The 72,089-nt window shown below is 43.3% G+C and overlaps 1 protein-coding gene across 2 annotated transcripts; it reads right to left on the bottom strand.

The window, feature by feature from the left end:
- Positions 1–14,562: 14,562 nt before the first annotated feature.
- On the bottom strand, positions 14,563–71,724 carry RAB40C (RAB40C, member RAS oncogene family). 2 transcript variants are annotated; one of them, XM_073636610.1, is made up of 7 exons: positions 71,510–71,724; positions 38,525–38,831; positions 22,857–22,917; positions 21,346–21,406; positions 19,304–19,381; positions 17,517–17,739; positions 14,563–15,710 (listed from the first exon to the last, which is right to left on the bottom strand). In XM_073636610.1, exons 2-7 carry the CDS (start codon positions 38,664–38,666, stop codon positions 15,415–15,417), a joined length of 861 nt encoding a protein of 286 aa, XP_073492711.1. In that variant the 5' UTR covers positions 38,667–38,831; positions 71,510–71,724; the 3' UTR covers positions 14,563–15,414. The 2 variants fall into 2 exon arrangements, with proteins under 2 accessions (XP_073492711.1, XP_073492712.1); XM_073636611.1 differs by lacking the exon at positions 71,510–71,724 and adding an exon at positions 42,368–42,648.
- Positions 71,725–72,089: the final 365 nt, after the last annotated feature.

Raw genomic sequence — 72,089 nt, 5'->3', positions numbered from 1 at the left:
TCTTCCCCTTGTAGCTCACTTCTTCTTCCCTCCTGTCCACGGCTCACCTCTTCTTCCCTCCTGTCCACGGCTCACCTCTTCTTCCCTCCTGTCCACGGCTCACCACTTCTTCCCTCCTGTCCACGGCTCACCTCTTCTTCCCTCCTGTCCACGGCTCACCTCTTCTTCCCTCCTGTCCACGGCTCACCTCTTCCCTCCTGTCCACAGCTCACCTCTTCTTCCCCTTGTAGCTCACCTCTTCTTCCCTCCTGTCCACAGCTCACCTCTTCTTCCCTCAGTCCACAGGTCACCACTTCTTCCCCCCATTCGCTACTCACCACTTCTTCCCTCCGTCCGCAACACACCTCTTCTTACCCTGTCCCTCCTCAATTCTGCACCCCTGTCCACATGTCATCTTAGCACCCCCCACAACTCACCTTTGTACCCCCTGTCAAACAACTCAACTCTGCAGCCCCCACATCTACAGCTTACACTCCCAGTCCACAACTACAGCTTGCCTCTACCCCCCTTCCACATTTCACTACTGCACCCCCCATCTACAGATTACCCCAATCCACAGCTTTCAACTCTTCATCTCTCCAACTTTCACCCCTTCACCAGCTCTTGCCACTGTACCACCTGCCATCCCTCCCCACTACTGAGCACTTTGCACAAACTCTCCCCCTTTCCAGCTCTAACAACTTCACCCCCCTCTTCACAAATTCACCCCCACTGCGGTCTACAGCTGTCACTTCCCCCTGCAGGTGCCACTCGCCCCACCCCCCCTTCCCTCCCCTCCATAGTTTCCAGTGCACTCACATCCTCTCCAGGCTTTTTTCTACACTGTATTTTTGGCCGAACACTTCCATGGGCTCTGAGCTGCACAAGTCTGACAGGGAGGTAGGGCTGGCCAGGACGGGAGTCGCTGGGCAGGACGTGAGCTGATGGGCAGGACGTGAGCCGATGGGCAGGACGTGAGCCGATGGGCAGGGCGGGACAGGAGCCGCTGGGTGGGACGAGACGGGACGGGAGCCACTGGACGGGACGGGAGCCACTGGGCGGGACGTGAGCTGCTGGGCAGGGCGGGATGGGAGCCGCTGGATGGGATGGAAGCCGCTGGACGGGACTGGAGTTGCTGGGCAGGACGTGAGCTGCTGGGCAGGGCAGGATGGGAGCTGCTGGGCAGGGCAGGATGGGAGCTGCTGGGCAGGGCAGGACGGGAGCAACAACTCCCAAAGCTCAGGAAAAGTAAAACAAAATGCAGCGGTCACTGTCCTGACAGAAAGACATAGAAGCTGGTGGAGAAAGCGAGTAGTGCAAAAACCTCGTCTACCGCCTTCTGTGTTCAGTGAATGGATGGAGAGGGCAGGGCTGCCAGAGGTGGCGGAACGCTGTTCCGCCGCATCCCGGCAGAAAAAAGCCATCTATATATATATATATATATATATATATATATATATATATATATATATATATATATATATATATATATATATATATACACACACAATCTATCTAGAGATATAGAGATATATTTTTTTTTATCACTTTTATTGCTCTCACAAGGAATGTAAACATCCCTGTGACAGCAATAGGCACGGGACAGGTACTGCTTTGACACATGCACCTACCTCCTGGAGAGTGTTCTTGATCTGTTGTGAAGGGTGTTTTCTTCACCAGGGAAAGAATTCTTCGGTCATCCACCACAGTTGTTTTCCGTGGTCTTCCGGGTCTTTTGGTGTTGCTGAGCTCACCGGTGCGTTTTTAAGGATGTTCCAAACAGTTGATTTGGCAACACCTAATGTTTTGGGTTTGATGTGTTTGTTTTGTTTTTTCAGGCTAATGATGGCTTGCTTCACTGATAGTGACAGCTCTTTGGCTCTCATATTGAGAGTTGACAGCAACAGATTCCAAATGCAAATAGTACACTTGAAATGAACTCTGGACCTTTTATCTGCTCATTGTAAATGGGATAATGAGGGAATAAACAGACACCTGGCCATGGAACAGCTGAGCAGCCAATTGTCCCATTACTTTTGGTCCCTTAAAAAGTGGGAGGCACATATACAAACTATTGAAATTCCTACACCGTTCACCTGATTTGGATGTAAATACCCTCAAATTAAAGCTGAAAGTCTACAGTTAAAGCACATCTTGTTAGTTTAATTTCAAATCCATTGTGGTGGTGTAGAGAGCCAAAAAAAAATTTGAATTGTGTCGATGTCCCAATATTTATGAACCTGACTGTAAGTCCCCCACATCGTCTAACGACAATTTGTATCTGGACCGCCTGGAGGAATCTTCCTTTCCCTCAGTCAGATGCCGAGCCTGCCTGAAAGACGAGGGACCTAGGTTCCCTATCCCCCTCATCCTCCTGACTAGGTTCAGATAGGGATGACCAGGGGCCCTGCATCCTATCCATCATCCCCTTAAAAGATTGAAACGTGGATGTAATTTCGTCTTTAACAAATGCCAGGATCTTATGACAGGCTGTCACAGAATCATCCTTGACCAGACTATTGATACATTCCGGGCAAAGCGGTTTTTCCAACAGGAACCTAGCTTTGACCCACATACGGCACACTTCTTTCTAGGAGGCTGCGTCTGAGTCCTGTCCTGGGTCTTAGTCTGAAAGTTAAACACAAAGGAAAGGGACCCGTTAGTGCATGCGCCCAGCCCATCACCTGTGGTTCCACACCCAGGATAGGATCTCTTTGGTCCTAGGACCCTAACCCTCCCAGGGTAAGCCATGGCCTCCCCTTACCACGCTTACCTGGGAGGTGCCGGTGCCAGAAGAACCGGAGTCTACCGCCTGTGTTGCAGCGCCCTCCATGGTTCCTGGTGTATGCGTCGCCTCTTACACCATCCACTGGATGCCTGTCTGTCCACCGCCGCTCCTAAGAGACCGAAACCTAGTCTCACGGCACCCCCTGATGATGCGGTACAGCTGGAAGTACTCGTCACTTCCTCCCGTTGGACCGCAGAAGCCCCACCCCCAATGCTGTATGCTTCCTTAACCCGGAACAACCCAGAGCAGTGGACAGCAAAGGAGGGTCTCCTGCCCGCCGGTCACATTGCTCACAGCAGCATGCTGCTGGATGAAACGATCTGCTCCAGGTAAAGGCTAAATTGCTTGTCATTGCATGGGACATGGAAGGCGGGGTGCCCGCACTGGGGTCCTACCCTCCCCAAGCAAACGGTGGGGCCAGCAACCCTTACTCTTCCCCAGCAGGACAGAGGGGTGCTGCAGGCAGAGGAGAGCTAAACACCGAGTGCTCCTTCAGGACAGTCCTGAGACACAGAGCTCCTTAGGTTCCTAATGTGCTCCTTCCCGTTCAACAGGAAACACAAAAAAAAAAAAAAAAAAAAAAAACTGAAGAGAGAGGCCTGGAGGACCACCTTTAAAGCGGGGTTCCACCCAAATTTTGAACATTATCTCTATGCATTCTCTTTCTTGCCTAGATGCTGACATGCTGTGTAAAAAAATTTAAATCGCCGTAATTACCTTTTTTTTCCTAATCTTCTTTGCACTTCCTGGTTTTCCTCCCATGGGAGTAGGCGTGTTTCTAGCCTCTCCCAGACCTCCCACAGTCCCTGGGAGCTAGTCTATGGCTTCCCAGCATGCATTGTGCAACAGCGTCATGACAACATCTCTGCTCCCAGCATTCACCGCATCCAGGAAATACATGCTTGTGGGCTTCAAATGCCCACAATGAAGATGGAAACCGCCTTCAGTGAATTTTATAAGTTATTCTTTATAACGAAATCGGACACAGGCGGACTTATTACACAGAACATGTGAGTAGATAATCATGAGAAGAAAAGTTTGTGAATGAACTCCAAAAAAAAAAAAAAAACGATAGATAGGTGGACCCCCGCTTTAAGCAATTATGAGTGTAAGTGTTTCCTGTCCCGGAGGGAGGAGCCCTATGTCTCGGAGGCTGTCCTGGAAGACAAAAGGCGAAAAGATGCATTTTCAATGGCCATCTTAACAGCCCCCATCTCCCCATACTAGGTATGTCCTTTTGTATGTAGCTCAGATTACCAGACTACAGTTTATTCAAAATTTGTCATGCAATATAACCCCGATGCATTCTTGAAGATACAAGCATGCCGTTTAATCCTCATACAGAAACTTCTCCCCACTGCTCCACAATTATTTTGAAGTAGGGTGAGGACTAAACCACAAAAAGAGCTTTGGAGTTTTGTTTAGGAAATCATCTGATTGGCATGGTATTAGCCCACCCAACTTCAAACATTTGAGCCAAAATGGCTAGTGGAAATGTAATTATAAACACTGTATATGGGGGGGTTGGCTTGCCATTGATCGTGGGCAGCTGACAGCTAGAACACACTGTTCTTCATGCTGTCTTTTTATTGGTTAATTTACCCCCCCACCCCACCAAGAGATTTTAGATTTCCTCCATTTTTTCCCAAGTAGATTTCAACCTCTGAAAGATTGCCTAGCCCTGCTGTATTTCTTTCTTTCCAGCCTTTTTAACATTGAGGAATTCTTAAAAACTCTTTGATCTCATGGCACCCCTGAGAATAACTATTTACAACTATGGTACATTAGCATGATGGTCAGTGGGAGCAATGCTCCTTACATTTGTGTTCAGTTAGAAGAATATCCACCTTACGATTAGCTAAAAAGATTTGAGAGGTCAAAGTTGCTCATTGCTCTAAGGCAGGGGTAGGCAACCTGTGGCCCTAGAGCTGTTGCAGAACTACAAGTCCCATCATGCCTCTGGGAGTTATTGTAACTGACAGACTTGCAATGCCTCACGGGAAAGGTAGTTTCAAAACAGCTGGAGGGCCCCAGGTTTCCTACACTTGCTCTAAGGCAATCTTTCTCAACTCGTCCTCGAGTACCCCTACAGGTCATGTTTTCTTGTTTTCCATTATTTTGCACAGGTGATTTGATCAGGTTCACTGCCTTAGTAATTACCACAGCCATTTCATCTGAGGGAAATCCTGAAAACGTGACCTGTTGGGGATACTTGAGGACTGAGAGTTGAGAAACCTTGTTCCAGTGAACCCTAGTAGAGAATGGCTGCATTAGACATATCTGTTTAGACTAGTTACCCCTTTGGCCCTTTCATGCAGGCTGTCCGATCAGGTCCGCCTGTCAGTTTTTCAGGTGGACCTGATCAGACTCTGCATTGTCCTCTATGGAGTGGCAGATGTCAGCGAACACATGTCCGCTGACACCCGCCACCATCCGATCCGCAAAAAACAGACAGATGGTGGTCATATTTTCCATCCGTGTGGTGTATCAGATCAGATGGAAAGGGACAGGCGGTCCATTACCATCTGATTTCCCCATAGAGGAGAGCGGGACTGTGTCCGTGTCTGCTCTGTAGAGCGGAGCAGACAGGGAACGGTCATCCGCCGGATCAGCGGAGAGATCCGTTAAGCAGAGGATTCTTTTTCTTTTTAGCACAGCTACAAAACACATTACGAGTTAGCCCAAGTACACAATAAAAAACAAAACAAAAAAACATAACACTGTAATAGTGAGGGATTTCCATTTATTTAGAAAATAAAATATCAGGATTTCACAGTTGCTGAGTTTAGCCCTATACCATACATGGAATGCTAAAATCAAATCAGAGCAGCAGAACACAAATGAGTTGTAAAAAGTTGTCACCGCCTTGGCTCAAATTTTCATCCTTTGATATCATGTGTTTATTAGACAGTCATACTGAACACTAAGCTACATGGGCGATTTAAAATGTATCTAACCCAAAATCTGAATATACTGCAGCTTACCAGTCCTTAGATGTGATGTCTGCTTTGTTTTTTTTTTTTTTTTTGTTTAGGCCTTTTTACTTTAATTTTCACCAGCTGGTGGTCCAGTGAACAATTTGCCCCCCCCCCCCCTTCATGTCTACACTCACTCAACTGTATGTACAGCTGTGGTCAAGTTTTGAGAATGACACAAATATAACATTTTTAGAAAACAAAAATTAAAAAAGTCAACAGCTACAAATACTGCTTAATATATGGACACTTACCTGTCCAGGGAGCCCACGATGTCAGCACCCCAGTCAATCTTCAGATTGGCTGCAGCCGCCGCCATTCCTGGTAAGGGAACCCAGCAGTGAAGCCGGAAGACTTCACAGCCGGTTCCCTACTGCGCATGTGCGAAGCGCTAATTGGTCTGGTGGCGGAGAGGGCCAAACTTCCAAGAGACCGGGCCGTGGTCCCATCTCCTGGAAGTAGGGAATGGTCCCTGTCAAAAACAGGAACCCGTTCCCCCCTGTAAGGTACCAAATGTGGCACTGGAGGGGGGATAAGCAGAAGTTCCACTTGAATGGAACCCCGCTTAAATGTCATAAATCTGCTGCATTTGTGAAGATGGCTTCAGGGTGCCCAAGAAAGTCCAGGAAGTACCAGGACCATCTCCTACAGTTGATTCAGGGATCAGGGCACCACCAGTGCAGAGTTTGCTCAGGAATGGCAGCAGGCAGGTGTAAGTGCATATGCACATAGGGCGAGAACACTGAGGATGGCCTGGTGTCAAGAACGGCAGCAAACAAGCCACTTCTTGCCAAGAAAAACATCAGGGACAGACCGATATTCTGCAAAAGGTACAGGGATTGAACTGCTGAAGACTGAGTCATTTTCTCTGGCGAATCCCCTTTCCAATTGTTTGGAGAAGAAAAGGCGAGTGCTACCATCAGTCCTGCGTCATGTCAACAGTAAAGCATCCTGAAACCATTTATGTGCGGGTTTCTTCTCAGCCAAGGGGAGTAGGCGGACTCACAATTTTCCCTAAGAACACAGCCATGAATAAAGAATGGTACAAAAACATCCTCCAAGAGCAACTTCTCCCAACAATGCAAGAATAGTTTGGTGAGGAACAATGCCTTTTCCAGCACGATGGAGCACCTTGCCATAAGGCAAAAGTGATTACTAAGTGGCTTGGGGAAAAAAGCATTAACATTTTGGGTCCACGGCCAGGAAACTCCCCAAACCTTAATTCCATTGAGAACTTGTGGTAAATCCTCAAGGAGCGGGTGAACAAAAAAACCCCCCACAAATTCTGACTAACGCCAAGCATTGATTATGCAAAAATGTGCTGCCATCAGTCATGATGTGGCCCAGAAGTTGATTGACAGCATGCCAGGGCGAATTGCAGGGGTCTTAAAAAAGAAGGGTCAACACTGCACATATTGACTCTTTGCATAAACTTAATGTAATTGTCAATAAAATCCTTTGACAATTATGAAATGCTTGTAATTATACTTCAGTATACCATAGTAACATCTGACAAAAAGATCTTTAAAAAAAAAAACAAAAAACTGAAGCAGCAGACTCTGTGAACATTAAGATTTGTGACAGTCTCAAAACTTTTGGCCACAGCTCTAGGGAGGGAACCACAGTGCACCCAAGCTGGACTTCAAACATATCTACCCCTCATCTTAGTTACATGGTATTCATTCATTTACAGAAGAAGGTTAATTTTCTGTTTTAGATTCAGCTCACAGGAAGTGACAAGGACACTGCATTTCTGTCAAGATAAACAAGCATTTTCTGTACTTGCTGAAAATGTTCTTAGATGGAGTAGCTATGTTCCTTTATATTTTAAGGACTGGCAAGCTACAATAAATTCCTTGTTAGGTAGCTAAGGCTAGAGCTATTGTGGAACTACAGCTAATTTCAGGTGTAATCTTATGTTCTATCATGATTGGAACGCTCTCTGGCTGATGTACAGATACAACTCCCAATATCATTGGGACAAAGTGAGTACACAACCAGAGGGTTGGCTCTTATACAGATGCAATATGAAAAAAAAATTGAAACCCAAATGGAATAATTACATAGTGAATGTACAAATATCTAACACAAAACTGTTATGTGGTTGTAAGGAGCACAGTCTAGGTGACAAGAGAATTCATTCATGTATAATGGGTAGTGGAGAGCATCTGAACATCAACACATGGAAGATAGAAGAGCAAGCAGCTGGTTCTTTGCAAGGGCCATGCATCTACATTAGTGTTATTAACCTGAGCAAGGCAAAAGGTGGGAATACATGGCCAGATACTAAGGAAGACCAAGCAGACTAAATAGAAAATGTAACAATATCAGGAAAATATTTGTGGAATGATCATAAATAAGGGTGAAATATTCCAAAACTTCAACATGAACCATGATTCAGTCCAATGACCTTATTTAATAGAGTTCATAACTCTGAAGGGTACTAACTCATAGCAGCCAATCACAATTGAGCTTGGACTAGGCTGACTTCAGCAAAGTGATTTCTAATTGGTTCTAAACAAAAGATATAAAAAAACTCTACGGAATAAGGCCAGAAGTGTGAGTCAAGACATTACGGTGAATAAACAGCAACCATGCTCTTTTAGGGGACACTGGCAGTGGATAGCCTCAAGAAGGCAGTTTTATTGCCTGTTGGAGGTATTGTCAAAACTTGCAATAAAATGGCAAAATTAAAACTCCAATGAAACAAAACCTTTCTTCTTTGTGGATGTTGAACTACAACACTTAATTCTATTTCTCAGGCACGCTGGTGAAGATCCCAGGTTTGCACATGTCACAGTATTATAAGATCCAAAGAACATTCTCTACCAAATCAGATGAAAGAAGCTGTATAGAAAATACAACTACATGGCTACCTCAAAGATGGCTGGTGCAACATTCAAGAAGTGCCCACCAGAAGTATCCATGAGTAGGACACTGGTGGACCTTTCTAACCTGTTCCCCAAGACAGAATGGTCACACTGCACCCCTCCCCCTGTGGTGGTGAATTGTCTCAGCCAACAAAAACTTGTGTTGGGATTTCAGGCTGTTGGAAGAATTGGCCACACCCAGTGAAAATGGCCTAAGCAGAACAGCAAGTGTAGGAAGACAGATCTCACCACTGGAGTACCCAAGAAAAACTTGCTGGACTTCAATATCTTACAGTGAAAGGTGGAGCACAGCTGGGAGCATGAAGTACACATCCCTACATTATAAGCAGATGATCTGCTGCTATGATACCGATTAGCTCCCCTCGCTGTTCCTTTCAGAGTCTCTCACGGCTCCACAGTGACATCAATGTGTGATCTACAAAAGACAAATGGAGCAGAATCACAGCAGCAGATTATTTACACTACAGCTCTATAGGGAGGTGTAACTGGATACTCCATCTGCTCTGGGAGTTCTTCATGCTACATCACTGGTTTAGATGGCATCATTCCTTAAACCTCAGTAAAAATGCAGAGATCCAAAACATGTGAAGCATATCATTTATACTTGTAAAACTGGAATGTACTGATCACAGACTTCATAAGCATTTTGCTTCCAAATGGAAGAGGCCAATACTACACATATGCCCTCTGGAGACAGCAGAGAACATACCTAGGATTGTATGTAGGTAGGGGTGTATATTTGAGAACATGCTGTTCATAATGAAGCACATACAAGTACCAGCTCTACAGAGCACTATACTCCATTCTATGAAATAAGGCAGTATGAAAACACCCCAAACATGCTCTAGTGGTCCCACTAAGCAAACGCTCAAGTAATGAAAAGGGATTGAAAACGGGTTGCCTTCATTATCTAAATATAGATATTAGACAGGTACACTTTGTTCAATTAAAGGTTAACTCCAGCAAAAATAGAGGCATCAGGATGCGGAATTGCTCACCAACTTATCTTGGGCAATCCAGTGGCAGATTTTCACATGCCAAGTTGGATGTCTAATAGAAAAGGGAAAAGTTCTGGAAGCTGCACATCTCTGCAAAACCCTGTAAGGTGGTGTATGACAGCCTCAGTCTGGGCCATCAACCAGGCCACATCCCCAACGTGGTTCACTCCAGAGCAAACTATGTTGGGGGCGTGGCCTGGTTAGAAGCCAGGCTGATGCGGTCATACAGCTTCTTACGGGGATTTGCAGAGATGTCCAACTTGCAGGACTCTTCCCTTTTCCATTAGATGTCTAGAGCTGGGATTAGCTCTGTCCTTGTCTGAACTCCAAGTGGTCCTACATAAGAGGACCCGGTGGAGCCTTGAGTGGCACCTGTAAATTTAAGTTGGATGTCAGATATCCCACAAAGCCTTAGGATAGGTGTCACTCATATACAGCATGAGCCATTAGGGTAATGCACCACCATCATTACTGATTTTTCTGTCTTGGTGGAACTAGAGATGTTGGTAGTAGATGGGGTGCATGCAATATTTAAGATGCCAATATGCGATTCCGATTGCCAGCTACCAACCCAAAGCTGAAGATTCTGGTTAATGGTGACTTTTACACTTTGGTTGCTGATGTGCATATTAAATGAGCACCTCAATCAGATTTCAACTGTCATGCCCGTGGTCCAGGTATGCAAATTAAACAAACAAAATAATTTGTTTTTTTTGGATAAACAAATGTTCTTGTTGGTGTTGGCACACTATTTATGCTTAAGCCCCAAAATGTACAAGAAGAAGAAAACATCTAAACTAAAGGTGATTGCTGGACAGCATGAATGATATGGTGCCAGATCATAACTCTATGATTGCTCAGACCACCAAGTGGACCAAGTCCTCACACCAACAGCGGAGCTTCCTGAAAAACCTGATGAATACAGAGAGGGGGAAAAGAAAAAGAAAAAGAAAAAAAAAAGCATGTTCTCTCCACTTCTCACAATGCTCACTGCCCCAAGACTAGGGCTACATGGGTGATTACATCTGCTATGGAGATTTAATTGCTTGTTGGCAGTCGTCCCATGTGCAGTGCACTAAAATCAATGCAACACTAATGAAATAACTGTCAACAAGCAGTTAAATCTCACAGTGCTAAAAAGATTAAGTGCATCCAAAGCCAAACAGTTCTTTGTCGTTTTGGATGGAGTGGTGAGAGGTTAGAACTCCTGTAAAGCTTTTAAAGTGGAACTTTAGTCAGAAAATGAAGTCCTGTTAGATCACTTCAGGCTCGCCCCTTTTGCAGGTATCGCTATGTAAAACATGAAAAATAAATGCCTCTACGGTTTAAAATCCAGTAATAGATTGTCTCACCCTGCTCTGCACATGCTCAGTTGCTCTCCATTTTTAGGTACTGCCAAATTCGTAAAGGCCAATCTGCTGACAACCTTTAAAGCGGATTTAAACCCTACTAAACTTTTCAGCCAAGCAGGCTGCTTCTGTTTGATCTGAAATTGTCAAGGTGCTGCACATGTGATCTGTTATGACACAAGACATCTGATGGTTTGACAGTTTGGTTGATGACTCAAGCAAATGTGACAATTCGCAATCTCGACATTCCAGGAATGTAACCGTTCTTTTAAACCATTAAATCGATCAGCTTTATGATTTACTGCTGGGTCTCTGGGCTTCAGCAAAATTGCAGCCTTCAGCAAGAAGAAACAGGACCAATGCTGGGAGCAATATACAGCACATGGTAGCATGTGGAATGTATGTTCCTTGCTAAAGAGCATTATATTTTATCAAGTTGTAATGGGTAAAGTTCTGCTTTATTGCTATATCCGTGTCCCCGCTGGGGAGAGGCACCATTTGCCCTGGTGACCATTTCCACCAGCATAGAAAGTGAAGGAAGATCCAGAATTTTGAGCTTGGCGCTGGAACAGGAATAATGGGCAACTCTTACAATGGGGTCACTTTTTTTTCTCGAGTGAACCGTCTATGGGGCACTACCCAACTTTGGGGACATTTCTCCCCCCCCCCCCCCTTCTTCATGTGGCTACATGACAGAAGTGAAGGAAAATCTCCCCAATTGGACAGATGGCAAACAAACTTAACCTATGCATAACACATGTGTGATGGCAAAGGGTGGCCTTTAACTCCAACACCACGCACATATGCGTCACCGGGCAGCTGATTCTATGTTGACAGCATGCTCACAGCACAGAGACCAAGTAGTTAAAGACCGTTCTCTGTCCCCACTAACTATTCAAAGCCAGCAGGACCGGGTCCCAATCATGTGGCCACTGTGACAGCCAATCACAATGGTCATATAATCGGCAACTCTTCCTGTCCCCCCCCACGAATTCAGAACCTTTAGACGCCGAGGCGGGTGGGAAGGGATTAAACATTTCCTACACAGTCCAAAATTTGAAGGGAAAAAAAAAAAAAAAGGCTTTAAGTATACTTTTATTTCCCAAGAAGCCCTAGGCCGAGTGCCTCATTGAGCTGAAACAGGGACTCATGTGGTGTATACGAGAGGTGGCATGTCTATGAAAATACAGTACAGACTTTCAGAAAGTAATTTGCATAGGAACTCTGGGGAGTACAGCAGGCTTCGCTATCCAACAACCTGGCTTTAGACATTTTCTACTACACTTTGATTTTTTTTTAATTCATAAAAGACATCACTTCCTGTCACAACCTGAGTCTATTAATATAAAGAGCTTAGAAACTACATTTCTAATTTTAGACATTTTAATAATTCCAACATTTTAATAAAACTATGCTTATTCTACATTGCTGTGTATTTGGGGCATTACATGTTCTAACCATTTAGTACAAAGAGGTCAGTAAAAATGCAAAAATCACAAAATGGGTTTGATAAGTTATACACGGTGCAATCTTTCCATGTGGTTTTCCTTTTAATCTGTACATTTTTTTTTACTTTACAGCACTGTGTTGCTCTCGCAGAGTTATACTTCTAACATCTAAGGCCCCATCCCATATGTATCATACTGAAGGGGGAAGTTGATGGCATCCCCTTTTATTCTCTTGGTTATCTTCCTTGAGATAAAGCCTATGGTAGCCAGTGACCGCAAATAAAAGCAAGATAACACGTCAATTAAAAAGAAAACCGCACGTGGGAAGAAAAAAAAAAATTGTATAAGAACGCATTTTGGGATAGGTGCACATTTATTGGCCTTTTTATATTATATATATATATATATATATATATATATATATATATATATATATATATATATATATATATACACACACATACACACACACACACACACCATATGCTCAGAAATGTTGTTTCATTAGCCTGCAACAGCTTCCCAATGCCAAAATTGAGGACGCCACCAGCAAAGATAAAAGGTAGACTTGATGTAGTCACAGGGAAATCTGTCAAATCGTGGAGTGGGCCTGATTTCTCAGCAGCTGCCAGATTTGTTGTCAACAAAAATGCAACTTGCTTCATAGACAGGCAAACAAGGATTATGAACTGAATCATACAACTCTAGGCAAACCAAGATGGCCGTCACCAAGGCACAATCCCTTGTAAAGTGATAAGCACCTTCCTTTTGCTGGTCCTGTGTATAACCTGATCCAGGGGTCCGACAGACTGGATTATGTGAGTGTAAACACTGAGATTTATAACCAAACCACACTTTTGTACTCCATTGTCCACAGTCTGAAAGCCTCACTGCCTGTAATCTACTGATGAATGCAGAAAATGAGCAAGAACCATCGCAAATATACCATTTCTAGGCAATGTACCTCAGGATCAAATTACTTGAATAATCAAACAAAATACAGATTACTGGAAAGGTTCCAAAATGGTAACACACCCCACGAGTATGCGATTTGTTGTGGAGAAAATAAAAAAGTCACACGCAGGGGTGCGTGAGATCAGAACAGACAACAGTTCTTACTTCAGTAAACAGACTTGAGGTTTATGTTGTTTCTGAAAAAGGCCTTAATCTAAAAACACAGAGGTAGAATTTACACTTTTGTTGGGCTCCAGAGGATTCTTTCAATGAGCAGTGGGTCTAAGGTGCCATTTTGTGCTGAAGAACAGAAAGCGGTAATGAAGGGGAACCCATTTCCAGCCATATCTGCACACATCATTTAGGCCCCTTTCACACAGGTTGGATCTGGTTTTGCTCAGTAGGGGATCCGTCTGATGGTCCCCTGCTGAGCTGAGCAGCCAGATGACAGGTCCATTGCCCTCCCTGCTTATGCAGAGTGGACATGGACACAGCCCATTCTGCTCTATAGGCAGCTGGATGTAAAGTGACCAGCTAACTGTTTAAACCTGACTGCCCTCTGATCTGATCAGATGAGGGGGGAACAGAAACCCCCCCCCCTCCTTTTTTTTTGCTGGATCAGACCCAGAGGTAGTAGCTAGGTATGAATGCACACAAGTCTGTTTACATCCGGCGCGCCATAGAGCAGAAAATGGGAGGGTCTGGCTGAAAAATGGACAGCCGTGGACCTGATTGGACCTCTTGTGTGAAACGGGCCTTACAGTGCAAGCAGCAAAAAATTAAGAGAAGGATTAGAAGCCCTCAAGTTATTACTACTAGCTGGGGCTTTATTAGAGCAATTACATCTCACTTGTTGTCCGAGTGACAACAGTATGAACAACTGACAGAGAATCTTCAACAGGGACACAGATAGGGGCGCTCCCACCTCAACATCTACAAGTGGGAAGACACAACCTCTTATTTTTGGCTCACTGGCTGTCTTATCTCAGGCCTTGGTCTTCCAGGTATGCTTAGTTCCAGAAAAAAATGGTAGATTTGGTGGACTAGTCTTTGGTGAAAGAACCTTGACTGTGAAAAATGCATTTGTCTAACAATTTGGCTGTGACCTTCAATGAATAGAAGATTCAATTTGTTTTTGTTTTTTTATCTGTGTTGCTGCTGGAGATGTTCCCTTCACATCTGGTAAAACCATTCTTCACTGGACAGCAAGTGTGGTGAAATCACTGTAATGGCGCCATGGATAGCAATAAAAACCCGAAAGAGGTTCTACTCCTTGCCCTTTCCAAAACGAAAATTTAAGTTCTGGTTCACTTCAATTTGTACATTATATTTTTCTAATAAAATTAGCCTGTTTACATGGAAGGTGATTTACAGAAACTGCAGAGAAGGAATGTATAAATGTTGCTCATGGCAACTAGATTCCAGCTACCATTTTGCTATCAGAGAAATGTAAATCTTACACCTAACTGGTTGCTTTGGGTGACACTTTTTCCTCCAAGTTTGGTCAGTAGCTCCCAGTGTGATGCAATATTATAGAAATCCATGCAGTGGTTAGTAGCAGAAGCCCCATGTTTGTCCCTTTGATAAGGGAAGGTAGGAATGTTAATTATTTACAGCATGACACAGAAGTGTTGTATAGTCAGGCATTATATATATATATAAAAAAAAAGTGAGGTGTCCGTTAATATATATACTTATTTATAAATAAGGAGGAGGTAGGGGAGCTGTCTTAGCACAGTACTGCCCCAGGGGTAGTAGGAGTGAGTCAGAGCCATCATGCAGTGTGACACCCTTGAAGGAATCAGGATTGGGTGTATGGTGACAGGAAGTCAGTCAATAAGGTACAAGATGGACATTCTCCGCTACGATCACCGGCTTCCATTTGACAGAAGATTATAAAAATGGCACAAACACGGACTGGCATCCACGCCCACGCAGGTGTCCAAGGTGCAGCTCTTACAGAGCATCCTCTCCACATGGCCAAATGGCTGGGCGCCCTTTTTTTCAGCCCTGCACATTCCCGATTTCCATGCTAGGAGATCTTGCAGTTGCTTCTTGAGCAGTTCTGAGGGGGACTCTGAGGTGGCCGAATAGATTTGGATCGTTTTAGACTGTTGCCTTTGCTCCCTCCACCGCTTCCTGCAGCCCCACCGCCACCACCAGCCACAGAGTAGGAACGTCCATGCATCATCACAGCATTCATTCCATTGGCCATGGAGAAGGATTTGAGGTGGCTCTTAATAGCCACCGGCAGAGGAAGTTTATCGATGAGATGGACAGGTGTGCATGAGACAATAGATCGGCAGCACAGATCTTGCAGGCTGAATACTGGGGAAGAAAGACACAACATGTTAGAATGTTCCAGAAACATTGGCAGAATGTGAATCACCTTAGATTGGCCATGTCACTGGTCACCTGTGTTAAATGCTCAGAATTTGTAGTGGACCATTTCTGGACTACAAATACTATCCACCTTCGCTAGATCTGCTGAGTTTCAGCAGGTAATGCAGCATCCTGTCTCGGCACTGTTCCTCATCCTGATCCCTTCAGGGAGCTGTAACTATCCTTAGAGATCTGGTGTCTAATCAAGACATAGCTCTCTCCAAAATGACCACTATAGTAGACAGCAGCCTTCTTTTACAGTTTATAATACAAAACAAAATCATTAGCGCTGCCTTGTTGTCTCTAGCTTCAATACTTTTTGAAAGCACTGACCCAGAATAGGCATGCAGCCAGTGAAGACAGATCTGTATACTTGTCTACAACTGTGACTCAGGAAGCACCAAGCCAAAGGATCAGCATTACAAACAGAGAAAGACCTTTGCAAAAGAACATCAGCAGTGGCAGCTCCCTTTTTTGCTCTGTCAGCACCTGGGAGTTGTCACTAGAATTATCACATTCCAAGGGAAAAGAAAACTAGCAACCATAATGGTCTTCCTACTTATCTAATCAAACAGATGCAAAATGAGGAGATATTGAGTGTCATCGCATGTAAAATGTCTTATGTTTAGGAAAACACAACGTTAGGATGGCAGCAACCTTAAAATGTCACGAATGCGGCTCTGCGAGCCGGGTTTTGCATGGGCAGAGCAGCCCATTCATTGGAATGGGCTGCAGTGCCTCCTGAAATGTAGGGAAAAAGTCTGTGCTTCATTTTTGAAATCGCAGCCCACATGGGCACTGCCAGTGCAGGTTGATTTCTATTGTGTGTGGTTGCCATTCAGATAACACATACACACACATCTCCTTTGTTTTTCTGTGCAAGTGGTTGACGCTGCTGGAACTGGTGCAAGCCTGCAGTGGGAACCACCTGCACAGATGTGAACCTAGCTTAAAAGGAACTTTTTTTTATGGAGATAAAGTAAGGGAGATTTACACCCCCGTGTCAGTTTTATTTTGCCATCTGTGTCCCATAGAGGACATTTCCCTTCGCTTCCTGTACCATAGCTAAAACAGGAAGTGAGAGGAAACGATTCCAAAAAAGAAGGAATCCCAGGGTGTCATCATTGGAACCCAAAATGTGGGATTTTCCTTTACTTTCCTTTTTAATGATAATGATAAACAGGACAAATAGAGAGGGTGAATCTCTCTAATGGGAGCACAGACAGCAAAGAAAACACCTAACTGGAGTTCTTATCCATCCACACAGTATCAAAAAAAAAAAAAAAAAAAAAAAAAAAAAAGTGTCTACAACTACAAAACCATGTGCCCTGTGAATTATGTTTGCAAACAGAGGTCGATATCTTTCACTGAAGGCACGCTAATGAAATTACCATTATAAAATAAATAAAAAAAACAAAACACCTTTTCTGGCCCAAATAAGAAAGTTTGTAATATTTATTGGATGGTTATCAGAATTGTAACCATAAGCTGTAATGTTTCAGTTTATACTACTGTGTGTTTGTCCAGCATTAATCCATAAACATAAGATGTGTTCCATGCAAGGAAAATAAAAAACAGCATTTTAGCTTGCACATGATTGGATGATAAAATCAGCAGAGCTTCCCCTCATTTCAGATCTTCCCCTCAGATCTACAGAGACTGCACTTCCAAGTGCACTTGTAGTGCAAAGTGGATTTGCCTTTAGTAAATCAACCCCACTGTCACCTTCCCCTCTTGACACAGGACACACACCTCTGTTTGGCCTCCATATCTTCTCCATTCCATGCCTCATGAGGACTATTCGAGACAGTTCTGTGAAGGACTCTGTCACATTGAAATTGCACAGTGGGCTGACCTCAAAAAAGGTCATACCATTCTTCTCGGCATAGGCCCGAGCCTGTTCAGTGGGCACCTGCCGCTTGAAGGCCAAGTGCAGCCTATTTCCCACCAAGATACGAGGGACTCCTGGAGCATGCTGCACAAATTAAAAAAAAAAGGCAAAAAAGTTTTTTTTAAAGATCATTTAAAAAACTGGAAACTTAAAGGAAGAACTACAAGTAACTGTAAACATCAGAAAGGAAGCCACCCACATCGTCTTTTATTCCCATCTGTATCTGGACAGGAGTTCTAATACTTCCCAACTTTATCCAAAATCTAAACAGTTTTGGCTTTACAGAAAAAAAGGAAGATTTGCATTTACCTTCAGCTTCCTATGATTCTAGATATACTGCACCAAATCCACAGGTAATAAGCAGAAGTCTATGGCTCAGTCCAGGTATCCCGCAGGTGCACTGTGCTGCGCTGCACCTGCGGATCCATTTGAAAGCAGCCCAGTAATCACTGCAGAGCAGAAATGCCCATGTATACACACTGTGATTTTAGCTATAAGCTTATCTTTAATAACAGTCTTCCATTCAGGTATCGCCGACTATTGCTGTCCCAGGCAGAGTGCATTTGGTATCACTCTGTCTGTGAAAGAGCTGACGCTATACAGGAAGCATCAGTTAATTCAGCTCTGCTCCGCAGCCGCTTGCTTCCTCTATCTTTTACATTTACAACATTAATGCCCTGGGAAGGCCGGTCGGCAATCCACAATCTGTGCTTGCCGACCAAAAATCCCAGACCAGGAGGTCACATCAAAGGCCCCCGGGCCACAGGTTGGGCACCTCCGTGTTGCAGGATATACAGGACACATACTGTTTTTACAGCAATCTCCCCCTCTTTATCCTGTGTAGCAATAAAAGATCCTGGCTTTTTAGGCTCAATATGTTAAACATCAAGGGTTTATTAGTATTGCCACCTTACTGATTCAGACTGGAATTGTAGCCCAAGATAACCTACACGGACAATGTGTAGATAATCTCAGGCCACCATGCTCTAGAATGGTGGTCGTTTTAGTGAAACTGCACTGGGAATGGGTGGCATGCCCACTGTAGATGTAAACTTTACTTAGAGTCATGAATGTAAGGTTCCATTCTTATATTTAATTAAAGTTCACTTTAACATCAATGAGAAGGTAATATTCATGCCATTAAAGAAACGCTGTTACCTTGCACATGCAGGGCAAGATAATAAAATCTCTGCAAAAGAACCTCCCAAAATCCCCCTTATACTCGCCTTAACAGCAATCTTTCACCACTCCCTCCTCCACAGTCATTCCCAACACCCAACCTGTCAGGGTATGGAGAAGCACATGACCGCCTCCTGGTGGGTGCTCGAGTCCAGCAGCCAATTGCTAAGCTTGAGCACCGCCACCTAACCAGGGGAGGGATGCCACTGCTCCTTCAGGTCGCCTTTACCAGTTTCAGTGTCCAATACAGCAAAGAAGGGAGCGCTAGTAAGGAAAGCATAGGAAAGTAAAAACTTTGCAGAAGCACTGAATGCGCAAATTGACAGTGTCTTCTTATAACAAGCAGTGAGGAGAGAAATTTTCAGGGGGAAGCGATGGTACTGAGCAGCCATTACAAGCACCACTCAATCTCCTCTTCTAGAATAAGTGTCACTGTTGCCCAATTACTTGCAACTCCAAGGCAGGTTACCTCATCTATCTCTTTGATCCATCGGTCAATCCCATCAAAGGACCACCGGTTGGTGATGTCATAAACGAGGAGGATGCCCTGGAAAATATGAAAGAGTTAAATACATGGCATACTGCAATAAACAAATAGTCTCGGACACAGCAGCTTTTCTGAGTATATTTACAGAATACATGTAAAATATAACTAATCCTCTAACTGCGATCTTGTGGGGCAATATTTTCCTACCCATACCTGGTTGTTGTCACATTAAAAAGGTAGCTACAGGCAGTAAACTTTGCTGGCATGGTGACACAGCAACTGAAAGCTGCATAGTACATTTCAATACAAAGACCATGGGGCTGATTTACCAAAGACAAATATACTATGCACTGCAAGTGCAGTTGCTCCAGAGCTTAGTAAATGAGGTAAAGCTTCACGTTACAAAGAATACTTAATCACATGTAAGGAAAATAAAGAAATCAGCAGAGCTTTCCCTCAGATCTAGAATAACTGCACTTGCAGTGCATAGTATATTTGCCTTTAGTAATGCAACCTTAATGTATACAAATCTGGTAACCGTTCAATAAACGTTTGCCAGTATATGTGAAACATTTACAAATCTAAGGAGTAACAGGGCAGAGAGTCAAAGTGCTGAAGGTAAGCAATGGCAGCCTCTATAGTTTTCTTATGACACAGTTACTTTAAATTGCCCCTGCTAGGACGCATGTATGTTTGTCCTCCAACTCCGTGTTTACTCTGACCTCTTTCTGTTTAGGTTTAATTACACCACAGCAGCATCAGCCTTTAGAAATAAGAGTGTTTGCCTCAAGTTGACTACCAGCTAGATGCAGGGAGGTAAAAAAAAAAAAAACACATTCAAATACAATATTTCATGCTGATCTGGCTTAAAAAGACAAACATTTAGTCCCAGGTATAATGTACTGTATCTCTCACTTCCAATACCAAAGCCTGAACTTGCCAGTAGCTGCCGATAGGAGAAAATCTTCCAATTCAAGTAAAAAATATAGTAGAAAAGGGAAGAGACGTCAATTCTCCAAGAAATACCAAGTAAAACTGGGCAGGTGTGAGGTGGGAGGGGTTATAGCCCCCAGGGGGCTGGGCTTCAGTTTCTATGTGCCCAGATAAGTGACCATTTCTCCTGTAGGTGGTAGTATAAATCTTGCTGATCAATAAAACTGTGCCCCTCAGTGGATAAGAGAGATGCTAGCTGCCTGGCCTTCAAGCTCAACCAGTAGGCTTCCATACTTTCTAAATCACCAACATGGAGCAAACATCCTCAAATGAATTTCTGAAGTTACTTTAAGTGTACTTGCTATGCATGTTCTAGGTTGGTGACAAAACAATTTAGAGTAGTCGGGCAACTAGAAATGTTGATGGTCAGCAATGGCAGCCTACATACATCTTTCAGTACAGGCTTTCTTCAACGTGATACCGAGATTTGTCAAAGCACATCATGCATGTAAAAAGGGGGGGGGGGAAGGTGTTGTGGAGTTAGGTGTATGGGGGGGGGGGTTGCCTTTTATGGATGCTTTAAAATCCACGTCGCATGTGGATCACAGCAGTGCAGTTCATTCTGCACTCCTGTAAACCGTTTTCAGACAGCGGGCAGCTGTTGGTTGACGTCAAAGAGTCGGTCCAGGCTCGGGAAAGATCGAGCAGTGGGGGGGGGGGGGGGTTGGGGGGTGTAGAGCAGAGAGTCCGTGACCGACAGTGACCAGCTCTCTGCTCAGGGAGCTCTGAGAATTGAGCGGTTCTCAGTCTTTGAGCTGGCAGGGGGCTGATTCTGCATCCACCTAGGTAAGTAGGATTCCAAAGAAAAAACAGAAAAAAACAAAAACACATTCCCATACTTCTCCTAAGCAGCAATACAATTATGTATTCAGAAAGTAAAAAAAATACTTAATGTATGAAACCACTCTGGAAAAACACCAGAACTAAATTCCACCAGTATAAAAACATGATTTGTAGCAGAGTACTTGCACCTTTTCCTGGGTCTCTGTGACACTTGTAAAATAGTGAAATGTTTTTTTACTTGATCTTACCTGAGCTCCTCTTGAATAAGACCTAAAGATTGTGCAAAACCTGCCTTGGCCAGAGGTGTCCCTGCAAAATAAAAATAAAAATTAGGTCAGAGGTGAAGAAAAATTACAAACCGTTAGCTGGTAGCAATTTAAAATGGAACTCCAGCCGCAACTGCCGTTTTCGCTTGCATCACACTGGGGAAGAGTAAAACCTCTGTCAGATAGCAAATACAGTTTTATGGTCAGGCTCCTGGTCTAGCCTGTGCACCTTTCTGTTGGCCATCAAATATAAGACAACCCTTATTGGCCAATAGGAAAAGCCAGAGGGTGAGAGGATTTAAGCCAAAAGTGTGAAGAGGAGGCTGCAGTTGCTCTTCACACATCGGGTTATGAGGATCCCAAGCACAGTAAAAATCAGTAAACAAAATAAAAAAACAAAAACAAAAAAAAACAACAAGCAGACTACTGGAGGTTTAGATCAGGAGTCTTTAAGGGTTATATCACAAAAAGACAGCGTGTAAAGAGAGTAAAAATAAATCAATTAAAATGTACGTCTAGACCCAAATATAAAATTTGTGAAAATTTGCGCCATACACACAGGCAGAATGTCGGGAGACATTTGCAGATACATTCTGCCTGTGTGTATGTCAGTCTGGCTGACAGAAGCCGGACCTGCATGCTGGAACACCAGCAGCCGACTGACTCCCGATCAGCGCTTTCAGCCAATGGCAGAGAGCTCTGATCAGAGTGTTCTGGTGTTGCATGGTTAGTACAACGGCTCCCGACCAGAGCAGAGAGTTGCGGGTTGCACGAGAAAAAAAAAACAAAAAAAACCATAGTATGTACCAGGCTTAAAGGAGAAGAGATAAACTTTGCTGATAAATAATCTGGTAGACAGTCTTCTCCATTACAGCTTCCTAGACTAAATAGGCGCATCATATCCTGAAGATTAAAGGTGTGGAAGGAATTTTCCACATCTCTGTGCCTGAAGTGTGAACAAAGTTTCATCTGCTTAAAGTGCAAATTTAAGTGCAGCGCGATCAACATTAAAACATATAAACTGCTGTGAGCAAAAAAGAAAGCCAAATTAAAAAATGAAAATATTAAACCACAACAGGGCTCATCCAGCCCTTTGGATAATGTCCGAAATCTCCAATGAAAAGCCCACCTCTATATAGAATGTTTGGGGGTTCTGAGTAATTTTCTAGCAAAAAAAAAAATGATAATTTTTACATGTAGGAGAGGAATGCCAGAATCGGTATGGAAGTGGTTAAATTGCTTTTTTTGTTTGTTTAATGATTGTCATTTCACTGCCTCCTCAGCACTTTGTGTGGCTATAAACTTTTTCATAACAGCTTCATATTCTCAGCAATCCATATTACGCCTCAATAGGCGTTGCCGCTTGTAACCCAACTATCATACTTCTAATGACAGTTAGAAAAAAAAACAAAAAAACACATCAAGATTTTTTTGGCTGCTTTGAAATTCTATGGTGTGACCCAGAACTAGGCCTCTCCCAGCATCTGACTTACCAGAGCTCAAGCTTGACCCGCCGGCCATCCAGCAGGATAGTAGTGGTTTTGTAGTCAATACCTAAAATAAATAAATACAAATTATTGGGGCAAATAATATACATTCCAGTCAGATCAATATCGGCCACCAACATTTTACATCTAAACAAGCTGTGATTGATGCAGATGGGCACTTTTGATATCTATAGTTTCAATGGGATCAAGTGATGCTTTTTCAGTTAGCCTGCAGTGCCACCAGTAGGTGAAATGTGATACTGCAGCCCAAGTGCTGGCAATACAGCATCGGAGGCAATCACAAAGGTCACGCTAAACATATCAAACAACTATAGCAAGAGTGGGTTTCCTTAATAAGAGGATGAATGAACATAATCACACAAAAAGACATAAGAACCACTTTACTTACATAATGCCACATCCCTCAAATAATTTTTCAGTTCAGCCAGTGTAAGTCCAACTTTATATTAACCACTTAAAGACCAGGCCTCTTTTTCAGACTCTGTGTTTACAAGTTAAAAACAATTTTTTTTGCTAGAAAATTACTTAGAACCCCCAAACATACATTTTTAACACCCTAGAGAATAAAATGACGGTCATTGCAATACTTTGTCACATCGTATTTGCGCAGTAAAGTTAGCCCAATTTTTTTATATTGTAAAAGATAATGTTACGCCCAGTAAATTGACACCCAACATGTCACGCTTCAAAATTTTACCCTTAAAAATCTCCATAGGCGAAGTTTAAAAAAATTCTACAGGTTGCATGTTTTGAGCTACTCACGTATGCATTCGCTTCTGAGCTCGTCAGGATGGGGCGCTTTAAAAAAAAAAATTTTTTTTTTCTTATTTATTTTACTTGATTTTATTTATTTTTTCACTAAAAAAAAAAAAAAAATTGGGTCACTTTTATTCCTATTACAAGGAATGTAAACATCCCTTGTAATAGAAAAAAAGCATGACAGGACCTCTTAAATAAAAGATCTGGGGTCAAAAAGACCTCATATTTGGATTTAAATGCAATTAAAAAAAAAATTTGTCATTTGAAAAATTGACAACAGAAAAATGGCCTTTTAAGACGTATGGGCAGAAGTGACGTTTTGACATCGCTTACGCCTTGCTATAGTATGGAGACGGGTGGGGGCCCATCTTCCCCTCACTTGTCTCCATATCCAGCCACGGACAGGTCCCGATCGCCTCCGCTGCTGCCAACAGCTCTGGTAAGCGGCGGAGGGTGCGGGAGGGGGGTGGCCCCTCTCCCGCCGCTGATAACGGTGTTCTTGCGGCAAATCCGCTGCAGAGACCACCATTATCGTAAACAGGACCGCCGGCTCTAAAAATGGATACCTCGGTTGTGGCAGCAGCTGCTGCTGTTGCCGAGATATCCATCTTTAAACTGTCGACGTATATGTACAGGAGCCGGTCAGCAAGTGGTGAAAGAGGAAGTAAAGTCTTCCTCTGTATTTGCACCTATAGGTAAGCCTACAATAAGGCTTACCTGTACTTACTGTAAATATCTCTTAAACTTGCACCGTTTAGGAGATATTTACTGTATACGTTGGTGCTGACGTCATCAGCACATGCACACTGAAGGAACGGCCTGCTTGTGCCATTCCTTCAGGGCCCGTGCAATGAGTGACGTAATTGCGGCTCCGGCCAATCATAGCGCTGGCGCCGATCCAGGGCATCGTTCTAAGACAAATATATCATCATGAGCTAGTATGCGCTTATTATGCCTTTGTCTAGCAGGTTTTTTTTTTTTTTCTGTTTTTTTTTTTTGGGAGGTTTACAACCTCTTTAAGTAACCACACCCTATTCCAAAGTAGAAATCACACTTGCAATGCAAGAGGCTGCTCCGCACCATATTAACCCATGGGTAGGATCATGGGGGTGGGGGCGTTGAGGATTCTGGATATGGCGATACAAACTGCTATTGTAAAGAGACTGGTGGCAGGGCAAAAGGCATGCAAGTGCTCGCCTTCCTTATAATTTGGAGTTCTCATTCCTTTATAAAACTCTGCCAATTCTTAAGTACCTATGCTTTAACTGTTAATTTGAAGTTACCAATAATGTGTAGCGCCCTCCTTTAGTTGGGTCGTTAGGCTAAATCCAGTTTTTGGCCTCACTGTAGCCAATAGAGCAGCAAACTACTGTTCCTGGTCAGGGCTTCCTAAGCTGGGTATTTGATGTCTCCTTACCTGCTTCAGGAAGAAGCTCCCAGAATATAGAGCAGGGATGATAAGATGTTCAGCTATGAATATTTATCATGCCCCATCCTGAGGTACAGATAAACATTTGGGAGGTCTTTTCAGAGTGTTCTTCCTCTTCAAGGAGGGTTCCAGTTCTTGTCCTGAGGCTGCTGCCCCTGGGACGCAGCCAGTGTGTGTATTGAAGAGCTGCTGTTTGGGCCTCAGCATGTGCTTGGCCGTGGTCCCGAAGGAGATCTGATTGAGGAACATCTGCTGGAGGACATCACCTATGGACACTGGTCGGTAGAGGAATCCTTTTCTTCCTCACTGGAGAGAGAGGCATGGAGCTGTCCTTGGACTTTGTAAAACTTTGATTATGGAATTATGGATCCCAGGTGTGCATGTGCTTGGAGATGTAAGTGCCAGAGGTTACTGAAAGGAGTGGGACTGCTCAAGTAGAACTATAGGTAAAACTTTATCCCCCCCCCCCCCACGCCATTTTGGATAAAGTAAAGAAGGGTCATATCTCCCCTGTCCGTTTATTTTTTGCCATTTGTGTCCCATTGGGGCGATTCCCTTCACTTCCTGTCACATAGCCAAAACAGGAAGTGAAAGGGAAAACCCTGGAAATTTAAGGGGATTGCAGGTCACCAGAACTAGTGTCCCCATTGGAAGATTTCCCCTCTTTTTCTGAGGACACGCCAAAATATGGGATTTTCTTTCACTTTTTTTGATAAATGGTAAAACAGGACAATCAGAGGGGATGAATCTTCCCAACGGGGGCACAGACAGCAATAAAGACAGTCAGGGGTTCTACTCCATCTCCACTCTGTCTACAACAAATTAAAAAAAGGTTTGCCTTTATTTGTATTCAGTTTAAATCAGCTAAAACATTCATGTAAACAAAGGGTGCTAAATATCACAGCTTGAGTAGCCACAGCTTAGTAGAAAAGCCTGTCCACTGCCAGCAGATGCAGAATGGGACCCTTGCGCTCTGTGGAGAAGCAGAGACCTTACTGCAGAGGTCCCACATGCCCTTACTGACTCACACTAATAGCTATGCAATCAGCTGCCTCATATTAATAGCTCTGTGATCAAAGCCCATCCGCCCTACTGACTGGAGAGCTCTGGCCCAGCAGAGGGAGCGACGGATCTCTACAAAGAGACCACAAAGTGCAACAGTCATTCTTTACAGAATTCTTTACAGAATTTTGGCAGGGGATAGGCTTTTCTGCTCAAGCTGTGGTGGATTTTATAAAGAAAACTAAAATGTAAGACTTTGCACACCCTTCTGTTTTGATGTGCTTGGAATGTATTTAGCCAGCTTAAGATGAAAATTCAATTAGGCTGTAAGGGCCCATTCACACTAGAATGCTGTGCGGGAAACTCGCTTTCCATACCGATTTCCCACACTCACACATTCAAATTGCACTGGCCTTGTGATCTGCAGCGGGTGTCAGTGTGAGGTTAATGACACCCCAAAACGCAGGTCAAACTGTGTGCTTGCCACACGGGATTGCACGGTACAAATGATGCAATCCGGTTGCAGTGCATTTCCAAAAGTAGTGAATGCACTACTCTGGGTGCGGTTTCACTCCAATCAAAATGAATAGGCTGAAATCACACTGCACAGAACTGCATGTAAATCACATAGGAACACACGATATGATCCTGTGCGATTCACACATGCAGTTCCTAGTGTAAATGGGAATCAGAGGGGAGATTCAAATACTTACAAATGCCAATTCAGACTGGTAAAATTATAACATTAGTTGCCAACAATCACTGAAAATACATTGTTGTTTCCCTAACCTAACAGGAAGAATGGGTCAGGGTTACCAAGATTCCTGTAATTCATGTTAAATAACAGAAGACTTACTGAGCCTTATCCAAATTGTTATAATCAGCCCTATTCCCTCACATTCTTGTAAGGACAGCAGAGTATAGTCATTCTGCCTCCAGCTTATCGTCAGGATTACCAAGCGGATTTCATTCTATTTACATTATAGACGGGTGAAAACTTGATGAAGGGCTCTTGAAAGACAAAACACTTTCCTGCTATTAATAAATGGCGAGCTTTCCTGTTTGCCGCTGTACACGCACGGCTGGCTTCCTTACATTATGGTTACCATCAATTATTTAAAGAGTACAAACAGTTTCAGAGCGCTGCCGAGCAGTTACACCGAGATCCACAACACAAAAATCGATTGATGAGGAGCTGCCCACACTAGACGTGGTACTTGATCTCCTATCTTTCTATCGATCTATCAGCACATATACAAAGCTAAAACTCAAAGTGGTATTTAAAATAATAAAAAAAATAAAAATTAAAAAATTAAATATATTACAGCTTACCAATCCTCAAATGTGGGGGCTGTATTATTTTTTTTAAAGCTTTTTTCTTCTATATTTCATCTGGTGATCTGGCCAGTAGCACACTGCCTGCCTTAGGGGGTCTGCATTCTGGATATAGTAGTAATGCAGACACTTTAGGGACAGTAGCATTGTCAGTCTGGGGAGAGGGTAGACTAGCAGATTATATGGACTTGACTAACAGATTGGAGCTGAACTCCAGCAGTTATAGCAACAGTTTTTTTTTTTTTCTTTTGGGATAAAGGTTTTATTACAAAAAAATAAAATAAAAGCTGAACATTCTAAGCACCCCTGGCAGTGTTATGTGGTTTGTCTCATCCCTCTAACTGCTACTATATCTAGACAGCTTGATTTGTTAAAGTGAGTTGAAAAACAGACTCACTGGCAGGATCACCGGGTGAAAAAAAAAAAAAAAAAAAAAAACATATAAAAAGAAAAACGTAGCCATCATATCTAAGAATTTGTAAGCTGCAATAGAATACATTTTTGGTCTTGGGTTTAATACGGTTTTAAAATCCTCATTTACAGTATTTCTTCAAGAAACTTTACTGTTTGCGCAGGTCAACTGCTTGTTTTGTGATGGAGACAGGAGAAAGCTGTATACTCACCTGATCCTCCTCAGCTCCACTGCCAAACGGCACTCCCCCATGATCCAGCAGTGGACTGTTACCAATATCCTTACCTCCAGAGCAAGCCTATGGGCACAAAGACGTTAGGAACAATCCACCGCCCAAGACCGGGGGGGTTGGGGTAGTGTGGAAGTTGGTTGGGGCGGTAGGAGTCACAGGCCCTGGTCTTGTGCGGGGAGCATTGGAAGATTGGGTAAGTATATCTGAGTTCTCCAAACCCCTAGACCAGGGGTCTCCAAAATTTTTAAACAAAGAGCAAGGTTATTGTCCTTCAGACCTTAGAGGGGCCAGTGGGGGTAAACCATGCCCCAGTCCCTGGCTTCATTGGGAGGGTTGGTGCCCCAGTCCCTGGCTTCATTGGGAGGGTTGGTGCCCCAGTCCCTGGCTTCATTGGGAGGGTTGGTGCCCCAGTCCCTGGCTTCATTGGGAGGGTTGGTGCCCCAGTCCCTGGCTTCATTGGGAGGTATGCTGCCAAAAGGGCCGAGTTAAAGGCAAGCGAAGGGCCACATCTGGCCTGTGGGCCACAGTTTGGAGACCACTGCCCTAGACAAAAATGGCACAGCCCCACTGCAAGGGGAAACTTTTTTTGCCTGAAGTGGGGTTTTAAAACCCATTTAGTATGTTGAACAATTACCTTTCTTTACCATTATTTCACATTTTCATGGTTACAACAAGATTTTTGATATGGAGCACCAATTTAGACAAAATAGCTCTTGGAATCATCCCAACCAGATTTTTACCACCAGCTGTACACTTTTTTTTTTTGCATAAAAATTACTTATTTCCATAAAACTGAACTGGAATGCAAAAGCAGCTTTAAAACAGCTTAGGCGGTCAGAAGAACCTCTGAAGGAACTCAATATTTTCAGAAGAATCTCAAATTCAAAAGCTAAAAAATGTACCTAGAACCATGCTCCATCTACCCACCTAAAAGCCTCAATACAAAGCTTGCCACATCAATCCTAGATTGTAAGCTCGAACGAGCAGGGCCCTCTGATCCCTCCTGTATTGAATTGTATTGTAATTGTACTGTCTTCCCTGATGTTGTAAAGTTCTGCGCAAACTGTCGACGCTATATAAATCCTGTATTATAATAATAATAATCCTGAAAGTAGTGGATTCTGACATTTTTTTTTTTCAACAGCAGCATATTTTGGATATTGATAAATCCTGCATGTATCTGTTGTAACCACAGACAAGTGCTGTGGTTGTGAATGTGTTCAAATACACCATTTCTTTCTAGTTTTAGTTTAGTAATAAGATGGAATAATGCATCCACCGCTCTCTCAGCTAATTCCCCAAAGCCATTAGGGGCTGATCCAGTATTTCTAATCCAGCAAATGGCTTTCCCTGTGGACCCCCTGTGTGCTGTAATACAATCCGACAATCCTGGGAAAGATGATACTGCAGGCTGATGAAACCTTCTCTGCGGCAGCATCGCAAAGATTAAACCATTAACCAACAGCAATATCTACAGTACATACATGGTTACATAAATAGAAAAAAAAAAAAAAAGACAAGTCCATCTAGTTAAATAAAAAAAATAAAATAAATAAAAAAATCCTTCACCCACAGTCGATCCAGAGGAAGACGAAGAACCCCAGCAAAGCATGCTCCATTTTGCTACAGCAGGGGAAAAATTTTCCTTCCTGATCTCCCAAGAGGCAAATCGGATTTTCCCTGGATCAACTTTACCTATAAATGTCAGTACCCAGTTATATTCTGTACATTAATGAATCTATGCGTGCTAATCTGCAGCTGTAGGAAGAAACCGTCTATTTCTTCTCTGTTAGATTTGTCCCTTTTTGGGGGGCACAAATTATATTCAGTTAGGAGTCTACCAAACTAGGCAGTTTCCCACCAATATTTGTTGTTTGTGGTCTGTACACCACGAGTACACACTTCCCCTCCCATGCTTTTTTTCTCTTTAGTACATCAGAGGTTGTCTCTTATCTTTGCACACTGACAGTTACTAAATCTGGGTATTAACGGCAGCTGTGAACATTCCCAAAGGGGGCTGCAGACATACTGTACAAGTGTCCTGAGGCAAGTCAGGGTGCTAAACAGTCAGCAGTAGCCAAGTGTACAGGATTAATAAATGAAGAGGGGAGGGAAAAGGTGTTTCTAACAATATAAACCACAAGGAAGAGCGACGGTTAGTGGCTTCCTATGGTGGTGCATGGAGAAGGAGGAGGAGCCCAGAGTGCCAGCGGAGGACACGAGGAGAGGAGTTTCGGGTCCGTCTGTGCAATAATATTGCACAGAACAGGCAAGAATAACATGTTTATTATTTTAACTAAAAAAATTAAAGCTTTTCAATCAATTTAACTGGTGGGAAAATGCATGTCACGCCACGCACAAAGGACCGCACCAACACGTGTGAAGCAACCAGTCTCTGAAGGGAAAAAAAAAAAAAAAAAAAGGGGGGGGGGGGGGGGGAGATAAAAAAAATAAAATAGCTGCACTACCTAAAACAAATATGTAGTCTTCCAATCCATGTTTTTAAGTCAACAAAATAAGGAAGCCGCTGCTATTTATAGCGTGCAACCACAAAATAAACATAGAAATGATTAGGATAGCTGTTCTAACCAGTATCTTGTGCAAACCATCATATATTATCAGTGCAATGTTGGATTTGTTAAATGAAGGAATTTTATATTTTTACATTTTTTTTGCTGCCAAATTATAAGCCGGCCGCTCTATATAAATTGCGGGAGAGACGCAAATATCCATGCCTCCTGGTGACAAAACGCGCAGGGGGAGATGCACAGCATTACATAATTTCCGCTTGGTGGAACGCACATTGGCTCCAGCAGGGATTGGAACCTGCGGTATTCCCAAGACTGACGGCTGATAATTTCGAGTGCCAAGTGAGGCACTAGTCTATGCGAGTGTACAATTTTATGGTTTAGGAAAGAAGTTTTAATAAACAGTATTACGCTATGAAATTTCCTTGGTCTCTTCTTTATGTTTAAGGAGCGTACCAGTGGTGTGGATGATGAAACATTACAAGAGGCTCATTAGGAGACATTGAGTGCAGTTTGACCCACCTCAGTGTATGCTCAGGGGGTCGACCACTTGCATTGAGTGTGGTCATGGGAGGGCACGCGAGTGGTGACAGGAGGGATATCACTTTATCTTCAGTACAGTCACTTTTTCATCTAATAATTTTCAGTACTTCAAGTGAAATTCATTTGCACCTTATTTTGGACTCTTACCACTTTTTGAATACATTGCACTATAATTTATAATGGTTTGCACAAGATACTGGTTAGTGCAGCTATCCTAAATTGTTTATATGCATTTTGATTTTTGCTTGTACTTAAAGCCAGTTTCAAATTAACAACAGATCGAAAAAAAGTGACAGAATGCGGCTAACGACATACTTGAGGATGAAAACCTGAGCTGCACACCAGGCAAAATAAGACTTCCAATTCTTTCTGTAAATCTTCCTAGAAGTTGCCTTCCGCAAGGTAGGAATGACTGAATCAGACAACCCGCCCCTTAGGATCTGGCTGCAATAGCCATGCCAATAAAGCCTGCGATTGTAAAGGATGGAAGACTGGACCTTGCGTCAGTAGGTTGAATCGATCAGGATGGGTCTAAGGGTAATCTAGCGACATGTTCACAATGCTGGAGTAGGAAGTTCTCCTGGGCCTGGCCAGGGCAATCAGAAAACACCAGAATACCTTCCACTCCATTCCTGCAAAGCAGATGATGTAGAAGCTTTAGCAGCGGGAAGGCATAGTCAATTGCCACACCTGAAATGTTGACAGCGGGCAGCATGGGATAAGGGAGTTCTGCAAAAGACCGGATGAGATCCACTTATTCCTGAGCTGCCCGACTTCTTTTGCCTCCTTGATGATCAATGTACGCCACAGCCATGGCCTTCTCTTCCTGAACCCTCACAGGGAGGCCCTTCAGTTTTAAAAAACCTAAGACACTAGCAAGAAAACTGAAGCCATGCCCAATAGGGAGTGATAAGCCAGTGCCTTTTTTTGCCCGTGTCCATACACCTGAGAGTGGCAGCATAACCCTATCATAATGCAGATGAAGACACCTTTTGCCCTATGATTTACAGAATTTTAGACGTGTATGATAACGAAAAAGGCAAGTATACCTGCAGCTGGGATTCCAGGTCTTCCGATCAGCAGTGGCTGCTCAACCTGTACAACGGAACAACGGACTGGAAAGAGTTGGGGATGTCTGCAGCTGTAAACATTTCTCCGCACGTCCAGCAGTTACCTGCTGTCAGAGATAGCGATCTGCCTGAGGTTGCAACCTGTCTGCATTCAGGAAAGGACATCTGTCCCTAACCGCAGTCAACTGCTAGATGTGTGGATAAATGCTTACAGCCAGACTGCACCAACTCTTTCCAGCCTGTCATTCAGTTGTACAGGTTGATCAGCTGCCGCTGAACAGAACACCTGTGAGCCCAGTCCCAGGTACACGTATTTTACTTTGCTGCACCATGGCCATTTAGGAATTGTGAATGGAGCCTTACCCACCCAAGAGTGGTTAGCATTTGCCACTACTACAGACACAAGTTTTTTGCCTGATGCAAATATATCAAGCCAACTGTCATTAGGTCTATGGCCAGCTTAAAGTAGAACTTTACCCATAACAACTTGGGGGAAAAAAAAAAAAAAAAAAAAAAAAGTTCTTTAGCAGGGAACAAACAATTTCACATTAATATTTATGCCACCAAAATTAGTGTGTGCTGTAAATTGTGTCCAGCGTTTTGTTTCTTTTTTCTGGGGGCTGCCATTTTGCTGAAGCCCAGAACCCCTGAACAGAAGTATATCATAAAGCGGAACTAAACCCATCGATTTAACAGTTTCATATAACCGTTACATTCCTTGAATGCTGGATTTCTAACTCACATTCGCTTGTGCCCTCAACCAAACTGTCAAACCATCAAATGTCTGGTGTCATAACTGATCACATGTGCAGCACCACGGCAGTTACAGATCAAACAGAAGCAGCTTTCTTGGCTGTAAAAGATAGGAGGGTTGAAAGTGGAGCTCCACCCAAAAGGGGAAGCTCTGCTTGTTTGCCTCCTCCCCCCTCCCTGCCACATTTGGTACCTTTTGGGGGGGGTACCTGATTTTGACAGGTACCCGTTCCACTTCTGGCTGATTTTGCCATGGCAAAGTCAGCAGGAAGCTTGGTCCCGCTCCTCCTTCCCCCGCCGTCTGGCCGTTCACAAAGTGTAGTGTACTTTCTGCATGCAGTGGAGATGATGGTGGCGGCGGCAGCACCCGACTTAAAAATAAGCTGGAGTGAAGACACCGCTGGATTCGTGGACAGGTAAGTGTCCTAATATTAAAAGTCAGCAGCTACAGTATTTGTAGCTGCTGACTTAATTTTTTCTGAAGGAGCCTGGAGATCCACTTGAATTCCACTTTAAGGCTGTCAGCAGATTGGCCTCTACAAACTCAGCAGTGCCTAAAATTGAGAGCAAGTGAGCATGTACAAAGCAGGGACAGCATAGTTTCACATAGCTATACCTGCAAAAGGGGCCAGCCTAAAGTGATCTAGCAGGACTTTATTTCCTGACTAAAGTTCCACTTTCAGGTGAAACTAAACCCTTCTATCCTTATCAGCCAAGAAAGCTGCCGTCTTAGCCTGCGATTGATCTGCAGTTGCTTTGGTGCTACACATGCAATCAGGTATAACACAAACCATTTGATTGCTTGACAGTGGAGAGCACAAGCAACTGACAGTTATAATTTATGGCATGCCTTGAACTACATTGGAAAACCATTAAATCGAAGTGGGAGGGATGGGAAGAAGCCCAACTTTTACAGGAAAATATGAGATTTGCATATAAATGCAGCAGCTTACATCTCTGTGCATAGTCATTGTTTTCACATACAACTGCTTGTTCACATCTTAATATGCCAAGATCAAGTTGTCCAAAGTTTGCAATGCTTTTAAAACGAAAAGGACAATAACCTGGCTCTTACAATGGAGTTATATAGAAAAGGATAATAAAAGACGGTTTAAAAGCCAACACATCTTACATATTAATTATACTAATATTTGTTTTAGAACAGAAGGATAGGTGCATGGGGCAAGTACAAGTTAATTATGGAGTTGCATCCGATTAGCTGTCATCAACACTTTTGCTTTCCATTTGAGGTTTTTTTTTTGTAATAAATCTTTTTGTGCACAGCACAGCAACCTACTGCAATCAATGAGGATTAATCTAGGGACAGTGCAGATCACCGCTTTATCTTAGCAGTGTGCTATTAATTACATTTCACAGTATCGAACAAACGATTTGCTTTTGCAGTAAACAGAAGTGGATATAAAATTATAGCCTTCTCCCTGTGGCCAGCACACAACACTGGGTGTGATCGCAGCCAGCCAATGACAGCCGTACAATCTCAAGACTGCATTATAAAAACTCTGGTCTGACTCATATCCCATAGGGAGTCCCAAGCAATTTTACAGAAACAAAAAAGGGAGGAGAGGAATGTCAGTTTTTTGGGAAGAGCGCAGTACATACACAGTTCGTAATTAAAATGACTACAACCAATTTGCTCCAACAGGGGACACAAATCCTTCCTGATCCCCTAAAGCAGGCATGTCAAACTCCGATAAAACATGGTGCCAAATGGAGAGGACTAAATCTTCAAGGGGGTTGCATTAGATCTACTGTGGCCAGACCTACTTCTCTCCCACAAAAAGAGAGTACAAGGTAACAAAGGTGCCATAAAACATTTCCAGACGTTTTTATTGTAAAATTATGTAAAAAAGGGGAACATACAAGAGATCAGCTAGGAGTGCCTTTTTGTAAAACCACCGAGGGTCACAAAGAAGAAACTGGGGGCCACATACACCAATTAAAATGTTTAACATGCCTGCCCTAAGGCAACTGCATATAGTCTAGATCAGGGCTCCACAAATCCCAGGCGCCAGTTCACCATGGCAGCAAGATATTGTGTCCTGGCGACTGGTCTACAAGAACATATTTGGGGGGGCACACCCTAAAATGCGTTTAAATTCAAAATGGTGCTGCTATAAGACCTACAAACCGTACAAAATATTTTACAGCGCACACATACAAGAATGACATTTCCTGCAAGGCTAGTTAAAAACACCTGAACATATTCAAAAAATACGGGGGTTTGGTCACACTATATGGTCATATAGAGCTAAGCCCACTTACTGCGACAAACTACCCCAAAAAAACCTGGTCAGGGTCTATTGTATTGTAATAGACCTTGACCAGGTTTTTTGGGCTGGAGCACCCCTCCCCCTCCTCATTACCTCTTATTTAGTGGCCACCAGTGCATAGGATGTATCCCCTTCAGTTCTCCCACATAGAGGAGTTCAGCTCCCAGGGTTGAGACAAAGGATCTTCCATTCTATTACTAGAGTAGGACCCACTAATTCGGGGTACTTTGTCGCAGTAAGTGGGCTTAGCACTATATGACCATATAGTGTGACCAAACACCTGTATTTTTTGAATATGTTCAGGTGTTTTTAACTAGTCTTGCAGGAAATGTCATTCTTGTATGCGTGTGCTGTAAAATATTTTGTACTGGCGACTGGTCTGCCGCCTGAATGCTCCGCACAACCCATGCCCCTTATGTTTCCTGGGCTCTGCTTGCCCATCTGTGGGCCCCGGGACCAGCATAGCGGGTGCCACCAGGTAGAGGGGAGGGAGGACAGCGGACACACATCCGCTCTCCTCCCCTTCTTGTTGCCAACTCAGAAGTGAACTGTCCCCGGTGCCCGGTCCCCGGTGACAGTTTACACGACCATCATAGCAGGGAAATAATGTAAGGCAGTGCAATGCATTACCCTGCATGTCTCATTAAAGATAACCTGTCACAAAAAAAAAAAAAAAAAAAAAAAATCACCACATAAGGTAAAAAAAAAAAAAAAAAAAAAAAAAAAAAAAAAAAAAAGTATGGAAGACACTAGTAAGCATAATAGTTAGGAATCCGATGACCCCCTCCCTCTCTAATCAGGTGTCCCTAAAGGTAAACTCCCCCTCTAAGACAGATACAGCCAAGAAACTAGTATCTCTAAAAAATAAACAGCAAAAGCAGTACAGTACAGGTTTCCTATGAATTACCGTATCTGCCCAATGTGACACAAAACAACTGTCCAGTTACATGGGCAGTGCCCTAAAGAACACCAATACATATCCTGTAAGCTCTGCAATGCCAAGTAGTCCAGGATTGGCAGTGATGAAGCGGGAGTTGTTCGTCTGCTTTTAGTACACTTTAATTTCAGTTTTTGAATTAGGAAGTTGCTGCACTGTGACTCAAACCCTGAGAAGGCAATTAATCCTTTTTCGATAGCAGCAACTATAGCTAGGAGTTCAGCAGGAAGTCTTTGCAAGGAAAGCCTGTGAAGGTGGTGCCATAGATGCAAAGCTGGCAATTCCCATAGGCAAAGCAACAAGGACAGCAATAGAAAGAACTCTCTGGGGTCTGCAGGCAGTATAACTTTAGATCTAAATTTCCCTAACAGCCATCCACCGCAGACATGTCATTAAAAGGAATTCTCCTTTGGGTTGTCCAATGGGTAGTTTGTGGACCAAGCCTATGATTTCCACCCAAAATTCTGTCACATAAGTGTGTGGCATGTTAGATCTTATCATTGCATTTTCTAAACCAGTGAAAAATACTTTACTTTAAAAACTAAACGTAGGACACAGGGCTATGCAGGCTGGAGCTTGAAAACCAAGAGACCATGGGGGTTGATTTAGTAAAACTGGAGAGTGCAAAATCTGGGGCAGCTGTGCATAGAAACAAATCAGCTTCCAGGTTTTTTGTCAAAGCTTAATTGAACAAGCTGAAGTTAGAAGCAGATTGGCTACCGTGCATAGATGTACCAGATTCTGAGTGCTCCCTGTTTTGGGAAATCAACCCTTTTTAAAAGGCATTGCTCTGACCTTGACAGGAATGATCTTCTAGCAGGTAGAATTACCATGAGATTCTTCTTGACCAGCTGGAGTGCTGCCATCTGACACAGAGGCCACTGCACTGCACCCTTGAGGTTCACAACACTAATCAGTGTCGGCATTTGCTACATTTTAAAGTAGAACTATAGGCAAAACTTGAATCATCATTCCTTTTTTTTCACCATCTGTGTCCCATTGTGGAGATATCCCTTCACTTCCTGTCCCATAGCCAAACAGGAAGTGAAAGGAAATCCCTGCAAAGTTAAGAAAATTCCTTGGGGACCCCCAGGTCACCCATTGGAAGATTTCCCTACTATTATTTTTCTGGGGACAACCAAAAATTTTAGGTTTTCTTTTACTTTCACTGATAATGGTAAACAGGACAAATAGAGAGGGTGAATCTCCTTAAGGGGGCCACAGACAACAATTAACCACTTTCCTAATGCGCTATAGCCGAAAGCGTGGGCTTCCAGTGCCTGGGAAGGCGTCCATAGACCTCCCGTTATCGCGCTCTTTGATCGTCAAACTCGACTGATCACAAATTGGGGTAAAGGGCCAATCACATCGGCCCTTTACCACGTGATCAGCTGTCAGCCAATAAAAGCTGATCACAGAAGATAAAAGAAGCCAGTTATTGGCTTTTTTTTCTCCTCACGCTATCCAGTAAACGGCTTCTGTTACAGGGACATCGGCCCCAACATTTACCATCAGTGCTTCTAATCAGTGCCCCCTTATCAGTGAAGGAGAAAAAAGACCTGTTTGCAAAATTTTATAACAAATTGAATTTTTTTTTTCAAAATTTTTGGTCTTTTTTTTGTTACTTTAGCAAAAAAAAAAAAAAAAAAAAAACAAAACCCAGTGGCGATTAAATACTACCAAAAGAAAGCTCTATTTGTGTGAAAAAAATGTTTGGGTACAGCGTTACATGACCGTGCAATTGTCATTCAAAGTGTGACAGCACCGAAAGCTAAGAATTGGCCTGGGCAGGAAGAGGGTAAAAGAGCCCAGTAAGCAAGTGGTTAAAAAAAATGACAAGCGTTCTCATCCCTCTGCACTCCATCCAAAACTAAAAGAAATAAAAAATAAAAATAAAAACAGTTTTGCATTCAGTTATACTTTGGGCAATCATGTGAACAAAGAAAAGGAAAAGTAACGTAGATACAAGACCTAGCTTTCTGACATTCTGCATGTGTATGGAAAGTAAAGGCCTTGCTTGCCCATTTTTTACATGCTCAATTATCAATCAGTTAGGATCTTCTCATGTATGCAGTCATTGTGCAACCTTTTACTTTGTCCACCGCATGGCACAGAAGCTTGGCAGGCTGCGCTGAACAAAAGGATCACCCAAGTTTAGCTGCATGCATGTACAGCCAAAAATGTCTAAATTCAAGCACGAGTCGCCTCAGATGGCCCAATACATCCTATATTCAGATGGACCGCCTTTTTTTGGCAGGCTGACAAAGAAATGGGACATTCACTGAACAGTGCCCATGGGGGATTACCAGGTGCTTGGCACTGACAAGACAAAAACATAGCTTTCAGTACAACAGCTGCTCACCGTTACTATAGGAGTATGGAGATTCTGATGCGCCATCCTGCAGACTCTCCAGGATTTCCCCCTTGCCGACATCACTGTCCCCCACCAACAAGAATTTCAGGAGGTAATCGTAGCTCTTCACAGGGCTGCCCTGAGTGCCCATACTCCTTGTCAGGAGGTAAACGGCATGTCAGGCCCCCTGCAGGTGCTTCTTTAACCAGATGCTGCTAGTTAGTGATGCCCAGGGTGGTAGCGAGACCGCACATGGGATGCTTCTCTTCTACTGCCTCATTTAAATATTCCTGGGAGACAGGGTGGAGACACAATCCTGCAAGATAAAACAAAACCACAACTTTCACTGAAAAGGAACAAGCTGTCAATTTACAATTCTTAAACAGTACAGCAAGCCATACACACCCATATCTCAATATCCCGTATATTCCCAGCCAGAAGAATCAAATGCATCCCATCCATACTAGTCTGCATCGTAATATAAGCATCCATTCATTTAAACTCAGCCATTTACAAAGTGATCTTCCCTTGCAGCTTGACCAGTGAAAATATTTAGTTATGAGCAAGAGAAAGGGAGTGTCAAAGTTACTATCCAGCTTAAGCAAGTGAGAGGGAGAATTAAAAGTACATCCGCCTTTCCCAACCACAAAGGAGCATCGAAACTGATGCAAGAGTTCCGAGACCAATAATGAGTCGTTTTGTTTGTTGTGGCTCTATAAGTCCCCATTTACTATCCTTTCTACAAGCATGTGCTTAACCACTTCAGCTCCTGAAGGTTTACCCCCCCCCCCCCTTCATGACCAGGATATTTTTTGCGATACGGCACTGCGTTACTTTAACTGACAATTGCACGGTTGTGCGACGTATCCAAATAAATTTGATGTCCTGTTTTTTCCAACAAATAGAGCTTTCTTTTGGTGGTACTTGGTCACCTCTGCGAAATTTAATTTTTGCGCTAGAAACAAAAAAAATACCAACAATTTTGAGCAGAAAAAAAATTATAATATTATTCATAATATTTTTACTTTCTGCTATAAAACATATCAAATTAATTTTTTTTTTAAAAAAATCCAACTTCATCAATTTACACCAATATGTATTTTGCTACATATTTTTGGTTAAAAAAAAAAAAAAAAAAAATCACAATAAGCGTATATTGATTGGTTTGCGCAAAAATTATAGCGTCTACAAACTACAGGACAGATTTATTGAATTTTTATTTTTTTTTACTAGTACTGGCGGCGATCAGCGATTTTTAGCGGGACTGTGACATTGAGGTGGACAAATCTGACACTTTTTGGGAACCAGTGACACCAATACAGTGATCAGTGCTAAAAAATAAGCACTGTCACTGTACTAATGACACTGGCAGGAAAGGGGTTAACATCAGGGACGATCAAAGGGTTAAACGTGTTCCTTGGGAGTGCTTTGTAACTGTGTGGGGATGCTTTGACTGGGGGAAGACAGAGATCCATGTTCCTGCTTAGCAGGAACACAGGATCTCCATCTTCTCCTCTTACAGAACGGTGGTCTGCCTCTCCTGAGAATGATCGGTCGGTCCCAGTTGCATCACAGTGGGAGCGGGTCACCGGCGGTGTGCGCGCTCCAGACCCAGTGCACGAAATCACGTACAGGTACGCTATTTCACACAGGAGGGCTGCCCTACCGCAGTATATCTGCATGGAATGATCCATAAAAGGTTGGAGCATTACTAAACCCAAAAGTAAACATATTGCAGCTTATCAATTCTTAGATGTAATGACTGTATTAGTTTCCTTTTTTCAGGCTTTCTTCTATTTTCATCTGGTGATCCAACCAGCAATTCTGTATCAGTTTTCAGGGATGAGACAACCCACTTAACACTGGCAGGGTTGATCAAAAAAGGATCCCCTTTTATTTATTCATGCAAAACCTTTAACCCAAAAGGGAAAAAAAAAAAAAAAAAAAAAAAAAAAACCACAACAACAACAAAAAAAAACAAAAAAAACTGTTTGCTGTAACCAATTATAAAGTGTGAGCTGGAGCCTGGCTTCAATTTACTTAGTATATATATGCATTCTATCTGCATCTACAGCTTCAGGGAGACCCAAGAAACACCAATTCAAGTTGGCAAGATTTATAGGAGTCCCTGGTTAAAGCGTTTGTTACCCCAACACCTCATATTCCTGACATGTGCCTACTGTACCATGTACTTGTAGGAGAAAGTATCCTGATCTCTTTGTATTGCCACCTTAATGTGAAATCCCTGGTGTTCCTGCCAGTCCCTCTGCTTTCCTAATAAAAACTGACCACACTAAGCCGGAGAGCACAAGAAGAACTCAGTGTGCTCTCCTCCAATGATTGATTCAAATTTAAGTATTTATAATGTTTTTTTTAAGATCTATACAAAAATGTTTTGCCTTTCATTTCTATTTTAAAAGGAATGGGTTGTTTAGTCACTTTAAAAAGAATTGTAAAAGGCAGAAGTTTTTTTTATCTTAATGCATTCTATTTGTAGCAGCCTCCCCAGCACCCCCCTAATTACTTACCTGAGCCCCATCTCTCTCCAGCAATGTCCAAGAGTGTCTTAGCCATCCGGGACTCTACTCTTGATTGGCTGAGACACAGCAGCGGCGCCATTGGCTCCTGCAGCTGTCAAAGTCAGTTGGCCAATCAGAGGAGAGTGGAGGCAGGGCCAGGGCTCCGTGTCTGAATGGACACACGTTGGCTGCTGGGGCACTCAACAGGAGGGAGGGGCCAGGCACAGCAAAGAGGGACCCGAGAAGAGGATCCGGGCTGCTCTGTGCAAAACCAACTGCACAGAGCAGGTAAGTATAACATTTGTTTTTTTTTTTTTTTTTTATTAGCAAACAAGACTTTACAATCACTTTAAACACTACCCTGCCCCCAGACTGACAATGCTACGGTCTGCTGTGTTTCTTCATCCAGAGTAGGGGCACTTTAATACAGGAGGTGTGTTACTGGTCAGATCATCAGGTGGAAACAGAGGGGGCAAAATAACCAAAGAAAAGACTGATAATGCCTAATATATATATTACATATATACACACACACACACACACACACACATATATATATACATACAAATATAATACAGTTCAAATACAAACTTAAGTATAAATAATTTGGAAAAAGTTTCAGAATTCTATGATGTAATGATACTGACAATGGCAAAATCATGAAATATGGAAATGGAGAAGGGTGAAATCTCCATTTGAGAAACAAGATCTGTGTATTTTTTCCAGCCTATGAGTGCTCATACCACAACTGGGATAAAATGATCACACAGATAAGAACAGGAATCAAAAGGCATAACATAGCAAACGGGTCTGGACAAATCCCGGGAGCTAAAAAGCCAATGCCAAAAAAAAAAAAAAAAAAAAAAAAAAAAAAAAAAAAAAAAAAAAGGAAAACCCACAAAATCCAAGCCTCACTTTGAACAGTTTTTATTCCCATCATTCAAAGCCAGTATGTGCAACTCCAGCAAAAAGCCTGCCGTCAATCAAATTGCATAAACTGGCTTCTAAATTCTACATCATCCTTCCCACTGCTGGTGTTAAAAAAAACACTTTTCATCCTCTGAAACCATCACATGTTAGAAAATATAAGATGTCATCTCTGCTGCATAAACATGTACGGCTTGATGGGAATCTGGCACCATTTGATTCATGGTACGTCAGTTCAGCTATTCTGAATGGCTGACAATTCTTGATGGGACAAAATCAAAAGATCTAGCTGCATATAAAACACCAGATGCCTAATATTTATTGCACTGGATTGTATACAACTATCCACATACATACTGACCCCATGTACTGTGGGATATTACACAATTATTCACATACATACAACCTGTGTTACAGGATCCCCAATTTGTAGGATGCTTCTTCTCTAGTCCATCCACGCTGTCCTCCTCCTCTGGTCATATAGTACAGGACAGCATAAAAGCCTATTCTTCCCACCCAGTATTAGCATACTGATGAAGGGAGAGGTATAGCCGGCATCATCCAATCACAACACAGCTTGTGTTTCCAGCCCCTCCCTGGACAGGGGGCGGATTATAGAGCTATTTGCATGAAGAGCAAAACACAGGCAGATGGCTCAGCATCTTAACCATTGCAGGGCTGAAAAACAACAGCACTGGGATTTAGACTGATGCCTTAGGCAAGCCTTCCTGGTAATGAGAGGGTTAATGCATTATGCTTTTACCATATAGCAACCTGGAGGCCATTCAAAGCCCACAAGATGAGAGTCATTGGATAGGGACACATCTTGATTGTGGCCTGGACTGTAGTGTATGCAGAGATGGGGGGTCTCCGCTGACATCACTCCATCCAGCTGCCACACAGGACAAAGCAAGAATAGAAACAAAAAAAAAAAGGAAATTCTCCTGACAAAGAGCTGGGTGCTGCATGTCAGATCTAAGGAAGTCAAAAGACATTACACAGCAATGGACTGACGCATTGGATTTGTTTATATAGCACTGACCTATTCAACAGAGTACTTAAAGCCAGACACATCAACCTCTAACCAAGACCAATAAGCAATCTTCTCCTTCCCCGGCCTCCTTCACACAAATAGTTTTGGCCAACAGCAAAGAATCAGATTCAAATGTCTTCTCTGGGCTAATACAGGCTGTTATTTACAGAGACCCTTTGTCAAGTAAGGACCATTGTTTGTTTATGGATTGTGCCAATCAATACACATATATAAACAAGATCAATGTTCCACAACATTCTGACTAAGACCTCGTGCACACTGGATGTTTTTACAGCTGCTGTTTTGGGCTTCAGATGTTTTTTTACAGTCAAACTCTCCAGCATGTTATCCTATGTGTCCATGCACACATAGACTGTTATCAATTGTAAAAAAAAAAAAAACGAAAGAAAAACGAGTTGGTTCTGAGAAGAGTTTTTCAGCTGTAAAAACGCTCTAAGGTAAAAAAAACAAACAACAAAAAACAAAAAAAACAAAACAAAAAACAAAAAACAAAAAAAAAAAAAAACACGGCTCACCAGCATTTAACGTTTTTGATCCCATTGAAAAATAAAAAATAACAAACAACCTTGCAAAAAAATTTGAAAAAACGTTGAAAAACTCACTGCAAAGCTACTGGCATTTTTAGAAAGTCCAGTGTGCATGAGGCCTAAGACCCCTTTCACACTGAGGCATTTTTGTGGCATTTTAGCTCCAAAAATAGCGCTATTAAAACGCTCATAGAACGCTCCCCATGCATCTCAATATACCCTTTCACACTGAGGCGTTGCACTGGCGGGGCGTTGAGGAAAGTCCTGCAAGCAGCATCTTTGGAGCATTGAAAAAAAAGCGCTTCAAAAACGCCCCTCTCCACTGAAATGAATTGAAAGCAATGTAAAAATGCCTGAATAGCGCCTATAATCAGCCCCGAGTTGTAGAAAAGTCACACACGATCTCACAAAAAGGTAAACATGCAAGCAGAAAAGAGAGCATTCTACGTGTAGGGAGGTGGGGTTGTTCTTTGACGCCAATGCTTCAATAACGCAGTTAAAATGCCCGCCAGCACTGCGGTAATTTTACCGATAGCACCCCAAAAACGCTGTAAAAATGCTAAGAGCTCTTTCACACTGAGGCGCTTCAAAAACGCCCTAAAATGAAACGCCCTAAAATGCCTTAGCGCTATTACCGCGTTTTTGGGGCGCTAGCGGTAAAGTTACCGCAACGCTGCGGGCGTTTTAACTGCGTTTTTCAAGCGTTATTGAAGCATGGGCGTCAAAGAACAACCCCACCTCCCTACATGTAGATGCTCTCTTTTCTGCTTGCATTTTTACCTTTTTGTGAGATCATGTGACTTTTCTACAGCTCAGGGCGGATTATAGGCGCTATTCAGGGAACTTTACAGCGCTTTCAAATCATTTCAATGGACACGCTTTTTTCAACGCCCAAAAGCTGCTCCAAAGAAGCTGCTTGCGGGACTTTTCTCAAAGCCCCGCCAGCGCAACGCCTCAGTGTGAAAGCACTTGGGATTGCAGATGAGGCTTCTTTCAGGCGCTTTTTTTAGCGCTAAAGCGCCTGAAAAACGCCCCAGTGTGAAAGGGGTCCAAGGCCCCTTTCACACTGGGGCGGTAGCGGTAAAACAGCGCTATTTTTAGCGCTGTTTTACCGCGGTATTCGGACGCTAGCGGTGCGGTTTTAACCCGCGCTGTCCCATTGATTTCAATGGGCAGGTGCGGTGAATACACCGCTCCAAAGATGCGGCTGACAGGAGATTTTTTCTTCTCCTGTCAGCGCACCACTTCAGTGTGAAAGCCCTTGGGCTTTCACACTGAACAAACAGTAGAGGCTGTTTTGGGGAGGTTTGCAGGCGGTATTTTTAGAGCAATAATGCCTGCAAACCGCCCCAGTGTGAAAGGGGCCTAAGGCATTTTAGGGCATTTTTGGAACTCCTCAGTGTGAAAGGGCTCTAATACTAGGGCAGCATAAAGCTGGACACAGACAGAACGAGGCTGGACACACAGACGCAAAATCAAAAAATACTTTCCATACATACAGCTCAGATGGGAATATGCCGAGTGGACCTGTATAATCTCTCTGCCTGGCCGTGTATTATAGAACATTAGGAAACAAGCAAGAATGGGACCATTTCCTCCCTCCCATAAATCACTGACTGGGGAGGGAGTGGGGGGTGTTCTGCTCTAGCTAGTAATACACTCAATATCTACGGAGGAGATTTACTAAGGCTTCATGTACACGGGACATTTTTACAACCTCTCCTGAACGATTTAACTTGACAGCTAGTAACCCACGTTTAAAACGGCCGTTTTGCCGCATTTCCATGCCGCGTCTAGCGGCGTTTGCGTAAAAAAATAAAAAAACGCCTATAAACGAAAAATGCGGCTAAACACGAGTTACCGCCCTTCAACCGTGATATTGTACTGCCCCCAACCACAAGTGTGATGAAGGCCTTAAAGCAGAACTAAAGTCACTATACTTACATTCTCTCCAATAGTCCAAAGTACATGAGGGGTCCCTTAACAGTGCCAGCATCTTCTACTTGGCTGCCAGTCTTCGGCCATCTTCATTGGCCGCTGAAGGATGACGCATACGCAGGAGTTGGTCTACCGACACAGAAAGCCCATAACAACGTTGAAAATTCGCTGCTCACACACAGCCCAGTTTACACACCACAGAAGACAGCAAACAGCCAGGCAGGTTTATTTTTTTTAATTGCAGAAGAGACATTACAAAAACAGCTTGTCTGCTTGTAAGTTTTTTTTTTTTTTTTTTTATGCTGCCTTCAGTTCTGCTTTGTAAATGATAAATAGAAGCTGATGGTTGCTGTGCACAGCTGCTCCAGATTCCATCTGCTTTGATAAATTCCCTTCAATAAAATATATATATACTCGTCCCCCTGTAGCTCTTGTAAAGATGACAATTTACATTCAAACGTAAGTAAATAGTACAGGGATTCCAACAAATCGCGTAGTGAAAGTACAAGCGTTAGATGATAGTATAGAACACTACAGATAGAGTGAATCAAATAACACATCAGCACCAGTAGCTTTCTTCGCTACAAGCTCCACAATTCCCTGGAGGCCATTGACAGGCAGCAATCACATAGATCAATAAAAATCATACGTATTGCAGTACTTTGCAACACAAAAAAAAAACAAAACAGATGGAGTATGATTCCCCAGGGGAAAAGGCCAGAAAGGTTAAGAAAAAGAAGTTTTGGGCTGAGACATACACCACTAGAGCATTTAAATGCCGGTCAGGTGACACTCGTTATATATTGGGCCCCCCGGGATCCCATATTATCTAAAACTGACCTTATAGACACTAACAATTTTTTGATATATCTTATATATTTTTACGCTTTGCCTGTTTAAGGGACACCAAAGGTTACTAAAAATATTAAAATTTAATTTGTAAAAGGATCTATCCACCCAAAACCAACACTTCAGTTAATTGGTAGATATTCTATTGGTGGAAACTCCACCTCTGCTGGAAATATTATGAAAATGTCGCACTGTTCCTCGTGGATTTCTTTTTTTCCAAGGACTTTTTTTTTTTTTTTTTTTATTATTATTATGGAAAATGTAACGGTTGGAACAAGCCGAGGTCTTATGTCGACTGGCTTTTGTACACATATTCACATCAGAACAGATTCTGTAAAAGCAGCTTGAAACAGAGTGGAAGGAAATCAACTGCAAGTCAAATGCACCTGCAATGAATTCAATGCCAAACAGGTATATCAAAAGCAAGCTGCATTAGTCCACTGACACGCTCAGAGCTCATTGACACAGGCCCAAAGGGGGTGGAAAAATCGAATACTCCCAGGTGGACAGGAATAGAGTTGGGAATTATAGCAGAAATCTCTCCTGTTGGGTCCAAGAAAAAAAAAAAAGCCAGGGCTGACATCCCTCAGGCTCCACCTAAAACCAACATACCGTATTACTTTTTGGTAGACTGATCTGTTTAGGAATGTCATGGAAGAATTTGGGCTGTGACTGCTTACCCTCTACCTGAACATGCTAGTTACCTGGCTGTCATGCTAACCCCCTGGCTACAGCACTTTGAGTCGACCCAGAAACAAGTATACAGATCAGAAAACTTGCAACAAAATGAAAGGTTCTCATCTACATAACTGTTCCAGGTGACTGCAAAACAGTTTGCTTTTTTTCATTAGGAGAATTAAACTATATGTCAGACTCTAGATTTCCTTTATGAGAGTTTCCATTAAAGGCAAGTCCAGCGTCTGGCTGCATGGCCTGGTTCTGTGCTTATAACCAGGGCTGTGTTTATATCATGGTCACCAGTAGAGGGTGCTGCAAACGGCCATTGGCCAAAATAGGCATCCCAGCCTCCCAGGATATACTCCCAGAACCAGGGGGGCTACAAACAGGATTTCTCTTCAGTAAAGACAACCCATTATACTGAATTTATTTATTTTTTTTTTTTTTTAGAGGCTGCAGGAAGAAGAATAATAAAAAAAAAAAAAAAAAGGATTTATAAACTGCGGTTATACTGAAAATGGCATTTTATATTCCCTTATTCTCCATCGGTATTTCTGGTGTCTTCACTATAACCAGAAAGGTCACCTTACCTCATTGTTCCTCAAGTCTTTAAAAACATACAAGCCATGGTCTCAGTAAGACAGAGCCAGAGAGACAGCTGCATGGAAAGTGGGATAAGGGGCTCAATATCTTAGGCTGCATCTGTGCTACATACTAGCAGATCTGATGCACACCAAATCACAAAGGAGTAAGAAAAAGTAAAAAAAAAAAAAAAATGATTTACATGCCTCTACCACCACCAGCTCTACATAAGTATTACAGGTCTTGTTGAAAGTGGTTCTAAAGGCTGAGCCCCCTCTCGATCCAGCGATGTGCACGAGAGCCTCTGCTGTCCCGGGACTCTCTCCATATTGGCTTAGACAGCAGTAGGAGCCATTGGCTTCCACTGCTCTCAATCATAGCCAGTAGGCCAATGAGGAGAGTGTCTTATGGACGCACAGAGCAGAACTCAGGAGCGAGCACGCACCAGTGCCCCCATAGCAAGCAGCTTTGTTGGTGGCACTGGTCAAGGGGGAGGAGCCAGGAGAGTTGGCAGGGGACCCGAGAAGAAGTCCCAGCCCGGCCGCGCTAGGACACAGTGCGACCCCGATCTCTAAAGCCCCCATCACTGCCAGCAATGAATGCCCACCACTGCCAGCAATGAGTGCCTCCAATCAGTGGCCATTAGTGATGCCAGTCAGTGCTGGCTATCACTGCTGCCCATCACTGCCACCCATCAAAATCTCACATGGTTACAGTGTAGCATGACCACGCAATAGTCATTCAAACTGATAGCGCTGAAAGCTGAAAAATGGCATGGGCAGGAAGGGGGTGAAAGTGCCCTGTATTGAAGGTGGTTAAAAGAGGTAAGGTTTTTTTTTTGCCTCTTTATACTTACCTAGGTGGATGCAGCATCAGACCGATGCTGCATTTGTCCCCCGCCACCTTGGCACTGAGAACCGAGCGATCAAAAACCACCGATGGCTTGGTTCTCACAGATCCCTGAGCGGAGAGCTGCTGACCGTCAATAAGCAGGTCTCCTCTCTGCTCCTCCATGCTCACTGGAGTGCTGAACTGTGGAGGGGTGAGGAGCGGCCATCCAAGTCTCAGCGGCTCGCTGCAGATGCCCCCCAGAGCCCCCCTTTTACTTACCTGAACCTGGTCTTTCCAGCAACGGGGACGAGCACACCAGCTCCAGCCGGTGTCTCGGGTCCCGGTTGGATAGATTGATAGCAGCACAGCCATTGGCTCCCGCTACTGTCAATCAAATCCAATTACACAGGACCTGGGGGCATGGCCGAGTCCTGCTGTCCGTGTCAATAGACGCAGCAGCAGGACACGGGAGTGTGGTTCTCCAACAGGGCTCTTGAGAAGAGGAGGAGCCAGGAGCGCCGCTGAGGGACCCCAGGAGGAGGATCAGAGCCACTCTGTGAAAAACTGCACAGAGGAGGTAAGTATGTTTTTTTTTGTTTTTTGTTTTTAAAAACTGAACCTTTAGATATCCTTTAAAAACATCCAGTGTGCATGAAATGAAGACTTGTCGGGCAATGATGCAATGTAAATGGGTCTCCATTGTTGGTGCAATATCAGCCAAGCCACCGCAGGTCCCCGTCAACCCTACATGTCAGTGTAAACTTTCAGCACTCTGATACATACTATAATGAATATATGCGGTCCTACCTCTCAGCACCTCTACGGTGGCCATTCACCTGCCAATTTTGTACCATTTTTTTATAGCGGGGAGAAACAAAATCTAGGTTTAAACATTAAATAGTTTGGAGGATGATACCCGTTAGGGCACAATATACTAACTGATAGCTGACAATGTAGAAAGGCGAATGGAATACCTTGTTCCTGGGACAAGTGTGTGGGTGAGGGTGCTGAGAACAATTATCACCCACCTTTGGCTGAGATGGGAGAGATAACAAGGGGAGATCATTATGTTTCGATGTTTTGTTCTGTGCATTTAACTGATTGGCAGAAAGTCGCTATTTTGGTGCTCTCATTAAAAATGTATCGTGTATTAAAAATGGGTATTTATTGCATGTATAGTACTACATCTTTGTTAAAAATAAATACATAAAATTACATGCAAGAAAAAAAAATAAAATAAAATAAATAAAAAGAAGAAGAAAGAAATTTATCAAAAAAGTCTTGATTCTCCTGAATAGTTCCAGGCAGATTTGCAGATCAAGCACTCAAAAGATCAAAACAGTAGCAATCAGTCACAAACATTGGCATTCCAGTTAAAAAGGCATTTCTGATCCATTTGCAAAGCAATATTTATTACAGGTACTTATATAGCACCGTCAGTTTACCCAACGCTTCACACATACACTCACTTTATTAGGTACACCTGTTCAATAGCTTGGCAACACAAATTGCTAATCAGCCAATCACATGGCAGCAACTTAATGCATTTAGGCATCCAGATGTGGTGAAGACGCCTTAGAGCCCATTCACACAGGGGCAACACGACTTCCAGCACGACTTTGGGAGGCAACTTGGACACGACTTGAGTATGAATCACAGCACGACTTGGGGCAACTTACAACACAACTTGAAGTCGCCTCCAGGACAGGGAACTTTACAAGTGGCCAATCAGAGCTTATCAGCTGTGTGTGAGAAGGAGGGGGCTGGCTGTTTAGTGGAGGAAATTACTTTCTGTTTCTTTTCTGCTTCCTGTAAAGTTGCCTCAGTATGAACAGTGATCAGACTTGGAGGCAACTTCCATTGAAATCAATGGGTACAAGTTGCCTTCAAGTCGGATTGAAGTAGTACAGGAACCTTTTCTGAAGTCGGAGCGACTGCAGTAGTGTGCATTAAGACAGATCCATTCACTTACATTGATTTTTTAGTGTAGCGCGACTTGAGGCGACTAGGGGCGACTTGGGGCGACTTGAAGTCGGATCCAAAGTTGCCCCTGTATGAATGGGCTCTTACTGAAGTTCAAACCGAGCATCAGAATGTCGAAGAAAGGGGATTTAACCACTTCAATACAGGGCACTGCCCAGCGCTGAACATTTTGAATGACAATTGCGCGGTCATGCAACACTGTACCCAAATTAAATTTTGGATCATTTCCCCCCCCCCCCACATATAGAGCTTTCTTTTGGTGGCATATGATCACCTCTGCGGTTTTTATTTTTTGCGCTATAAACAAAAAAAGAAGCGACCGTTTTGAAAAACTTTTTGCTATAATAAATATCCCAAATTTATTTAAAAACAAACAAAAAAAAAAAAAACACAAGTTTTTTTCCTTTTTTTAGGCCGATATGTATTCTTATACATATCTTTGGTAAAAAAAAGCGTACATTGATTGGTTTGCGCAAAAGTTATAACGTCTACAAAATAGGTTATCGATTTATGACATGTTTATAATTATTTTTTATTTGTACTAGTAATGGCAGTAGTCTGCGATTTTTATCGTGACTGCGACATTGCGGCGGACAGATCGGACACTTTATTGAAACCATTCACATTTATACAGCGATCAGGGCTATAAACATGCACTGATTACTGTGTAAATGTCACTGGCAGGGAAGGGGTTAATACTAGGGTTCGATCAAGGGGTTAAATGTGTTCCCCGACTGTGTGGGGATGGGAATGACTAGGGGAGGAGACCGATCGGTGTGTCTCCTCTTCTCTGACAGGATGTGGATCTGTGCGTTTACACACACAGATCCACGTTCCTGCTCTGTCACGAGCGACCGCGTGTGCCAGGTGGACATATCGGCCGCCAGGCACACGCATCGACTCCTTGTTGACCAGCGCCCCCTATGCCGGCGGGAAGCCAAGGACGTCATATGACGCCCACCCAGAGGGACAGAGTGTTCCTGTGGACGTCATACGACAATGGCCCGGTATGGAAGTGGTTAAGTGACTTTGAACGTGGCATGGTTGTTGGTGCCAGAGAGGCTGGTCTGAGTATTTCAAAAACTGCTGATCTACTGGGGATTTTCACACACACACACACACCACCATATCTAGGGTTTACAGAGAATGGTTCGAAAAAGAAAAAATATCCAGTGAGCGGCAGTTGTGTGGATGAAAATGCCTTGTTGATGTCAGAGGAGAATGGGCAGACTGGTTACAGAAAATAGAAAGGTAACAGTAGAATACCATCTCTGAACGCACAACACATCAAATCTTGATGGGTTACAGCAGCAGAAGACCACACGGGGTGCCACTCCTGTCAGCTAAGAACAGGAAACAGAGTACAATTCGCACAGGCTCACCAAAATTGGACAATAGAAGATTGGAAAAACATTGCCTGGTCTGACGAGTGTCAATTTCAGCTGTGACATTCAGATGGTAGGGTCAGAATTTGGTGTAAACAACATGAAAGCGCATGGATCCATCCTGCCTTGTACCAACAGCTCAGGCTGGTGGTGTAATGGTGTGAAGGATATTTTCTTGACACACTTTGGGCCCCTTAGTACCAATTGAGCATCGCTTAAACACCACGGCCTACCTGAGTATTGCTTCTGACCATGTCCATCCCTTTAAGACTACAGTGTACCCATCTTCTGATGCCAGAACAACAATATTTAACCACTTTGCATCCAGGCCAATTTTGACACTTCGCTCCTACATGTCAAAAATCATAATTTCTTTGCTATAAAAATTACATAGAACCCCCAATTTTTCAAACGCGTTTTTTTTTTAAATGCTTTAAAAAAAAAAACAGCAAAGTTAGCCAAATTTTTTTTGCATAATGTGAAAGATGAAGTTACGCTGAGTAGATAGATACCTAACATGTCACGCTTCAAAATTGCACACGCTCATGGAATGGCGCCAAACTTTGGTACTTAAAAATCCCCATAGGCAAAGCTTTAAAATTTTTTACTGGTTACATGTTTTGAGTTACAGAGGAGGTCTAGGGCCAAAATTATTGCTCTCGCTCTAATGTTCGCGGCGATACCTTACATGTGTGGTTTGAACACCATTTTCATATGTGGGCGGGACTTACATATGCGTTCGCTTCTGCGTGCGAGCTCACGGGGATAGGGGTGCTTTAAAAAAAATTTATTTTTTTTTTTTATTGTTAATTTTACATAAATTTTTTATTTTGACACTTTTTAAAAAAAAAATGTTTTTGATCACTTTTATTCCTATTACAAGGAATGTAAACATCCCTTGTAATAGGAATATGACATGATCGGTCCTCTTTACAGTGAGATATGGGGTCAATAAGACCCCACATCTCACCTCTAGGCTGGGAAGCCTAAAATAAAAAAAAAACAAACAAAAAAAAACGATAACCGCTTCCCAGCCGAGGCGGCGCCGTTTTTTTGAATGCAGAGGCCGGGCGTGACGTCATAACATCGCACCCGGCCTCCGAACGATCATAGAGACTCCGGTGGCCATCTGGTCTGCCGGAAATCTCGATGATCTACATCCGACGCCGGCGGATGCGCTCTCCGACTCACCAATTGCTGAGGTGAGTCGGTAGAAGCACCGGAGGGCGGCGGGAGGGGCGACGTCCCCTTCGGCCGCCCGTAAGAACGATCAAGCAGCGGAACAGCCGCTATGATCATTCTTATGGTGTACGGAATCGCCGGCTGAAAATGCCGGTATCTGAATGTCGTCTGTAGCCTTAGGCATCATTCAGATATAACCCTGGAAAGTCGAGGCCGTCATATGACGGCCTAAGGATATGAAGTGGTTAAGGACCGACATATCGACGACGGGTGGCCCGGAAGTGGTTAAGGCAGTTCTGAAGGCAAAAGGGTGTCCAACCCGGTACTAGCTAGGTGTACCTAATAAAGTGGCCGGTGTGTGTATATTATGCCTCGTTTCCACTGAGCGGATAGGTTCGGTTCCCTATTTTGAGTGTTTCCATTATGAAAGTAGCCCATACAACTGAACCGAACCGCACCATTCAGGGTCCTTCAGATGTAGGGCCATAGAAAATGGAACGGTTCGGTTAGGGCGGAGCTACGATACATTCCACTGATTGGTGGACGTGAGACGCCATGCTAGGCATTTTTTCTAAAACCACGTATGGCCCCTGTCGGTCCAAATTGCAGTGGGAATGCTCACCTGAATAGTCCGGACCATTCTAGGCCCTCAAAACTGTACTGACCCGAACCGATCCGCTCAGTGGAAGCGAGGCATTTTACATTCGTGGGACATCACTGAATCTGTAGGTGACACACAATTCAAAGCAGATGGAGAGTTAAGCCTTCAAGTTCGGCAAGTTCAGCAGGAAACAGACAAACTTCAATCCATGTATGGGCAGGCTGGTTATACTCAAGTCGACTGCTTGATAGACTTCAGTACAACCAGCCTGGATTTTCTTTTTTTTTTTTTTTTTTTTAAATTTCTCCTGTCTTATCACTGCCAGTGGTCATAACAGCCAGCAGTGATCAATGTATTTTGACAGCTGGGAAACCTCCCGCTGTCAGAATACAACATCTCCGCAGGAGGGAACACAGTGAGTGTGGATGGGGGAATCGAGCGATTTTCTGCTTAATGTATGACCTTCTTTACTCATATTGACAAAAATGTCCAAGTGTGTGGCCAGCAATTAAAAGTTTGTATATGGCCCAACCTTGCAACCAAAATGAAAGCCAAATACAACGCTGAGGGATGATTAACAAGCCCCACTGGTCTTCCTCAATGACCAACCCATCTATGATCACCCTTATTTTCCAACTTATTATTAGAGGTCGACCGATATATCGGCCGGCCGATATATCGGCCGATATTTGGCTTTTTTTACTTAATCGGCATTAGCCGATTGTGCTGATAAAAAAAGCCGATTATAACTTCAGCGGGACTTGCAAATGACTTCTGTAATAGAAGTCAATTGCAAGTTGTCTGAAGGTTTCTTCTCTCCTCCTCTGGGCAGCCTGCCAAATCTGATAAGAAGATACATTTGTATCTCTTCAAGTTCTTTTATCAATAGACTGAACTCCGTGTGTAGAAGTTCTCAGTTTAACCATTTAAAGACTAAATCTTTTTTGACATTTGTTGCTTACAAGTAAAAATTCTGTATTTTCTGCTAGAAAATCACTTGGAACCCCCAAACATTATACATTTTTTTTTTAGCAGAGACCCTAGGGAATAAAATAGCGGTTGTTGCAATATTTTATGTCACACGGTATTTGCGCAGCGGTCTTTCAAACGCAATTTTTTAAAATAAAATACACTAATTTAAAAAAAAAAAAAAAAGCAGTAAAGTTAGCCCATTTTTTTTTTGTCCAAAAGTTTTGGTTACCTGTTTTTGTGTATTTAATATTTATGATAGTTATTTTTTTTTTAATCTAAATTATACATACAAGTGAACTGATTGGAGGTTTGTTTTGTTCAATAAATGTTTAAATGTAAAAAATTCTCTGTATCACTTATTACTTAAGGCTGCTTTCACACTGGAGCGGGCAGGCGTTGACGGTAAAACGCTGTTAGTTTTAGCGGCACTTTACCGTCATTTTAGCGGCGCTATTCGGCTGCTAGCGGGACGCTTATAACCCAGCTAACGGCCGAAGAAGGTGTTAAATGCGCCCCTGAAGTGCTGCTGCCGAAACGCTTTGCAGCCGCTTCGGCAGCGGTGTGCATTCATTTCAGTGGGCAGGAGTGGTGGAGGAGCGGTATACACCACTCCAAAGACATCCTGCCAGCGCATCGCCTCAGTGTGAAAGCACTCGGGATATCACACTGAGACTGTAGGGAAGCCGTTTTACAGGCACTTTACAGGCGCTATTTTTAGCCCAAAAGTGCCTAAAAAAACACCCCAGTGTGAAAGGGGTCTAACTGTTAGATTTTATGAGATGAAGGGGGAAAAAAAAAAGAAAAGAAAAAAAAAAAAAAAAAAAAAAAAAATCGGCCTAATATATCGGCCCAAAAAAAAAATCGGCATCACATATCGGCCATCGGCCACCGCGATTTCTAAATATCGGCATCGGCCAGAGAAAAACCCATATCGGTCGACCTCTACTTATTATTTCTTCGTTAGTACTAAAGATCTTCTGTTCACCACACCAGACAATATAATATAATCACACACATGGGTTGGACTTGATGGGCTTGTGTCTTTTTTCAACCTCACCTACTACCGTATGTAACTATGCAACTCAACAAGACTACCTAATTATTACAGAGAATTCCCTGAGGAAGTGCGATACCATCATTTAACCGCTTCAGCCCCGGAAGATTTTACCCCCTTCCTGACCAGAGCACTTTTTACAATTTAGCACTGCATCGCTTTAACTGACAATTGCGCAGTCGTTCGACGCTGTAACCAAATAAAATTATGTCCTTTTTTCCCCACAAATAGAGCTTTCTTTTGGTGATATTTGATCACCTCTGCAGTTTTTATTTATTGCGCTATAAACAAAAAAACAAAAACAAAAAAACACCACAATATTTTTTACTATAAATAATATATATCCCCAATTAAAAAAACAAAAAACAAAAAAACAACAAAACAAAAACACACGGATTCCTTCATCAGTTTAGGCCAATATATGTTCTACATTTTTTTTTTACCAGAAATATCGCAATAATCGTATATTGATTGGTTTTGCGCAAAAGTTATAGCATCTGTAAACCATGAAAAAGATTTATGGCATTTTAATTTTTTTACTAGTAATATGCAATTTTTAGCAGTACTGCGACATTGTGACGGACAGATCGGAGACCATTTACACTTTAAGGACCACTGGCATTTATACACCGATCTGTGCTATAAAAATGCACAGATTACTGTGCACTAAATGTCACTGGCAGGGAAGGGGTTAACACTAGGGGGCAATCAAGGGGTTAATTTTGTGTTCCCTCACTGTGTCCTAACTGGATGGGGATAGGATTGACTAGGAGAGGAGCCATATCGTTTGTTCCTACTTAGTAGGAACAAACAATATGAACCCTCTCCTCTAACAGCACAGAGATTTGTGCGTTTACACACACAAATCCCCGTGCTGGCGCTCGTGCATGCAATCGCACGTGGCCGGCGGCGATCATGCCCTCCAGCCATGCGCATCAGGTCCCCCGCCAGCAGGCACGTGCCCTCTTGTGGCCGAAAAAGGGTAGGACATACCCTATGGGATTTCGCCCAGGAGAGCCATTCTGCCGCAGTATATCTGTGTGACACGGTCAGCAAGTAGTTAACAGCTAACTGCAGTTGGGCAGAACTGGAAAATCTGGCTTGATTAGCCAGAGGCCCAGGACACGTACTGTACATCAGTATGCGATGCAACATACTACAGCCATCCAAAAAAGGAGATTTCAATTTGGGGTGAAGATGACCCTTATATCCTGTAGCATGTCTTGACAAAGTATTTGCATAGAATTACCTTTAGATATATGTGTGGGTTGTGAACACTACAGGGAAAGGAAGAAACAAACAATAAGAAAACCACAAAATATGCACACTCCTCTAAACACCTACAGAACGGCAAGAGTTTTACAGTGTATTGGCTTCTATGAAAACATGCAAACTGAAGCACTTCGCCATCCCCAGGCTTTTCTTTTACAATATAGCTTTGCAGGTGTAACTTCCTACTCACATGTTACAAAAGTGCACAGTCACCATTAAAAGGAGAACTAAAAGGCACAACTTTTTGCTTCCATTCTATAGAGTAAGGGAGGATTATAACTCTTATCAGGAGTTTCCTGCCCACTGTGTTCCATTAGGGAGATTTCTCTTCACTTCCTGTCTCATATGCAAAACAGGAAGTGTGAGAAAATCCCCATTTGAAGATTTTCCCATTTTGGAGACAACCCGAAATATGAGATTTTTTTTTTTTTTTTCACTTTCAACAGGTGACAACAGTAAACACAATAAATATGAATCTCCCTAACAGGCACAGACAGCAATAAAAACCTGGCAGGGGTTCAAATCCCTCTCCACACTATAAAAAAAAAAAAAAAAAAAAATTATTAAAACGTTTTGCCGTTAAAAGTGTTCGTTAACCCCAACACACATAATATAAAGATGATAGATAATCTCCTCTCTGCACTGACCACAAAAATCAGGGCTGCTCAGCCCTGACCACCGTCAGAGTATGTCCCTTCTGCTCTCCTCTCTCTCCCCCCTCACCCCCTCCTTCCTGCCTGTCATCTCCCTCTGTGTCTGTCTGAGGCCCGGCCACGCCGCTAGCATTGTAAAATAAAAACCTAAAATTGACACTGCCAGACCCTCTATTAGATTCTGGCATAGCACACTATGCAAGTAGTTTTCAAAAACAAGTGTTATAAATACTGAATTTGAGCTGTCTTCGGGTCGGTCACGTGACTCACGGCCGCTTTACAGCTACAATATAGAGCTTCTGTGGAGGAGACGAGCGGCCATGTGATCTCTGCGGCTGACGTCAGAGGGTGATCAAGGCCCCTCTAGCAAAAGCAATCCATCGCAGCTGTTAAGCGGCCGTGAGTCATGTGACCGGCCTGAAGACAGAAAAAAAAAAAAAAAAAAAATCGGTATTTAGAATGCTCTTTTTGAAAACTACTTACATAGTGTGCTATGCCAGCCTCTAATAGAGGGGCTGGCATAGTCTTCTATAAATGGGTTAACAAACTCTTTAAAAGGAAAAAGTACTGCCACTACAGGAGTGCAGTTCCTTTTGAACTCCTGTGACCCGTTTCAGGATCCGCCCTCATGCCAGGACCGGCACCTAGTCCAGCCTCTCAGCAAGTCGCTGAAAACCTGAGCCACCCCCTCCACAGCTCAGCGCTCCAGTGAGGACACGCAGGGGTGTGTCAGACAGTCACCAGCTCTCTGCTCAGGGAGTTTTGAGAACCGAACGATCGACAGTGTTTGATCGCTCGGTTCTTAGCCTTAAGGCCTGTGGGGGACCTATACTGCATCCACCGATTTAAAAATAAATAAAATAAAAATTCCATACTTCTTTTAACCACCTTTTAACCCTGGCCGTATATGTGCGGTGGCCGGGTGGGAGCTTCCTCCTGAGTGGACGTTCAGGAACGTCCCTCAGAAGGAAGGGGATCGCGTGCATGCAGCGGCGCGATCCCAATGTGCTCGTGTCACCCGGACACAGCGCATCTCCGATCGGCAGGAGGGCTCTGTGATTGACCCTCCTGATCACATGACGGCTGTGTCCAATCATAGCCGTCATGTAATGTAAATAGAGAGCTGGTTGCTAGGCCATCGGCTCTCCTCACACGGAAGTTGTCAGTGAGGAGAGGAGAGCAGATAACTGCAGCCAGTCAGTTATCAGTGAGTATGAGCTTTTTTATTATAGCTTTTTACACACTGATCACTGGCACAGTGTCCCCACACATGTAAACACACAATGTCCCCAAAACACTGTCCCCACATATGTAACACTAAAATCATATGTCCCAATGATCATCTGCACACATGTCTGTGATCACACAAACCATTGTACACTTAACAGGATTTTTGTTTTACCAAAGACATGTAGCAGAATACATTCTGGCGTAAATTTAATGACAAAATTAGATTTTATTGGATCTTTTTTTAAAACCGAAAGTAGAAAATATTTTTTTTTTCAAAATTTCCGCTTTTTTTTTTCGCTTCTATCGTAACAAATTTATTTTTGAATAAATACCGCCCACAGAAAGCTCTATTTGTGCGACCAAAATGATAAAAATTTAATTTAGGTCTAGTGTTGCATGACCACGCAATTCTTATTGAAAGTGCAAGAGCGCTGAAAGGTGAAAATTGGCCTGGGAAGGAAGGGGGTGAAAGTGCCCAGTATTGAAGTGGTTAAGGAGGGTATATAAAAGAGCTCCAAAGATGTTGCAAAATCCTATGCAAACACAGGCTTCTCAAATTTGGAAAACAGACATGACCCAACCACACTTCAGCCCTACATCTCCTTGCTCATTCAGGGCAAAGTGACAGGGTCTGTTTAGAGGCCATAACATGACCGCCTTATACTGGACTTTACAGCACTGTCCTGTCGTGTCTTCAGACGCATCTACTGATACCAGAGCTTAGAGAGGCGATATCACCTCCCTCTGTCCTGTGATAGTGCCCGAGCCTGGTGACTGGATGCCAAGCCCAAGCCCCGCATTGTGGGAGGAGAAACCAATATAAGTATAAACGTATTTTATTGTTTACACATTAAAAAGTCAGTGCATATAATTCATACAACTGACTAGTTAAGAACAAAACATGTAGTATGGCATGAGAATACAAACAGATACAGTCTCCTGCGTTTGAAAAATGAGCCTGACGCGTTTCAGGAACTTGTCACACATGGAGATCAGTGTACAGCTGATGCCAGAAACAAACGTGTTTCTGGGTGGGTGTCCAATGGAATAAACGGTGAACGGGTCCAAGCAGGAGTTGAAGTGATCCCCTAATGATCAAGCAAGGTATAACAGTACCTGGTTCACGTATGTTGTATGAACTATGTAGTATGGGAATTGACAGCACACTACCATGAGAAATTCATGTAGTATACCGTAATCACTGCTCGATAGAAAGTGTCAGGGGTATCACAGACCAAACAAAGAGCCGACATCCCATAGCCAAACAGCAAATTGTGCTGTCAATTCCCACACTACATAGTTCATACAACACACGTGAACCAGGTACTGTTATACCTTGCTTGATCGTAGGGGATCACGTCAACTCCTGCTTGGTCCCGTTCTCCGTTCATTCCATCGGACACCCAACAGCAAACACGTTTGTTTCTGGCATCAGATATACACTGATCTCCATGTGTGACAAGCCCCTGAAGAAAGGACAAGTTCCTGAAACGCGTCGGGCTCATTTTCCAAACGCAGGAGACTATCTGTTTGTATTCTCATGCCATACTACATGTTTTGTTCTTAACTAGTCAGTTGTATGAATTATATGCACTGACTTTTTAATGTGTAAACAATTAATAAAATACGTTCATATTTATACTTATATTGGTTTTTCAATCATACTCAGTTGCCCTTAAAATCCCAACCCTCATGTGTGGGACCCCTGTTTTACATTTATGTACACGGGATGGTGGCAACGTCATAGTCCACTGTTGGTGAGAAATTCTTCTTACAGCACATTGTGGGAGGAGGTCATATGTTCTCCCAGGTTCTGAAGAATTGGGTATTTTGTGCCCATAGCCATGGAAGGAGGAACCACACTCCCCCACCTCCAGCAGTGGAACGTTCCTGTCCTCCTCATGTCCAGAGCAGGTTTATGGGCGTGTTGATGTTAGGAACAGTCCATTCAGAAGACCTAGTAGCGTTGGGAGGGGGGAGGAGTCAGGTGCAGCGGGGACGGTCTTGCACTCGGGGAGGATTGGTGAATTAGTGAAGTATATGTCCGCTCTGCAATTCCCTAAAAAAAAAAACAGGGGAGGTAACCCAGTGAGGAGGGAACGTGGCTGAGCCCCATTCTGTGTGTCTTATTGGAGCAGCCAGGAGCGTAAACGGCGGAGGACCTGAGAAGAGGACCACTGCACAGGGCAGGCAAGTATGACTTGTTTATTATTAATAAAAAAATAAATAAATGTCAAACTTTTAATATATCACTTTAATGGACAAACTGACTGGGTCTCTTAAGATCATCTGTAATGAGATAAGTACCTGGACCATTGGACTACATATGAAAATGCTAGCTACTAGGTTAGCCAAGGTTATCCATAGACACCAAGATCACTCGCATTCAGACCCGTGGGCTAAACTAAAGAATTCATGCAATTTCCTCTGAGGTCCTTCAGCTATATGAATACCCAAACTGTGACAGACTCTGATTGGATGCAGTCACTGTTCAGATGATTTTTTTTCCCCCCGCAGTACTCTTTCAATTTTTTTTAATCAAAGTTTGTTGAACCGGGTGGTGCCAAACATGGCAAGCCTGGCTTGAGGTGTGGCCAATTAAAGTGAAGTTCCACCCAAAAATGGAACTTCCACTTTTTGGAATCCTCCCCCCCTCTGGTGTCACATTTGGCACCTTTCAGGTGGGAGGAGGGAGCAGATACCTGTCCAATACAGGTATTTGCTCCCACTTCCTGGCATAGATCGCGGCGCTTGCGATGACCTACGCAACTTCCGGCGCCTACACTGTCCTCCCCCGCTGTATTCTGGGAGACACACAGGTCCCAGAACACAGCAGGGACCAGAGAGGACGAGCAGCGTGACTTGCGCATGCGCAGTACGGAACCAGGAAGTGAAGCCGCACGGCTTCACTTCCTTATTCCCATACCGAGGATGGCGACGGATGGATCGGCTTCGGCTGCCGAGATCGCGGGCTACCTGGACAGGTAAGTGTCCATATATTAAAAGTCAGCAGCTGCAGTATTTGTAGCTGCTGGCTTTTAATATTTTTTTTTTTTTTTTTTTTTTTTTTTTGGCGGACCTCCATTTTAAGCAGGAGTTATCTATGGTGAGCTAGAGTCCGGCTTCAAAAAGCGCGAGACAACGAGCATGCGCAGATGGCCAGAAAAACTCACATGTGCGCAGCTGTACCAAAAAGCTTGCTCAGAACCCAAAGACCTGCGACACATTTGCACACAGCAAGAAAAAAAAAAAAAAAAAAAAAAAAAATCAAAAACTGCAGTTCTCACCTAGAAGAGAAACACAGAAGTACTGCTTTGCAGCACAAATCAAAAGACATTTAACAAAAATGTATATATTACACACACACACACCTTTATTTAGGTACACCTTGCTAGTACCGGGCTGAAGCCCCTTTTGTCTTCAGGACTGCCTTATTTCCTCATAGCATAGAATCAACAAGGTAACATTCCTCAGAGATTTTGGTCCATAGTGACATGATAGCATCACACAGCTGCTACAGATTCGTCGGCTGCACATCCATAATGCGAATCTCTCATTCCACCACATCCCAAAGGTGCTCTGTTGGATTGAGATCTGGTGACTGTGGAGGACATCGGAGTGCAGTGACCTCATTGTCATGTTCAAGAAACCAGTGGTGAGATGATTTGAGCTTTGTGACATGGTGCATTATCCTGCTGGAAGGAGCCATCACAAGATGGGTACACTGTAGTCATAAAGGGATGGACAGTAACAATAATCATCCATCTCGCACCAACAACCATGCCACATTCAAAGTCACCTAAATCTCCTTTCTTCTGATGCTCGATTTGAACTTCAGCAAGACGTCTTCACCACGTCTAGATGCCAGGATGCATGGAGTTGCCGATTAACAATTTGTGTTACCAAGCAATTAAACAGGAACAGGTGTACCTAATAAAAGTGGCCGGTGAGTGTGAATATTATATATCTATACATATACACAGACATTTTGGGAAAAAAAGTATTTGATCCCCTGCCGATTTGGTATGTTTCCCCACTGACAAAGAAATGATCAGTCTATAATTTTAATGGTAGGTTTAGTTTAACAGTGAGAGATAAAACGAGAACAAAATTACCTCGAAAAACGCATTTCAAAAAAGTTAAATTGATTTGCATTTTAATAAGCGAAATAAGTATTTGATCTCCTATCAAATCAGCAAGATTTCTGGCTCCCAGGTGTCTTCTATACAGGCAACAAGCCGATTAGGAGAACTCTCCAAATCTCAGCTTGTTACCTGTATAAAAAAAACAAAAAAAAACAAAAAAAAAAAAAAAAGACACCTGTCCTCAGAGGCAATCAGATTCCAATCTCTCCACCATGGCCAGGACTAAAGAGCTGTCCAAGGATGTCAGGGACAATATTGTAGACCTACACAAGGCTGGAATGGGCTACAAGACCATCACCAAGCACCTTGATGAGAGGGTGACAACAGTTGATGCGATTATTCGCAAATGGAAGAAACACAAAATAACTGTCAATCTCCCTCAGTCTCGGGCTCCATGCAAGATCTCATCCTTAAGGAGTTTCAGGCTGGGTTCACACTATTGCCGCATGCGGCTCAAGGCAGGAGGTTTGGCGCGTCCCCATTCACCGTTTCAGTCTGATTTTCTGGGCTGAATTCGGACCTGAAACAGATCAAAAGACGCACAGGGCTCCTGTGCAAATTTGCACTGGATCTGCAGCAGGGATATGTGAACTGGCTCCATAGAGAGCTGGTGCCAATCTCCTACCATGCGAATTGGATGCGGAGAAAAGCTGCAACCAATTTGCATAGGTGTGAACCCAGCCTCAAAGATCAGGAGAACGGTGAGGAATCAGCCCAGAATTACACGGGAGAATCTTATCAATGATCTCAAGGCAACTGGGACCATAGTCACTAAGAAAACAATTGGTAACACACTACGCTGTGAAGGACTGAAATCCTGTAGCGCCCGCAAGGTCCCCCTGCTCAACAAAGCACATGTACTGTACAGGTCGGTCTGAAGTTTGCTAATGAACATCTGAATGATTCAGAGGAGAACTGGGTGAAAGTGTTGTGGTCAGATGAGACCAAAATCAAGCTCTTTGGCATCAACTCAACTCGCCGTGTTTGGAGGAGGAGGAGGAATGCTGCCTATGACCCCAAGAACACCATCCCCACCATCAAACATGGAGGTGGAAACATTATGCTTTGGGGGTGTTTTTCTGCTAAGAGGACAGGACAACTTCACTGCATCAAAAGGGATGGACAGGGCCATGTACCATCAAATCTTGGGTGAGAACCTCCTTCCCTCAGCCAGGGCATTGAAAATGGGTCGTGGATGGGTATTCCAGCATGATAACGACCCCAAACACACGGCCAAGGCAACAAAGGAGTGGCTCAGGAAGAAGCACATTAAAAGGAGTAGTAAATCCTTTTTTATTTCAAGCACTTACGGACCGCCGCACGCCGATATACATCCTAAGTTTGAAGAGGAAAATCGTCGTTATGCAGCATCTAGCTGCCATAACCCCGGTATCCTCTTCTTCGGCCGGCGGTGCACTTTCCGATAAGAGTGGTCTCTTCGGCGTATTCGCCACAAGATCAAACACACACAGACACACACACAAACTGTAAAACGGGGAGGGGGCGACAACCAAGGCAACATGAGCTTGAGCCCTCGTTCACACTGAACACAGGTTTGAAAGCACATGAGTTCAGCTGAGCTCACACGATTTAAAACCGGCATTTTAGTCCGACTTCGGGGGTGCTTTGAAAGACATCTGTGCGGGTTCAAGTAGAGCTGCACAATTAATCGTTAAAAAATCGTGATCTCGATTCACCTCCCCTGACGATCTCTCCTGCTGAGTTTGACGATTCTTTCATATAAACAAGTGGAGAGATTATCTGCTCACTCAGCTGTCAAAAGAAAACATCCAGGCATTCTGCCAAGTTTAGAACTTGAAACATTGTATCTAACTTCCTTCTTAGATCAAAGGGATAGAACTTCTCTGTGTAAACAAATAACCTGGGCAATCTGCCAAGCTTTAAACAACGTGTAAATGCAGGAAGTTTAACCACTTAAAGTCTAAATCTTTTTCTGACACTTCTTTCTTAAGTTAAAATCAATATTTTTTGCTAAAAAAAAAAAATTACTTGGAACCCCCAAACATAATATAATATATATATATATATATATATATATATATATATATATATATATATATATATATATATATATATATATATATATATATATATATATATATATAATTTATTTATTATAATATTTTATAATATGGAATAAAATGGCAATTGCTGCAATATTTTATGTTGCACTGTATTTGCCCAGCAGTCTTTCAAATGCAATTTTTTGGGAAAAAATACACTTCAATAAATAAAAAAAAAGAAACAGTAAAGTTAGCGCAATTTTTTTTTGTTTTAATGTGAAAGATGATGTTACGCCGCGAGAATCGTGAGAGAATCGTGATCTATCCTCTAAGCAAAAAAATCGTGATTCTCATTTTAGCCAGAATTGTGCAGCTCTAGGTTCATGTACAGATGTCTATTGAAATCGCCCCCAAAGTCATCAAACATAGTGCAGGAACTACATTTGGCAATCGCTGCAGCAATTGGGACAGTGTCTTTGCCGGTAATAGGCTGCGATTTGGCATGCGATTTGACATGTCAAATCACACTGATGTGAACAGGGGCTTAAGCCCTCTTTAGCCAGAATTCCTCATCCCTTTACCTTCTATAGGTGCCGAACATTATAGCCAAAGCAGTGTCTAAACAAAGCCAACATAGGATGGATTCTAGATGGAGCTGCCCAGCCTGATCCATCTTTAGCCCCAAGTAGGCACCGCCCATACTGTAGGGTTGCCACCTCATCCCTTTAAAACCGAACACATTAATTACACAGGTTATGTGGCTGATTAAGGTGGTAATTAAACTCCCTTACTGCATTAACCACTTGCCGACTGCCAATATACGTCCTTACTTTGAGGACGGATATCATTATAGCAGCAGTTAGCTGCCATAACCCCGGTATCCTCGTGTTCGGCCGGCTACAAGATAATAGTGGTCTCTGCGGCGGTCCCGCCGCGCTCCATTGCCCCCCCGTCACTTACCGGAGTTGTCGGCAGCAGCGGAGGCAAACCGGTCCTTCTCCTGGCTAGACGTGGAGACGAGTGAGGGGAAGATGACCCCCACCCGCCTCCATGGCACTGCAGGGTGAAAGCGACATCAAAACGTCACTTCCACCCATAGGTCTTAAAGGGCCATTTTTTGTAAATAATTTTTTTAAATGACAATTTATTTTTTTATCGCATTTTAATGTAAATATGAGATCTGAGGTATTTTTGACCCCAAATCTCATATTTAAGAGGTCCTGTCATGCTTTTTTCTATTACACGGGATGTTTACATTCCTTGTAATAGGAATAAAAGTGACAATTTTTTTTTTTTTTTTTTTAAACTGTGTAAAAATAAAAAGGTAAAATAAATAAGAAAAGAAGAAAAAAATTTTAAGCGCGCCCCGTCCCACCGAGCTCATGTGCAGAAGCGAACGCATACATGAGTAGTGCCCCCACATGAAAACCGTGTTCAAACCACACATGTGAGGTATCGCCGCAATCGTTAGAGCGAGAGCAATAATTCTACCTCTAGACCTCCTCTCTACCAAAACATGCAACCTGTAGAATTTTTTAAACCTCGCCTATGGAGATTTTTAAGAGTAAAAGTAAAAGTTTTTCGCCATTCCACGAGCGGGCGCAATGGTGACATGTCGGGTATCAAATTACTCGGCGTAACATTATCTTTCACAATATAAAAAAAAAAAAAAAAAATTGAGCTAACTTTACTGTTGTCTAATTTAATAATTCAAAAAAGTGTATTTTTTCCCAAAAAAAAAGTGCGCTTGTAAGACTGCTGCGCAAACACGGTGTGATAGAAAGTATTGCAACGACCGCCATTTTATTCTCTAGGGTGTTAAGAAAAAAAAAAAGTATAAAAGGTTTGGGGGTTCTAAGTAACTTTCTAGCAAAAAAACTGTTTTTAACTTGTAAACACCACAACTAAAAAAGAGGCTCGGTCCTTAAGTTGTTAAATTATCCTCAGAACCTGTGTAATTCATGTATGCGTTTGGGTTTAAAGGGATGAGGTGGCAACCCTACCATACCGGCCACATTGAGAGCTAAAGAAGTTTTATTGACAGGGAACAAAGGAAAGCCAAACAACAAAATAACACACACCAGCAACAACAAAGGCCACATCTAAACAACAACAGAAACCAAAGCTGGACTGTTCCATGTCAATTGATCTCCAGATTCAAAATCGTTTTGTAAAACAGACAACAACACACCTGAGTGAGGACATGACGAGTCAGTACAATACATTCAGTGTATTCATTGTGCCTTACATTGCAGATTGAAGGACAGATCCCCTGTGCCTGGAGTGAGGTGACAAAAAATGGTCTCTACATAACTGCATCATCAACATCACACCTGTAACACAACAGACATTGTTCACGCTCCATTTGTGTGATCTCTGTTAGTTCACATACTTATCAGGCCGTAAGCAACTATTTCACTGTATGACAGTCAGTTTGCTCATTTGTAAGAGGTTTGTTGTCTAATTTATACCGAGACTCATTTATTATTTGCAGGACATCTCATTTCCCCTTCTTCAATAGAATATCCGTGTCCCGGGAACATAACAATGTTACATACAGCGGTGCTTTGTTTTCACATGGCGGAATACTGATCTCATCAATTATTCAGCACAGCTCACCTTCTCAGAAATAAAAGAAGGTGGTGAACCAACACCCTATCCACACCCGCCCCTTAGTCCCCACTGTACCTACCGACATGGGGATTAGCGGTCAGTGCTCATGCAGCAGTTGCCCTGCTTTCTGTAGGGCTTTTGGGACGGATCAGAGTGACTGATTGGCCAAAGCAATCGTGTGCCAGTGCTGACCAATCAGAATCGTTCTGTCTTGGGAGCCCTACAGAAACAAGAAGAGCACATCACGAACCACAATAGCGTCTGCATAGGCAATGACAGTTAATGATGTAACAAATCAATCAGCGTAAAAAAAAAAATCTCTGAATATTACAACTAATGCAGCTGTACACAAAGGATCATCACATAGTCCAAATAGGCATAATATAAAATGAAGTGCAGCACATATAAAACTTATTGCAATTAAAAGTCCTAAAAATCCAATAATAGTCCAGAAAGAATAGGTGGACTAACAGTCCCAGCAAGATTCCTCGTGACAGAACACAAATCCAGATGTAATGGTGATAAAACCCTCCAGAGCACTCGCTTCTCTCACCTCAAGATGTGGACCACTGAGCTAACAGATGGTCAAACACACATGTCCCATACGGGTAAATCATCCAGGGAGGGTCCAGGCCCTCCACTCGATTTCAGTGGTCCACATCTTGAGGTGAGAGAAGCGAGTGCTCTGGAGGGTTTTATCACCATTACATCTGGATTTGTGTTCTGTCACGTGGAATCTTGCTGGGACTGTTAGTCCACCTCCTATTCTTTCTGGACTATTATTGGATTTTTAGGACTTTTTATTGCAATAAGTTTTATATGCGCTGCACTTCTTTTTATACAATGACAGCTAATGAACCATGGAGGGAGGTACAGCGAGGACCGGGGGCGAGTGGGTGGATTAGAGTGTCATCTCTCCTTCTCATAAGGTGAACTAACCCTTTAGGCTGGGTTCACACTATTGTGAATTGGAAGAGGGTTTCTCCGCATCCAAATCGCATGTCAGGAGATTGTGACCGGCCCTCTATGGAGATGGTTCACACTTATCCAGAGAGGCTCCGGTGTGAATTGCACAGGAGGCCTGTGTGTCTTCTGGTCCATTTCAAGTCCACATTCAGCCAAAAAGTTCCACCCAAAAGTGGAACTTGCGCTTGATTCCTCCCCCTCTCCGGTGGAGAACAGGTACCTTTTCCCATTTCCAGAAGACAGCACCGCGATGCCATCCCTCGGGAGTTCGGCCCCCCTTATCCTCCCCCCGCCGCCAGGCCAGTTAAAAAGCACAGCGCGCATGTGCAGTAGGGAAGCGGATGTGAAGCTGACCTTTTAGATTTACCAAAAAAATAGAATACAAGTTAAACAAACACTTTCAATTTGTATACAATCAGGTCGTCCCTTCCACTACATAGTTGAAGGTAAATTGAATAATGTATTGCCAGCCTTAGAAGCAGTGGAGGACAGATACAGGACTGGACTAATACTCCATCCCCCTAGGTGAGGAAGAACGTTTTTTTTTTTTTTTTTTTTTAACCCCCATACTTCTTTTAATTCTTGATTAAAATTTACTTCCCCTGCGCCTATCATATCGATAGTATGTGTTGCTGACTATAGACTGATTATTCCCATCAAAAGGGGATTGATCAGAAAAGAAATTGATCATTTATTGAAGGGCTTGTATGGCCACCATAAGAGCTCCTTCACGCTAGCTAGCGGTCACTCCTCTGAAAAGTGATCTGTGCTCAGGGTGCTTTTCAGAAGTTATTGATAGGCGGTGAGGCAATATGTCTTCTTTTTTTTATCTCCTAAACACCACACTGCCGTGCCCGGCACACAGCTGGCATTGGACTTGAATGGGTCTCGTTTGCCTGGCTGTAGTGCCGGTGTTCTATCAGATAGATAGACAAAGCCCCTACCCGGCCTGATGCACAGCCGAAGTGACGTTGCCTCGCGGCCATCTTGCTACACCTGCACTCCTCCGCAGTAACCCTAGAGTTAGAAGTCAGCAAGCGGACATCTTTATACACCCACCGGAGTCTTGCGTTAAACAGTCATTTTTAACAGTAAACTCAGCTTATATAGTGAAATGCAGTATTTACAAGTCCATAACACTGTACTGATGTTTAATCTTAAAGCAGCGGTGTTCTGTCACATCAGTAAACCTGTCAGATCAGCAGGCTTGCCGCTGCTTTTAACCACTTCAGCCCCGGAAGGATTTACCCCCTTCCTGACCAGGCCATTTTCTGCGATACGGCACTGCGTCGCTTTAACTGAAAAGCTTTCTTTTGGTGGCATTTGATCACCTCTGTGATTTTTATTTTTTGCGCTATAAACAAAAAAAGAACAACAATTTTGAAAAAAAAACAAAAAAAAACATTATTTTTTACTTTTTCCTATAATAAATATCTTCAAACTTAAAGCGGTTGTAAAGGTAATTTTTTTTTTTAAAAAAAATAACAAACATATCATACTTACCTTCACTGTGCAGCTCGTTCTGCACAGAGTGGCCCCGAACCTGCTCTTCTGGGGTCCCTCGGCGGCTGTTTCAGCTCCTCCCCGCAAGCATTCACCACCTTAATGCGAGCTCCCTCGCATGGTGGTGAGTGCTTGCGGGCGCGCTCCCGTGATACAGCCGGCGGCTATAGCCGCTCGCTGTATCACTCGGCCCCGCCCCCCGGCGCACCGCGTCATCGGATGTGATTGACAGCAGCGCGAGCCAATGGCTGCGCTGCTTTCAATCCATCCACTGCAGCCAATCAGCGACCAGGCTGAGCTGCAGCGAAGATGACAAGAACGTGCAGCGAAGATTCGAGGCGTCAGGTAAGTAAAACGGGGGGGCTGGGGGCGGCGGTACTGTCAAAAGTTTTTTCACCTTAATGCATAGAATGCATTAAGGTGAAAAAATTTTTACCTTTACAACCCCTTTAATAAAAAAACAAAACAAACAAAAATAAAAAATTTTTTCCCCCTCAGTTTAGGCCGATATTATTATCATTATTTAGGGTACTTATATAGCGCCGTCAATTTTACGCAGCGCTTTACATGTACATTATACATTCACATCAGTCCCTACCCTCAAGGAGCTTACAATCTAAAGTCCCTAACTCACATCCATATACTGGGGCCAATTTAGACAGAAGCCAATTAACCTCCCAGCATGTCTTTGGAGATATGTAATCTTCTACATATTTTTGCAATAAAATTGCAATAAGCATATAGTGCAAAATAAGGGATAGATTTATGGCATTTTATGGCGCTTTCCGACTTCTAACTCCAGGCTTACCGTGGACGAGTGCGGGTGTACCAAGATGGCCGCGAGGCAACGTCACTTTGGCTGCGCATTGTGCATGGGCAGTAGGCTGGGTAGCGGCTTTGTGATGGGTAGCGGCTATCTGATAGAACACCGGTGTGCTGTCAAAATAGCCATTTTATCGAGACCTCCAATCACATCACTTCTGGTTACTGTAAATCGTCAGTAATTGGAGATTTCGAAGACTTGCTGTTTTGACACAACACCGGCAACCGTATACACTCTGGTAGATTGTACAATCAGATTGTGACGTGTGGGGTGAGCTCACAGGGGACTGTACAGAGTCCAATCTGATCTCACGATCCCCTTCAGGCTCACCCCACACACTGCAATCTGTCCACACCATCAGATCTACCGAATCTGTGTAATAGGAGGACCGACCTACTCCATCCCACCCACCTCCAAACAAGCAGGCAGGCCCTGGAACTACATACTGATTATAACAGAGATCATCGTACAATCAGATTGTAATGTGTGTGGACTGACTGTGCAACATGATTGTACGATTCCCAGCAGGGAAGGATCCCTGGGAGCTCCCTGTTCATGTGGCAGAGGAAGACCCCCCAGTGATCTGCAGGGGGGGAGGGAGGGAGTAGTTCCCCTCTGCTGTACACCTCGGAGGAGAGGAGCAGGCTGGCCGGATGCCGTCCATTGGAACAGGCGGAACTCACCACTACACGTCCAGGTGGAAGGCCCAACACCGGGGACTCAGGTTACTCCAACCCGGGACTGTCTCGTCCTCTTCCTCGCACCCACACGTCGTTCTCCGCTCCCAGCACCAGACGCCTCCGCTCACTACTCAAAGCTTTACCGCGTCCAATCTCCCCCACACAGATCCCGCACACTGCGCATGCCCACAACAACAGGACCTCCGTCACACAAAGAACCTCCCACCCCTTCCTGAACCAGCCGCCCAATCACCGGCGAGCGCCTCCTATCCACGCCCCCTCTTTTTGCCTCAGACACAGATGACAGCGCCTACTGGGGCTCCGGGCCACGCCCCTCCCTATGACTTTAGTGTAGAGTACTAGAGGAAAGCATTTTAGGTTACGCCCACCTCTGCGGCATTCCCTTCATTCTATGTACTTCCCCCGTAGTGCGTGCGTGCTCGCTCCCGGGCGCCTGTACGCAGATTTGTAAACAGTAACACACGCACACAGTGCACGAGCAGTCATGTACTTTGCTCATCCCCGTACGCTCACTCTCGCGCTTCCTCTGATTGGTGAAGGGACGGGCGGATGACGTCATACA

The sequence above is a fragment of the Aquarana catesbeiana genome, linkage group LG06, assembly GCF_042186555.1.
Source record: "Aquarana catesbeiana isolate 2022-GZ linkage group LG06, ASM4218655v1, whole genome shotgun sequence".
NCBI classification, from domain to species: domain Eukaryota; kingdom Metazoa; phylum Chordata; class Amphibia; order Anura; family Ranidae; genus Aquarana; species Aquarana catesbeiana.
This window is presented reverse-complemented; position numbering and strand designations above follow the sequence as displayed.

Excerpts from the sequence above, each read along its gene's own strand:
- RAB40C (XM_073636610.1), bottom strand. The coding sequence starts at position 38,666 with ATGGGCACTCAGGGCAGCCCTGTGAAGAGCTACGATTACCTCCTGAAA. Across the intron at positions 17,740-19,303 it reads GGATCAAAGAGATAGATGAG|CATGCTCCAGGAGTCCCTCG; the intron begins GTAACCTGCCTT and ends TAATTTGTGCAG. Across the intron at positions 15,711-17,516 it reads GATATGGAGGCCAAACAGAG|TATTCAGCCTGCAAGATCTG; the intron begins GTGTGTGTCCTG and ends TTTCTTCCCCAG.